We start from the raw sequence: 72,089 nt of genomic DNA, 5'->3' as shown, positions 1-72,089 counted from the left end.
AGTTTTGAGCTGGGGAGGGGTTTCAAAGTTTCTTCAAGAGGCATAGGACTGAGCTGAGAGTCAGGGGACCTGGATTCTATTCCCACTTCTACCACTGACCTGCTGAAAATCTGTACCTCTGTTTCCTCTTTAACCCTTTTTCTGTCTTGTCTATTCAGATTATAAATTGTGTATGGCTAGAACGGTCTCTTACTATGGGTATGTACAGCAGCCACAGTTATGGGGCCCCACTCTCAGTTGCAACCTCTTGGTGCTATTGTAATATAAGAAATAATAAGTTGCGCTAAGATCTTGGCATAAGGCTACTGCTTTTAGTTTATTTTCTGTATGACCCAAGTAGAGAATTGCTGCATCCTTCCCTTGACCAGAATCCGGCAACTTGCTCCATGCAAGCAGACCCATGTGAGCATGAAGCCCCACTGGAGGCAATGAGGCGCTGTGCCCATGCAGGTGTCCACCTAATTGGAGCTGCTTGATCAGTGCAGAAAGCAGTTAAAGTAAATGTGAAGTGCCTTGGCTGCAAAGCCCAGGATTCAATGTTTCACTTTCATCCCCTACCTGTGCTAAACACCCGTTCTATGCCAGCTCAGGGGAGCTAGTCCCATGTGAGACTGGGGCAGGGAATAACAATATGTACAGGACTAGCGTGTGTTTGTGCAGGGAGGTAGGGACACTGAATAACGGTTTCCTTTTATAGAGAAGATACAGATAAGATTCTGTACTGCGTATCTAAGAGGGGCAGCAAAGTACTCATAGCCCAGGAGCAGGGAGGGATATGGTGGCTTTAAGGCACCTTTGTGCCGTCCTGATCCTGAGTTGCTCTTGAGAGGCACCTGGCATAACTCAGAGAACTTTTTGAGTCCTCTTGAAGTTATAGCAGTCTCCCCATGCTGCCCTATGGACTGTAGCACTACCTGCTGCAGCTCCTTGAGTGTCCCCTACGCCATCAGGGCCTTACAGCGGTCTACCTCAGTGCCTACCCTCCCCCAGCCAGAACCAGGGCCACCACTGATCTGGTGCCCACAGAGGCTGCAGATCTGGCCATATTTTCTGAACTGGTCCTGAGTCTTCATCGCTACACTCACACTTCTCCACATGCAGCCCACACCAAGATGATGAAGCAAGAGGGAAGTTAAAAATGGCAGAGGGTTTCTCTCTGAATTCATGCACCCAACCTTCCCCTCTGTCCTCTCCCTTCTGCACCTGAGCTCCTCTTGGAGCCAGGGACTCTTATTAGGAAAAATAATCCTTCTTCATATAGCTTATGCACAGGAAACATGAGCCACCAAGGAAGAAATATGAGTTCTCCAGTCACTTTTTGTTACCTTTCGATATTGGATCTGGCCTGCTGCTACCAGGGGTCAACAATAAAAAGCTGAATATAAAAAAGAGCTTGAGCTTGCACTCCTAATGGGCAAAGAACTCCCACTGAAGGTCAATGGGAGTTTGTGTGGGTGAGGACTCCAGCAGGGGTTTTTAGTGTGCTGCTTTTTAAAGGTATTGAGCACCCGTAGTTACCACTGGGAGCTAAGGTAGTTCAGCACCTCTGACTGGAAACTGCTGACTTGTCAGTGAAAATAAAAAGTTTTCCATTGGATCGACATGTTTCCAGCTGCAGCTGTAGGTCTAATCTGTGAAGTGATCTATTTGAAATAATAATAATAATACCTAGGTCTTATACGGCATTTTTCAGCTGTAAGTCTCCAAGTGCTCTACAAAGGAGATCCTTAACACTACCCCCATTTTACAGAAGGGGAAACTGAGGCACAGAGAGGCTATGTCATTCAGGACATTCAGCCAGCCAGTGACAGAGCTGGATCTCCCAAGTCCTGGACTGGTGCTCGATCCGCACTGCCAGAAAGGTGTTATCTTCATATAATACAAGACAGACATGCTCAGAGAACTCCTGAGTTCCAATCCCAGGTCCAGGACTGGTTCTAAGGGTGGTTAAGCAGGGAGGTTGCCCTGGATTCCTTCTTCCAGGGGACACGTGCTGCTAATTTTTGCTTTTGGTCTACTCTGCTTGGCTGGCCATTTTGGTTTAACTGATTAACCAGACTTTTTTCTGTGCTCAGACACAGCAGGGAGGGCACTATTGCCCTGTCCAGCAAAATGACTAGGGCCAGTCCTGCCCAAATCTAACACTGAGTCTCTTCTGTAACATTGGGAAAGTCTATTAACCTTTCTGCCTTAGTGTCCTCGACTATAAAATGAGGATAATACCTATCCAGTTCATGAGGATGTTGTGAGGACTAGTGGCCTAATCCCGCAATTGGAGCCCTGCAGGTGGATCCGACTGCACCCTCTATTTGGAAGTGTAAACATAGATTAGAGTAAGATTTAGTCTCATGGAAAGACTTTGAAGCAAGGAGATTTTGATAAGACAGCACTTAACTAAAGTTTAGTTCATTCTTTTCTAACTCCAGGAGTTGTAAAGCTTCAGCCCTTCAGAGTGTTCTATTCCATCATTTAGTTTAATCCTCACTGGATTTTCATCCATTATTTATTAATGTAAAATGAGTTCTTTTATGCAAACAATTAAAATGATCATTTTCTGATTTTCTATGCAGAATCATGACGTTCCACTACAACGGCATTATTAATATGATAATATGTTGCACTTCGATAGTGCCTTCTGTATGAGGAATTCACGATCCTTTGATTAAATTGACACTTTTGCTTTTCAAGATTATGTTGCAGGATCAGTTACGAAAATACGTTTCTGCAATCATTTCCAAACGTTTTTAGTTAAATATACTGTATTTCATCAGTGTAAACCTAACGTCAATACTTTGTACTTTCAATTATTTCAAAAAATGTTGCTTTGGAATAAATGCAGACTTATATGCAAATCAACATTTAATTGTATAGCACTCCCCTGCAGCTCCCTGCACATTGTAACTTTACAGATGTTCCCAATAGCTCGGTGGATTACATGTTGTCTTGTTAAAGGTCTAAATGAACCATTAGTTCCTGCTAGCTTCTTATGTACCTTCAGTCAAGCAGAGATTTGATATACATCTGCTTTTCTGAGGCCATCAATTCAAAAACACAACAGGATACTGTTTGTTGTTTCTTTTCAGAATTAAGAAACACTTGTTTCTTTTGTTCTCCAGATAATCATTTCATGGCTGGAGAACGGCCAGTGAGCTGTGCAGCCTGTTTAAAGCCAGGAGATGTATTGCCTGAGCAGGTGTCTGTTGTGGGCTGGACAGGAACACTTCTGTTACTCTGCTACTAGCTAGCATTTGTCCTGCACAGTGGACTAATGGTATTATCTTGGCAACTGCTTCTTACCATAGAGTCACCGTGTTAACTTGGTGAATAGGTAGTTTCCATTTACTTTATGGGCAGATAACAAAGCATTGAAAGTGATGCCTTCAGGTGTACACGTGATTATATCTATGTAATCCTGAATCTCTCTTGATAATCCAGAAAAAATGGGGCACATCACACAAAGGGAGATTTTCAAGTGCACAAAGGGCAGTCAGGCGCCCAACTTGCATTGATTTCCAGTGGGAGCTGGGGGCCCAGATCCACAAAGGTTTTTAGGTGTTGAAGTCCCAGTTTTGGCTCCACTGCAATCCACAAAATTCCCACCAAACCCTGTTCGTGCCCAAACTTATTTGGCGCTTAAATTTTTAGGATAAAAGTTCCTTTGGTGCCTGGGCAGGCACTCTGCTGCCTCCCTTTAGGGAACTGATTGCCTATCTCCCGCCTAAGCCTCAGAGCAATTCACAAACACGGGAAAGATAAGCAGCTGAACACCTGTCATAAAGTGGAAATGTCCTTAATGTTTTGTCTGAATGCTGTGTGCCTCAGTTTCCCCTATGTGTTACTCAAGTATCTAGGTGGTGGAACAAGGGTGCGTGATCATTGCAGAGGCTCCTAGAGGGCAGGTGTGACTGATGTCTGGCTGCCTGGGCACAAACGGTATCTAGGCAACTGATGGCCGGGGCCCATCCTCTGCCAGAATCAGCCAGAGGTGTTGGAGAACAAAGCGAGAGGTGGAGGCCAGGTGACCTGTTTGCCTGGGAAAGAGACAAAGGAAGGAGGAGGACAGCAAGGTGTGACTGTGGTTGGGCTGTGAGAAGCTGGTCAGTCTCCTGGTTGGGACTTGGGGCCCAAGAGGGACTTTGCTGTAACTCCCTGGTTTCTGTGCTAACAAGAAACCCTGTGATCCTGTTGACTAATAAACGTTCTGTTTTACAATGATGGCTGAGAGTCACTGCTGACTGTGAAGTTGGGTGCATGGCCCCTTTGGGAGCTGTGTAAGGCTTCCCCAGATGTCCTGGTCAGGTGGACTCACTGTGTGGGGAGCTCACAGTGTGAACAGGAGTGCTGAATGGTCTGAGGTCAGACTCAGGAGGCACAGAAGCCTAGAAGGCTTGCCCTGGTGAGAATGTGCCCTGAAGAGAGACACTCTGCACTAAATTCCTGTCTGATTTCATTCAGAGCGGTTCCAGAGCACCGAGACTGTGACATTATGACAACACCCAAGTCACATGTGGGGCCCAAGCTGGTCAGCATGCTCAGAGCCTTCTGGTTCCATTAAAATCCATCTGGAGGTGATGGTGATACCAGCCACCTTATACCTTTTAGATTAGTGCTTAGCGCATTCGCCTGGGATATGGGAGACCCAGGGTCAATTCTCCCCTCTGCTGGAGGGGAGAAAGAATTTGCATAGGGGTCTCTTACCTCCTAGGTGGGTGCACTAACCACTGGATTACAGAGTCCCTCCTCTTTCACCCACTTCCCTGTGGAACAGTCATTGGGCCAGAGAAGAGAATGAGAGTGATGGCACAGCTCCTTTCAGGAAGGAGTGTGTAGTATGGTACAATGGGAGAGAGGCTTTTCCTTCACTCTGAGAGTTCCAGGCATCAGTAGCATTAGGAGCTTAGGCTCTGTGCCCCCATCCAGAGGAAAGTTAGTTATGAATTCCATTCCCAGTCAGTCATACAGTCTTGTGAATCCTCTACTCCAGCGGTTCTCAACCTATTTACTAGTGTGGGCTGCATATGCAGCTCTCTATGTGTTATGTGGGCTGCATCCACACAGTATATATGCTACCTGTATGCCTCTGAGGATGTCACATGGGCCGCAGCTGTGTGCTGATTGGGCCGCAAGCTGCCCGCAGGTTGAGAGCCACTGCTCTACTCCCTTCTTGCAGGTTTCTCCATAGGCCCTGCTATATCTGCCAGAAATTGGAACCTGACCACTGCTCCTACTGCTACATCTGTACACACAGATCCATGAAAACCAAAGAAAAATTGGTATACGTCCAGCTGCCCTGACTTTTGTGCAAGATTCTGCTTTCTGCTCAAACTTTGAGACTGCTTCTACAGTCCCTCAAAAGAACCTAGCATGTTTAATATAAAATAAGCATTGAAAGTTAAAATAATTAACCTGCAAACCAGTGTACATGTTTCTTTCATCTAATTAGGTAATCTACCCAGGTGTTTAGCACCAACGCATCTATGCCTTAATTGGAAAAAGTCAAGGATAGAAACTAATCAGTAGCATTAATCAAAAGCAGAAGTCTAATGCTAATTAACTGCATATCCCCACCATAATCAGGTTCCTTTATTAGAAGTTGCTACAAAATAAAATACAAATTATTGGAGCTTTATAACAAATGTTTCCAAACCCCATTTCCCAATTAACTGGCACATTATTTCTCAAAGCCAAAGAAAACCTATAGGACCAAATGCTGCTTATTTTACACAAAGGCTAAAGAACTAGGCCCATAATTTGGGATATATAAATATGATTTAGAACAGATTATGAATTAGATTTTGCAGTATCTCCACGTTTATTTTAGTGCTGGTCACTAGTGCCACTGGACAAAGGGTCTGTCAGCATTTTCATTACAAATGTGTGGCCAAACACTAATGTTCTTAATCAATCCTTACTCAGGCAAAGCTCCCACTAGCAAAAATTAATACAGGAAAAAATAAGCCATGTCAGTCTTGCTGAGATGACCCACGTGTCCCTCTAGAGAGGTATGGGAGAAATCAGATTTTACAAAAGTCTTGGGAGACACTTGAAACCTTAGCAAAGTCAAGGGTTTAGATAATCAGGGGCCAGCAGGGAGCATCCATCCTGCAGTACCCCTAGCATGAAATCCTGGCCCCATGGAAGACCCCAAAGAGGAGCAGAACTGAAGAGGAACTCAACTCCTTTTGAGATTTGGGACTTTGCGGGAGCTTTTAGCTTCAGTCCTACAGCGTATAGGAGCTCCACAGGACTGAAACTTAAGGTTCCTCAGGAGCAAAACTGAAGCCAGAACAGCCCCAAGAAACATAACCAACTTCAACTAATTGGGAATTTGGGTTCACTGGAGTTCAGCAAACTGAGCTTGCACTACATCTGTAAGCAGGAGAAACCGTTGAGTTGTGCTGTTAACTATCCTCTTCCCCTTCATATGACTTACGTGTCACTTTGCACACTTTCAGTATGAACTTTTACCCTGAGCTGCTATTTAAACTCCACTCTTCTTTTAGCTTCACATTGCAGAGCTAACAGAAATACTTTCTCATGGTGAGCTGAAAATTATCGTTCCATGTAGAAACATGGTCTATGATCAGCTATTGCCAGCTAAGCTGCAAATTACATTATTATAATATTAGCAATGATTTTCTAGACACTGACATACCATTAAGCGATTATTCACAAGAAGGAAAGCAAAGCTAGAGGGAAAGCATTAGAACGGTGAGGCTCAGTCTTTGAGACCATGGCAGTCACACTCTCAAGATTAAGACGCTCATATGGCCACATTTACCCTACCACTTTTCTCAGGATAATTTATGTCTCTCAGGGGTGTGAAAAAACCACCCCGCCGAGCGACATAAGTCATACCAACAGAAGGGCCGGTGTGGACAGCACTATGTCGGCAGGAGAGCATCTCCCAACGACACAGCTACCAGCGCTCGTGGAGGTGGTTTGATGATGTGGACGGGAGAACTCTCTCCCATTGGCACAGAGTGGCCACACGAGCAGTCTTACAGCGGCGCAGCTGCATCAGTACAGCTGTGCTGCTGTAAGCTCGCTAGTGTAGGGACACACACACACATACCCATAATCTACCTCCCAGGACCCACAACATTCTTATCACATGGGCCCTTTACCCATTCCCTCACAGCACGTATCCATTCCCATTCTCCCCTCCCTTCTCAACTGTTTCAGTTTAGTTTTGTTTTATCACCGGTATGAAACTGCGACTAGCTAACCCGCCATTTGTTCTGAGGAATTCCCCCCGGCCAATAATGCTCTTATGATACTTACGTAATAAGTAATTTGACACAAAGCTTAGACAGGCTGAATCACAAAAGTAGGCAAAACACCAGAGATGTATGAAGTGGGCTAGTCACTGGTAAATAAAAATATATGTAAATATGATGTCAGAACCCTAAAATATTGTTAAAAATTGATTACATGGAAAAATCCATTATTGGGCAATGACAGACTTAGCACTTTAAAAAAAACATTTTAAGGCACTGATCCTTATGCACCTGCTTAACTGTATTCAGCTGAGTAATTTCATTGAATGCAATGAGACTATTGGCACAAGTAAAACTGCAGCCTTGATAATCTGCAAGTTTCACAATTTCTTCTCTGCAAAAATATAATTGTTTGCTTGCATTTCCTCTTACACGTAGACCTATTGTATATTGAGAAAACCTCCCTACGTTCACTCTAAACAACTTCGTCCTCCAGAGGTTAAAGCTTAGAAACAGAAATATATAAATAAAACCTGTGGTAATGGCCTTAATGTAACGCTCAAAACAATTGCTTCATGATGAGCTTGTGGTTTTTTTAATTCTCCATTGTGCAGTGCACTCCTATATAAATAGCACACATCATTCCTGGCTAAGGGCTAAAGCAATGGACTCATTATTGGACTAAACTCTATCTATGGGCAAAGAAAACTTGATGCAAAATAGCTGTAGCTATTATGTAATCCTGCAGTACATTAGGGATATTATGTACTGTAGTACATAAGGGATTTATTTTTTACTTTATATTTCACTTTACCCAAGAAAAAGAAGAAAAACACCCATTTCACTTGGTCTGGGCACTAAGAATAATTGCCATCAATATTGATTAGCCCTTGGGGACACAACTGAATTTAAAAACTGCAGACGGTGAAATCCCAGCTGAGGCATCCACCACTGTGAGTAACACCTATTGTGAGATGCTCCTATGTTTAAACTTATCTGAGAAAACTGTGACATGAATGGTCTCACATTGGGTCTAATACGTTATCAGACTCGACAAGACTGCACTTTCTGCTGTTTTCCTTCCTAACCCTGCTGATCTGTCTGTCACTCAATAGAAAGCCCCCAAATGTTGATGTCACCTGCATATGTTTTGGAAGACAGAGTGGTTTCCAAGAGTTCAGAAGCTGTAGAAGGAGTTTGTTAGTATTCCTCATCTACGCTATATACTCTACAATATGCCGTCATTTTTAATAAACACAAAACACCTGGAACCAAATTCTTCCCTGATCTACACCCTGTATGACTTCATTGGGGTTCCATGAATCCATGCAGAATTTGGACCAAGGTGTCATAACTATATTATTATTTGTGCAGTGTACTGCAGTCAGAGAAAACAATGGGCCAGACTCCCAGCTGATAACCAGCTCAACAGAGCTGCTCCGATTTACTCCAACTGAGGATCTGACCTCATATATGCTACATCATCAGGATCATGGGCAACTATGCCTTATTACTAACACATAGGGTGTTTTCAAAGTTTTACTAGTCAGCATAATTAATTTTATTATCAGTATAGCTTCTGATTAATATGAAAAAAATACATGGTTGGAATGATTGTTTGACCAAATATAATTCATATTTAAAGCACTACCTCAACTCTCTCCCTGCCTTCTAGTACCTGGTAGAAATGGGTGCTCTATTGGGAGTCACCATGCAGCTTGGTTTGTTTCTGTTTACATTCAGTATTGCTGAGGACTAAAAATGTAGATGAATTTCATATAATGTTAAATTTATTGCAGCATTCATGATATTACCCTTTAAAAATGTAAGAAATTCTGTCACTGTCATGGCTAAGGTAAATATCACAGTACAGTCATGGCCATCTTTTTAAAATGGTGACCGCTGTGTTAGTATAGTAAACCTCTCACTCCCAGGAGAAAATATCTAATTAATAAGGCATGAAAGGGTATCTTGTACTAGATTAACTAACCAAATGGGAGGGTCATTTTAACTTAAAGTTGTGAACATTTTAAAAATGGATTCAAAGTGCTGATTTGGGTCCTAGTCTTGCAAGCTACTGCACATGAGTCCTGGGACCCACCTTCACAGAACAGTTCTCAGGATGGGGTCCTAAGGTTTCACAAATTATCTTATTTGAACAAAAATTGCCTTTGCCTATTAATATATTTTTATTAAAAGTGTAGTATTTTCAAATCTGGACTCACTCAATCAATATACATACAGAGAGTGAGTTATCAGAAACCCCAGTACCATGTGATAAAGTGGTGTGTCATTAGGCAGCAGGCAAAAGTAAAAGCTTCTATCTCCCTATAGCCCCAATCCTGCCAAAACTTATGGATAGGTTTAACTTCATCACCATAAATAGTGTTCACTACTCACCATGCATAAAGTTAAGTACGTGTATCCTCGCAGAAGCAGACCCTAAGTGTGCAGTGAACCTATAATAATTTCCGCTTGACAGTCACATTGTTGTGAAATGCTGAAGAGAACTATATTTACTATGTGTTTGTAATTTTATATTTGCTGCTGTTTACAGACGCATTATAAACCTTTAGCCAGATTTTCAAATGAGCTCAGGGTCAGATTTTCAGCATTCCACATCCACAACTGAGGCCAGATTTTCAAGAGTCCAGCACCCAGCAGCTCCCAATGTGACAATTATAGCCAGATTTTCTCAAGAGCTCAACATCCAATGTGCTGAACTCATTTGGAAACCTGACCACACAGGTATGTCTTAACTGAAGGATTAATTCAGACTCTGACTCAGGTGCTGCCCTGAACCCCCATCCCATCCCAAATAAAAACCTCACACCCAAGTTCGGTGGTGCTTCATTCTCTGACTCACTGGCCTGTCTGAGGGAGTGGGCTAGAGCTCCATCTGCCCCTCTCCACCCCACCCGTGTATCTCTCCAGCAGATAAAGTAGAATTTCACCCTTCCCAATTGTGATTTTCTACATCACACTTCCACCCTTTGGGGTCTGAATTAGATTTTGCAGATCGTGTCATTCAAAGATTCAGAGTATGGCCCCTGCTACATCTCCTGAGAGCATGCCAGAGTTTATTTAAGGTAGCAATGTTTAAAGAAGCGTTATCAGGATCTCTAGCATAGGCAGTGTTGAAATATTATTATCATTTGTATTGCAGTAGTACCTAGGAATCCCTATCAGGGATCAGGGCTCTGTTGTGCTAGGCACTGTACACACCTATAACCAAGAAGAATAGTCCTTGCCCCAAAGAACTCATAATCTAAATGACAGACAGGATGCAATAGGAGGACAAGAGAGACAAACATGGGTGGGACCCATAACTCTCTTGCCTCATGCTACATGCTCATAGATGTTAGAGATGGAAAAGACCTAATGGATCACTGAAAGTGTAGCTATAGTCCTTCATTGTGCTATTTGAAACTCACCAGTCCTAGTTAATGAGACTTTCACCATCTTACATGTGTTGGGTTTTTATTGTTTGTATTGTGGTAATGCCCACAAGCGCCTGTCCTGGCTCTGAGATGCTTCAGCCCTCTTTGGTTCACTTGTACTTTAGGGGTTGCTTGTTACCCTGACCCTCCAAAGTGAATCTGTGCGGGCACCAGCAAGGCTCATTCAACCTCATTCTTCTTGTCCCACAGCCATAGGGTGACCAGATGGCCTGATTTTATAGGGACAATGCCAATATTTGGGGCTTTGTCTTATAGGTGCCTATATTACCCTCCGCCCCCATCCCGATTTTTCACACTTGCTATCTGATCACACTATGCAGCAACAAGGGAGTAAAAGATCTTGATGACTCGACCTAACTTCTCCTTGGGCCTAGATTCCCCCATGCTCCACAGATGACCAACAGTTTCCCTAGTTACTACACAAAGAATCTAGGGCATCCCAGGCCCCATCCCCAATGCCAGTAGGGACCTTTCCTGGACTACCAGTGCAGGAGGGGGAGGGGGCAAGTTTTCTGTCACTAAGCATAACCTTCCTGGGATTTGGGGCACAGAATCTAGCTGGTGGGCCCCTGGAGACTACGAGACGTGGAGAGCAAGGCAGCTGGTGACCCCCAGAAGATATATGAGACAAGGAATGGAGATTAGGCTGCCAGACTACCTATCCAGCAACAGCAGGAGAAAGTAAAAGTTCTGCCTGAATAATTTAAAGAGTGATTGATTTTGTCCTAATCATATCTTTCCAGTCAATGTGTAATAAGTAGGAAGTTTTAATATAGTACATTTTGAACTTTGATAAGAAAAGTCTCAGTCCTCTAAAATGATCATGGATTAGAAATTGAACGATCTCCAACAGTATAAATGTGTGTCAAATTTATAGTCCAAGTACTTTTTGTGACTTTCAAAGCATGCTCAGTAAATGTTTCTTCTCTGATATCTTTTTTCCTAGAGCAACAGCATCACCTTCAGGCCACAAAAATATTTTTATTACATTCTAATTTCTCTTAATAGAAGGCATTTAGAAATTACTTCCCCAAACACTGCATGTTGTTATTCACCTCTGACCCAATCACAAAACATAGACAATGTTTTAAAATTGTTTATATTGTTTGATTTTACATAATTGAACGAGAAATGGGCCTAATCCATTGGCCCTTACTTATATGAATGATTCCACAAGTATGGTCTATAGAATTGGGCTCAAAAGAGAATACAAACAGAAAAACATAAATAGAGATGAAATGTAATATAGATAGACTTGTGTAAAGAGTAAACAAGCTGGTATATATATATATATATTTATATTGTCATAACTTTCTAAGGTAGTGCTGTATTGTTCACTCGTATACCAGGGCAAATCCAGAGTATTTTAGGAAAAATCACGGGAATTATCTGGATGCTTATACATAATAAATACAATAAAATGGTTTCAAGATGGCATATCTGCTGCCAACATAGTATTTATTTATTTCTCTGTATCATTTGGAGTCAATAGATGAGGCAAACAAGTATTGTTTGACAAGTAAAGAACCAGCAATGTACATAAATAAAACAGCAGTTCTGTAGCTAGTTTTCTCGCTAAGACACCACCGCCTAAGGAAGCAGGGCGAGATCCTCAGCTTTTATAAATCAAAACTGGCTTCATCAGAGCAATCCTAATTTCCAGTAGTAGAGGATCTGGCTCTAAGAATTGCTGGAGTTTAGGGACAATAGTGATGATGATGCTCAGGAAGGTTTGAATGATTGGCATGAAAACAACTTTCACAGTTAAAAGAGACACAAGAGGGTCAGTGTATTGTAAGGGAGAAATTTTATTTAATCTTTAGTTTTTCTTCAGGGGGTAGTGGAAAAGTTACAAGCCTGTATCTACACCAGAGAATTTTACAAAAAATTGCCCATTGATGAAACTACTAGTTCACCTGAATCAGTGTTGATGCTGACAGGAGCCCTAGAGTAAATTAAAAAAGCTTCCTACACTTTTCAGTAGTTTTACTCAGTAGTAAAAATGCTAGAGTTACCAAGCCTTGTGTGTACTAAGGCTCTGATGAACCAGTGGTATCACCGGTAAAGTTTGGCAACATTTTTGGACAAATATTTTATTTGCCAAAAAACTGAGTTTTGGTTAGCCCAAAACAACTTGCAAATTTCACCACATTAGTTTTGGCCCCCAAAAATGGTTGGGCTAGACCAGTGGTTCTTAACCTGGGGTGCACACACACCCTTGGGGTGCGAGATGCCCTTTCTGGGGTTCGAGACATGCCAGATTTTTTTAGAAGGTAAATCATCAAAAACACAGATTAAGCACAGGCATGTAAGTACAACTACTTTGTTTCATCAAATCTATGTATTTATCATTATTGTACATTTTTTAACAATAACTGTAATATACAAACAGGTTTAAAGAACTGACCTACTTCAACGATTTTTTATAAGGCGTGCGAGAACATATTTTGAGAACCAAAGGGGTGCAGGCTGCAGTAAAGGTTAAGAACCACTGGGCTAGAGTCACAAGGTGGCTTTTGTGCCATTCACAAAACAAAGGTGGGAAAAGGGGGCTCTAACTTTTAGCCCAGTGGTTTGTACACTCACCTGGGATGTGGTAGTCCTTGGGTCAATTCTCCCCTCTGCTTGATGTGGCATAGACATTTGACTTTGGGCTTTCTACCTCCTAATAGGGTGCACTAACCACTAGACCGTTAGTTATTCAGGGTAGGTGGCTCTCAGCCTCTCCTGTGGAAGCTGTTCTACTTTGTATGGAACACTTTGATAGTTATTAGATCAAAAAGAAAGACTAAGAATGACTCTGTAGCCTGGCTGTTTGGACATGCACTTAAGAGGTGGGAAGCCCAAGTTCACATCCCTGCCTCAATTAGTATACAAGGTGGAATAGCTTCAACAGGATAGACAGAGTCCCATCCCGCACAGTACCCCATAGCCTGGTGGTTGTGGCACTCCTCTGGAAGGTAGGAGAGACACATTCACATTCCTTCTCCATATCAGGCAGAGGTGGGAACTGAATTCAGGACCCCTACATCCCAGGTAAGTGCTCTAACCCCTGGACTAAAAGTTAGAGAAAGGGGTTCCACCTCCTCCTCTCACTGCTTCCCTCGCCATTGCTTCCTTCCCCAGCCCCCTTATTTTGTGAATGTAATTCTTTTAAAATGCCTGGAAACACAATGTGTTGGGTCTAGCAAAACATTTTGTTCAACCCCAAATGGACTTTGTTGATTTGCTGAAATTTTCAGTATTTTTCAGTTCGACCCACACTGATTATTATTAATTATGATTATATTATAACAATAATAATCAGGTTTTCTTCCAACTCTAATCATCAGTATGATTTTTGTATTAATTCCCTAGTGTAAGCATGTCCATAGAGTGGAAGGAGAAGGTCTGAGATACCAAAGGATAGGAGGAAGTGTGGAATATTTTAGATCTTTATATGAAAGAGTAAAATAATGCATTTTCAGTGCATGAAGACTCAGTCAGAGCACAACACTTCTATCATCTGTGCCCGCTGCCGGTTCCTTCTTCGCTTCCAATAGCATGGTCCAGATTTTCAAGGCCCCAGTGCACAAGGACTCAGCTTTCATAAGAACCACCTTGCAACACCTAACTCACCGAGAAGTTGCACTCCCCTGTGCTAATACACGTGAAAAACCCTGGCTAAACCATGAGAGACCCAGAGCTAAAAATCAGTAGTTTGTTTATGGAACAAGCAACTAGCAGAAATTAAAGTAAGCCAAATGCTGACCACTTTTAGACACCCTGCCAAACCCACTGACTTGCTGAGGATTTCCCAGAAAAAGAAACACCATAATGAATATCTTTTATTTTTTAAGCTAGCTGATTTTTCTAGAATGTAGGAAGGCCTAAGGGCGGGATCCTCTAGGAAGCCCAGTATGGACACTGCCGTACAGATATAATTTATCAGTTCAGAACTTAGGGCTAGAGCCACAAAAGGACTTAACTACCTAACAGCCCCTTTAGGTGCCTGAATCCAACATTTAGATGCTACTGAGATCTTCAAAACTCCCATTCAGCTGCTGCCTAATTCTGTAGGTGCCGATATTTCCACTGTGAAAGTCACCTAGGTGCCTTAAAATCTGCCAGTAAGCATGCTCATTGCCCTTTCAGTCTAGACACCCTGGCATCAATCTCATGCTTAAGCCCCAGTAGGCTCCTCACACTAAGTCTTCCCCTCCCCACCTAACTCACCCCAGAAGGCCCTATCCACTAAGCATTTTTAGAGCATGCCTAACCCCGCATAAAACAGCCAAAGGAGGAAGCAGGGATGGTGAATTGTTCCCCTAAAACAGGGGTGGGCAAACTTTTTGGCCCAAGGGCCACATCAGGGTTGTGAAACCGTATGGAGGGCCGGGTAGGGAAGGCTGTGCCTCCCCAAACAGCATAGTGCCTGCCCCCTATTCACCCCCTCCCACTTCCCGCCCCCGACTGCCTCCCTCAGAACCCTGACCCATCCAACCCCCCACCCCCACCCCTTCTCCCCTGGCTGCCTCCTCCTAGGACCCCCTGTCCCTAACTGACCCCCTAGGACACCACATCCTATCCAACCCCCCCTGCTCCCTGTCCCCTAACTGCCCCGACCCCAATCCACACCCCTACCCCCTGACAGGCCCCCCGTGACTCCCATGTCTATTCACCCCCTCCCACTTCCTGCCCCCGACTGCCTCCCTCAGAACCCTGACCCATCCAACCCCCCACCCCCGCCCCTTCTCCCCTGGCTGCCTCCTCCTAGGACCCCCTGTCCCTAACTGACCCCCTAGGACACCACACCCTATCCAACCCCCCCTGCTCCCTGTCCCCTAACTGCCCCGACCCCAATCCACACCCCTACCCCCTGACAGGCCCCCCGTGACTCCCATGTCTATCCAACCCCCCCGGGATTCCTGTCCCTAACTGCCCCCCCAGGACCCCACCCCCTATCCAACCATCCCTGCCTCCTGACCACCCCCCCCAGAACCTCCACCCCATCCAACTGCCCCCTGCCCCTGACTGCCCCCCATCCAACCCCCACCCCTGGCGCCCTTACCAGGCCGCTTACAGCGGCAGGACAGGCTTATTTGAAAGCCTGGGAGGTGGGTGGGCGCATGCTGTGCTGTTTGTGCGGCAGTAGTTTGCCCACCTCTGCCCTAAAACCGTTAACCCGGTGGTTAGTGTTTTCATTCAAGATATGGGCAACCTAGGTTCAATTCTCCCCTCTCTCTGAAGTGGAGAAAGCATGAATTTGAGTCCCCCTGCTCCCAGGTGAGTATCCTAATTGTAAGCAGTGTCAGGATGAGCTCCACCCTGACATCTGGTGGTGAGGTGTGGCAAGTTGTGGAAAAGAACTTCAGGGGCCGATCTCATTTGCATAGGCACACCCACCACGCCTAGAATGAGACCATAGCTGCCCAAATGGTCACTTTGGCTGCTGTGGGATCCCCAGTGTCTCTGTTATTGGGGCAGGAAGAATAAATTGTTATTACCCTGATTATGGGAACTGTGCTTGGAACTGTACGTGGCCTTTTGTTATGATGGAGGGATTCACCATCAACTAAGTAGCACTCGCTAGGCAAGGGTCATGGGTTCCAAAACTGTGTGAATGGAGAGAGGCTGGGGACAAGTAGTAGTACTTGGTGGCATGGGCCCCTTGGTGAGGGCCTTACATGCTGATTGCACTTCCTCCTCTCTCCACTGTGGAATATCAGAGCTAATTTTGATTTCATTAGAAGTCTAGTTATAGGCTGCTGAGCTCACTTTGGGCTGACAGTGCACCAGCACTGGGGCTCCCCTACTATAAGCTGAATTCACCTAAGAGCTGAAATCACTGAGTGTTGTGTTAAGTAGTGGGGGAGCCTGAAGATATATTGTGGAGCAGTTTGCGGGACGGCTGGTGAAGCAGTTTGACGCGGAGCAGTGTGTGGATGGCAGGAGCTGCTTGTGGGCCGTGGAGCTGAGTGAAGGAGTTCGTGGGGCGGCTGGCGGAGCGGAGCGCAGCTGAGCGAAGGAGTTCGTGGGGCGGCTGGCAGAGCGGAGCACCGCTATGGAGCTATGGGGCGGTCAGCTTCAGATCACATAAGGTGCCTCTTACCCCCGTCCCATTTCCACCCAGGTTGGGAGGTAAAGCTCCGCCGATAAACTTTCGAACTCTGGGGCTGCCCTGACCAGGGACAGAGACTTTTGGGGCATTGGACTTTTGGGACTTTGGGTGATTTGGGGTTGCTGGACTCAAGAACCAAAGGGAAAAGGGCATGCCCCAATTTGCCTGGGGTGGGGTTGTGTTTGCTCATGGGTTGTGTTATGAATCCTGTTGGTGGTGTTTCCCCAACATAATGCCACATTGTTTCTCTCTGTTATTAAAAGACTTTTGCTACACTCAGACTATGTGCTTGCGAGAGGGGAAGTATTGCCTCTTGGAGGCGCCCAGCGGGGGTGGTATATATTTGTCCCAGGTCACTGGGTGGGGGCTCGAGCCGGTTTGCATTGTGTTATTGGAATGGAACCCCTAGATATTGAACCCGGCCCTTGTTGCTGCCAACTCTGACGGGCAGAAGGGTTACATAATTAATAGACAATGGGGTATTCTCATGTGAGGCTCCCTCAATCGCCCCTGTTGAAACTGTTCCACTTTGTATAAAGATTTAAATATTAATCAGAGCAGAAAGAGTAAGCATGACTCGACAGCCCAGTGGAACCAAGGAGACTTGGTTCCAGTCCCCGCTCCAATGCATATTTAGTTGTGTATACACATCCTGGGTGAGTTCTCTGACCACTGGGCTAAAAGTTATAAGTGAGGGATCCTCCTCATCCAGTATTTTGTGTGAGATCCGGCCCACGGGATTTCCAGCCCTGCGCTGCTCCTGGAAGCGACCGGCACTGTGGCCCCTGGGAGTGTGTGTGGGGAGGGGGAGGGGGGGCGCAGAGGATTCCAGGGGCAGCCCCCACCTGCAAGCACCATCCCCCCACTGCATCCCCGCAGCTCCTATTGGCTGGGAACAGGAAACCATGGCCAATGGGAGCTTCAGGGGAGGTACCCACAAGCGAGGGCAGCGCACAGAGCCCTCTGACCTTCCCCCTCTCCCAGGGGCCGCAATCCCTCCCACACCCCAACCCCTGCCCCAGCCCTACATTCATGGCCCTGCATGCAATTTCCCCACCCAAATGTGGCCCTCAGACAAAAAAGTTTGCCATCCCTGGCTTAGGCCATACACCTCTTCTCAGCATTTCCTACTGGTTAGTTTATGTGACTCAGTTACTGGCTTTTCTGGATCCTACCCTTAGGCACCTAATTAAACGCCTAATTCCAGGAGAGGGTACGCAACCATGCAGGGTCAGATTTAGGGGCAGGCGACCCAAGCGACCACCTGGGATGCCAGGCTTGGGGTGCTGTTTTTGTTGATAATGACAAAAGGAAAAATGGAATGTTTGAAGTAAAATGTTTCAGGTATTCCGTATGTGGATTCATTTTTCACTAACCTCCTAGAATGTTCTGGCCCTTTGTAGAATCTCATGGAACCTTCCAGACTTTCTGAGAACTACATTTTCCTCGAACCTCCTAGAATGTTGCCAGCCATGCCCTTGTGGGTATATAAGGGGCAGGGCACTGCCAGTCAGTGAGATATAAGAATGAACTGAAGTGAAGTGAGAGCCCAGCTGTGATATTGTGAACCTTGTTTTATTGTGTAATTGTGAACTACCGGACTAGGGTTAACATTCTAAGGCTGTCACCTACTGTAACACTATTTAATACTGGTCCACCCAATGTTGGTGCACAGATCAGTTTATTGATGTTAGTACATTTCAGTCATTCTTAAAATTTAAAAGAGTCTCTATAAGCCTAGAGGAAACTTTTTCTTATTTGCTTACATATGGCATGAATAAGACAAATTTACAGATCCTAGTGTGCCAATTTATCAACTTATATGGCAGGGATAAATCATGAACACAAACCATGCATCAAAGTCATGAAATGGGCTACAAATGCAATAAAAATAAGGTATTCAAAAGTTTATCAAATGGAAGGGGAGCACTAAAGATGCTCCTCGCCTGGAGCTCCATCTGGTTTAGGGCTAGCCCTGCAGCTACAAATCTCATGTGGAGATAAGTGCTGAATTCTTTCGGAGGGATACAGATTAGGCTAGGGGTGGGTAAACTATGGCCCACGGGCTGGATCCGGCCCTTCAGGGCTTTGGATCTGGCCCATGGGATTGCCAGCCCTGCGCCGCTCCTGGAAGCAACTGGCACTGTGGCCCCTGGGAGTGTGTGTGGGGGGGGGGGTGGGGGGGGGCAGAGGATCCCAGGGGCAGCCCTCACCTGCAGGCACCATTTCCCCACCCCACCCCCACAGCTCCCATTGGCTGGGAACAGGGAACCGGGGCCAATGGGAGCTTCAGGGGAGGTACCCACAAGTGAGGGCAGCGCGCAGAGCCCTCTGACCTTCCCCCTCTCCCAGGGGCCACAATTCCTCCCACACCCCAACCCCTGCCCCAGCCCTACATTCATGGCCCTGCATGCAATTTCCCCACCCAAATGTGGCCCTCAGACCAAAAAGTTTGCCATCCCCTGGCTTAGGCCATACACCTCTTCTCAGCATTTCCTACTGGTTAGTTTATGCGACTCAGTTACTGGCTTTTCTGGATCCCACCCTTAGACACCTAATTCTCCCCGTGCATTATATAGGGACCCTAGGTGCCTAAGTTGTTGCAACATCTAAGTCCCTTTGGAGCTCTAGCCTTTAGATACTATAGCAATGGATGCCTCCACAAGGCTGCCCCCCACTTGCAATACTTTTGGTTTTTTTAGACTTTGCAGAGACTATGTCAGAGGACAAGGATGACCTCTGAAGAGCCTCCAGAATCTTCAGATAGTGCAGAATGGGGCTGCCTTGATTTCAACTGATTTAGGCTGACACTGTTTTGCTTCCACCCTTGTGAGTCAGATAAGACTGCATATAAAAACTGAACTTCAAAATTGTGGGTTTAGGAGGGAAAGACTTTTACTCTGACAGAGTTAAAATCTAACCTTTCACCTAGACTTTGTGTATCAAAAATGCTCTTCAAAGTTGAGTCACTGAGTACCAAAACACAAAAGGAGAAGTTATAAGCAGCTGACTACAGAACAGGAATTGTCCCTCTGTGCCTGACTGAGGGGATGCATGAGTCAGGCTGCTTGGAGTGACTCACAAACATGGATGCTGACCTACAATTAGATTCCACCAATCGTATGTGAACTCCTCAAGCACTGTAGCAGCCTGAACATAGAGTCACAGACAGTTCCTTTGGGTGCTCTGGTCTATCTTGCCTAACAGGCAAGCCTGCCATTCTGACCGATGGTCCCTTACATCAAAAATCACAACAATACTCTCCCTCCCAAAGGACCAGTCACTTACCCCAGGTCAGTTATAGGTTAGATCTCTCGCCAAAGACAAAGACAATCCTGTAATACATCTTTAGTTAGTTTATCAAGTAGGAAAAAGAAATGCAAGTTATTTACAAGGTTAAAGCAGGTAAACATAAACACACAAATGAGTTAAGGTTTCAAAAGGTAACAGAAGCTGCTGTAATATGCAAGCACTGTGTGTCCTTTAAGGGCTAATCCAAGCTAAGCAACTTGGGCATCCCCTACATAAGCTTAGAAATATTGCCCTCTCCAAATTCCAAGCAGCACAGTGATACAGATCCTTTTGGTCAGGGATTTTTATTTCCTTCCCCCAGGCTTCAAACTGTGATGGGACGAGGGTTTGTGCAAGTCCCCTCTTCCTGGGAGTGGAGGGAGCAATCAAAAAAGTCTTTTCTCCGCTGGTGTTCCACAATGGTTCATCTGGTGTCTATGGGCCTTCTTTTGTTGGGCAGGAGATGACACCTTTTGTGGTAAACTAGTATTTCACACTTGGTAAAGCTTCTATTCTGACTGTGGGGGAGTTCCAGTTTCATAGAAATCCTTTTATGGTTACAAAGCAAACACTTAAATGTTACCTTCCAGCATGGGTTACAGATAGTATAAGTGAAATTAATACATGCAGCAACTCACAAGCATTTCATAAAGTCCAAATGCTAAACACATAGCTAGAAATCTAATACCTATTTTGAACAATACTAACACATAGCTGGTTTCAGAGTAGCAGCTGTGTTAGTCTGTATTTGCAAAAAGAACAGGAGTACTAGTGGCACCTTAGAGACTAACCAATATTGGTTAGTCTCTAAGGTGCCACTAGTACTCCTTTTCTTTTTACTAACACATAGCTGAGCCAGACTGGTTTCCAGCTATGCATTTGTCAGTGTTCAGCGAGGCCTTTGGGCCTTGGCGTCAGCATGAGCACCTGGTCTGCCAGCACCACAGCATGATCAGTGGTTTCCTATTATTTTAGTTCCAATTTTTTGCTACTTTTCATTTTTTAAATGATTTTTGAGTCAGGTTAACCAACCTTGCTGTCTAAAAGATCACAAACACACACTTTTCATAGGTTAGGACTGTATGCTTAATCCCGAGAAATCATGTTGTTTTACCCTAATTTTGTCATTTGAATATTAAATATAACAAGCTGTGTCATCTTGAATTGTAATGGAATGTTTCATGTTGGTGGAGTGGGGAGAACTGGCTCTTACCTAACCACCAATAATTTGGGTAGGCTGCTTTAATTAGCCTCAGAGGTGTAATCTCAACATTAGTTTCAACCTGGGAGTGATTCAACACTCCCTGTATCAGCTATTTGGCTGGAATATAGGATCAAAAATGTAGGACTAGAAGGGACCTCAATAGGTCATCCAATCCCCTACACTGAGGCAGGACTAAGTTTTACCTAGATCATCCCTGACAGGTGTTTGTCTAACTCTAACCTCTTCTTAAAAACCTCCAATGACAGAGATTCCACAATCTCCCCAGGTAATTTGTTCCCATGCTTAACTACCTTTACGGTTAAGAAGTTTTTCCTAATGTCCAACCTACAATTTAAACCCATTACCTCTTGTCCTGTCCTCAGTGGACAAGGAGAACAATTTATCACCCTCCATAAATATATTGATTAGCATTGAGGTTGATAATGCCTTGTTACTTTTGGGGCTTTTAGCTAGTCAAGACTACTGCCTTCCAAATTGTTAGATACATATTATAAGGAATTGTTGGTCTATTTGATATGGTTTAATTTACCTGATAATTAGATTAATTTCATATTAACCATTTTATTGTAAGTTGGTTTGTTTATATGTTTATGTTTATATGTATTTCATGCTTTTGCTCATTGCCTTATTGTTGTAGCTGTGTTGGTCCCAGCGAGACACGGTAAGTGGGTAAATGTCTTTTATTGGACCAACTTCTGTTGGTGGAAGGTACAAACTTTCGAGTTACAGAGCTCTTCTTCAGGTCTGGGAAGGAAGCAGAGTATTTGAGCTCTGCTCAATACAAGTTGGGACAGCTTGTTAAGCAGAGGAGGTAACTCAGGTTGGAGGTGGTCCCTTGAAGTGAAGTGGGCAACTGGGGGTTAGATTGTTATGCATAAAGGGCTTGAAGTGGGCAATTAAGGGTAGCAGGCAGTGTGGAGTGTTAGAACTTGTTGTAATGAGCCATAAAACCAGAGTCCTTGTAAAAGCCTTCGAAATGACCAGCGAGTGGGACGCCAGCAACCACTTCCTTGCCGGGGGGCGGCTTCACCCATTTCGCCGACTGGCCTACCGCAAAGCCCGCGAGGCAAACCGCCGCTCCAGTGCTGCCCCCGCGACCTGCCATTTGTACAAAAAGTTGGACACAATACTTGGGGGCGACCCCACCTCCACTCCGAGGACCACCATAGACACTTCAGAGACCAGTTCAACAAGGCAGGAGGAGGAGGAAAGCGGGAGCGAGGGTGCTGCGGAGGAGAGAGACAGCCCAGCATCCCTATATGCATGCAGCTGGCAGCTGTTTTCAAGACAGAAGGAAGGTAGCCAGTCAGAGCAGCCGGTGCTTGGGGAAGGACAAACACCAGAGGAGGTGCACGGTAAGCGGCTTTCATTTTGGGAAGGAAGTTGTTTAGTGCGGGCTCTTGGGGCGAGGAGGGTTAGGGCTGCATGCATGCCTAGATGCAGAATAGGGTGTTGATGTGCTCTCTCACATCGTGGTAATCAGCCTCAGTGATCTCTTCAAAGGTCTCATCCAGAAGCTGTGCAGTGTGCTTGCACAGGTTCCTTGGGAGAGCCACTGTGCTCCTTGTCCCAGTCAGGCTAACATGTCCGCGCTACTGTGCTGGGAGGGGTCGGGGAACCATTGCTGCACTCAGGCAAGCTGCATATGGGCCAGGGCAGAAGCTGCACTGTAGTAGAAGACCCTCCCTTGCTTCCCAGGTCACCCTCAGCAGCGAGATATCTTCCAGGACGAACTCCTGTGGAAAATGTGGGGACAGTATTCAGTATAGGGGCCCCCTGCAGCTGTTAGCTCTCCCTAAGGCACAGAAACCCAGAGGACAGTACGGCCATGAAACAATCAGTCTCTCTTGCCCCTGCTTACTCACCATTTTGGGGCTCCTGTGCGTTATGTGCACTCGCTTTGGGACCTGCAATCTCTGCTATTGTGTAGACTCTGCTTGTCTACTTTAAGTATGGCCGAATCATTGCTCTGTCTGATGTGAACCATGCTGCCTCTGTTAAGTGTTGCATTTTGTCTTTACAGATGCAACCTTGAGATCTCAGCCGTCCCTTGTTATCACCGGCCAAAAGACTCCAAAGAATTCGGAAGAGGCCACGTAGAAGCAAAGAGGACATGCTGCATGAAGTAATGCAGCAGTCCCTTAATGAAAATCAAAAAGTGCAGGAGTGGCGGGAGAGTGAAAGGAGGGTCCGCCAGCAGAATGCAGATCACCGGCACCAAAGCACGGAGCGGCGCTAAGCATTATGGAGCGCCAAGCGGACTCAATCCAGGCGCTCATAGCAATGCAGGTGGAGCACTACAACGCCTGCCCCACCCTGCAGTCCTTGTCCCAATACACTTTCCCTTGTGCCCCCATATCACCTCCAACCCTCTTTCCCGCACATCTGGGTTCTTATCACCACCAGCTGCCTCCAACACCTGTAGCTTCACCACCCAGCCCTGCAAACTACGACCCTTACCCAGTGCACTCAACCTCCATCACCATGCATTTTAGCCAGCCTGAAATGCAGCATTCATTGCACAGCACTCCAGACAGGAAGCCTGAGTCTGATAACAGGACATACGCAAATCTGTGATTGTACCGTTCCCCACTCCACCCCCTTGCCCTTTCTGTTTCCCAAGCAGTTGTGTTTCTTTTCAATAAATGGATGTTTTGGCTTTGAAAACATTCTTTATTATTGCATTAAGTAAAAGATACCTTAGCCCAGGAAAGCAACAGGCACTGCAAGTCAGTGCATCATCCATAGCAAACACAGATTCCTACTAACATTGGAACCACTGCACTTCACTCCCATGCAGGGCACCAAACATTAGTGGTGGCTTTCAGCCTCAAATTGCTCCCTCAAGACATCCCTAATCCTTGCAGCCCCATGCTGGGCCCCTCTCATATCCCTGCTCTCTAGCTGTTCACATTCAGCCTCCAGGTATTGAATCTCCACGGTCCATGCCTGAGTGAATCTTTCAGCCTTCCCTTCACAAATGTTATGGAGGGTACAGAATACGGATATAACCATGGGGATGTTGTCATCGGCCAGGTGCAGCTTCCCATACAAACAGCACCAGCGGCCCTTTAAATGGCCAAAAGCACACTCCACAGTCATTTTGCACTGACTCAGCCTGTTGTTGAACCACTCCTTGCTGCTGTCAAGGCTCCCTGTGTAGGGTTTCATGAGCCACGGCATTAAAGGATAAGCGGGCTCTCCAACGATCACAATGGGCATTTCAACTTCCCCTACGGTGATCTTCTGGTCTGGGAAGACAGTTCCAGCTTCCAGCTTCCTGAACAGGCCTGTGTTCCAAAAGATGCGTGCATCATGCACCTTTCCGGACCAGCCTGCATTAATATCAATGAAACATCCATGGTGATCCACAAGCCTCTGGAGAACCATAGAGAAATACCCCTTCCGATTAACATACTTGGAGGCTAGGTGGGATGGTGCCAGAATTGGAATATGCATCCCATCTATCACTCCTCCGCAGTTAGGGAAACCTATTTGTGCAAAGCCAGCCACAGTGTCATGCATGTTACCCCAAGTCATGGTTCTTCTGAGCAGGATGCGATTAATGGCCCTACAAACTTGCATCAACATGATTCCAACGGTTGACTTTCCCGCTCCAAACTCGTTAGCGACCGATCAGTAGCTGTCCGGAGTTGCCAGCTTCCAGAGTGCAGTAGCCACCCGCTTCTCCACCAGCAGGGCAGCTCTAATGTGGCTTTTCTCATCTGAAAGTTCTGCAGCCACTGCTCATCATCCCAGACTTGCATGATGATGTGATCCCACCACTCAGTGCTTGTTTCCCAAGCCCAAAAGTGGTGGTCCACTGTGGTGAGCATGTCCGTGAATGCCACAAGCAATCTTATGTCGTGTGTGTTATGCGAGTCGACACCATCGTCGGACTCCTCACTGTCAGTTTGTAGCTTAAGGAGTAACTCAACTGCCAAATGTGATGTGCTGGTGAGACTCATCAGTATATTCCTCAGCACTTCGGGCTCCATTCTCACAGACTGAAAGGGAAGACAGAGCACGCAGTACAAAAACCGTTGAAAAATGGCACATATTTGGACGGAAGCACAGGGAATGCTTGGATGCGAAACGATGCATCACAGGACATTGGGACAAGACCCAGAATGCCCCACACCCTCCAATCCGCTTCCCACAAGCCACAGCGCCAGAATGGGAAGAGGTGCTCTGTGGGATAGCTGCCCATAATGCACTACTCCCAATGCTGCTGCAAGTGCCGTAAATGTGGCCACACCAGTGTGCTTTCCGCTGACAGTGTGAACACACTACAGCTCTTTCCCTACTGTGCTCTCCGAGGGCTGGTTTAACTCACAGCACTCTACATCTGCAAGTGTAGAATCATAGAATATCCTGATTGGAAGGGACGTCAGGAGGTCATCTAGTCCAACCCCCTGCTGAAAGCAGGACCAATCCCCAATTTTTATCCCATATCCCTAAATGGCCCCCTCAAAGATTGAACTCACAACCCTGGGTTTAGCAGGCCAAAGCTCAAATCACTGAGCTATCCCTTCCCCCCAGCCATGCTCTTATTCTGGGTTGTGAACCTGTATTCCTTGCACAATCAAAACTCCCTCTGACTTCAGTGGATGTACAAGGAATACATGATCAAGCCCTAAACAGTTAGGAAAAATAAAAAAAATAAAACAAGGAGAGTCATCCTGCTGTAATTCATAATTGGAACGCATGCTTTGAGATTCCGTTTCTTCTGTTTATACTCTTATAATTGTAAATACATTCACAGCCCATTCAAATTTAGGGGAAAGAGGGGCAAGATGTTACTTAACTCCTTTGTCTCCCTAACAGATGGTGTGGAATGTCTCCAAGGCCTGGTCTACACAGAAAACTTAGGCTGACGTAGCTACGTTGTTCAGAGATATGAAAAATCCACACCCCCGATCGACATAGTTATACCAACCTTAACCCCACTGGGTAGACTGTCAGTGGAATAGCTTCTCCTGCCACATGGGTGGCGGGTGAAACTTCCCCTAGGGGAGGCTAGCTCCCTGTCCTACCTCTTCCACCCTCGGCCCCACCCACACTCCACCCTCGCTCCACCCCAAATTCTGCCCCCTCCCCACTTAGCCTCCCCCCTGCTGCTCACCGCATCCTTTCTCACCCCCCCCACCTGCCACTAGCCACATACCTCCTCACCTCCCCGCCCGTCACAAGACTCCCCCCCGCTGCTCGCTGTGTCCCTCCTCACTCTCCCACCAGACCCCCTGCCTGCCATGAGACCCCCCTCCTCATTCCCCTGCCTGCCACTTGCTTCCTCACTCCCTGCCAGACTCCCTCCCACCCACCACTGGCTCACCACTTCCCACCTCACTCTCCCACCTCCACAGGGGAGAGGGGGTGAGGAGGGACACGGCAAGCGACGGGGGCCTCTGGAGAGGTGGGGGTGGAGTGGAGGAGAGGAGGAAGACTCACCTGGCAGCAGCAGCAGGCTGGGGAGCCTCAGGGAAGGGACAGAGCAGGGACCGGAAGAGGCAGGGCCACCACAGCCCAGGTGTCCGGTGGCGGGTCAGCAGCAGCTGCACCAGGGGAGGCTTAGCCTCTCCTGGACTATTATACTTGCCACCCATGTCCTGCCGACATAGCTACGGACTCTCACAGAGGTGGAGTTAAGCTGACAGGAGAGCTCCCTCCCGTCAGCTTAGAGCATCTTCACCAGAGGTGCTACAGCAGTGCAGCTGCATCGGTGCCCTGCGCTGACAGTACAGTTGGTACAAGCACTCCTGGTGAGAATGCACACCACCAGCACAAGGAGTGTAGTGTGGACACACAAAAGTGATTTAATTACTGCAGTGGCTGTATGCCGATGTAACTTAGGTTGACATAATTGTGTAGTGTAGACATGCCATTAGCTACCAGCTCTAAGAGAGGTGGATTTACTACAGCGACAGAAGAACCCCTTCTGTTGCTGTAGTAAGTGTCTACACTACAGCAGCACAGCACTGCAGCTGTGCTGCTGCATAGCATTTCTAGTGTAGACATAACCTAATACAAGTGCAGTGCCAATGTAATTTCAGAAAATCTGACTTGGCTCATGAAATAGGCCATATAACCCACTCTGTTCTACATTACTGGTCAGTAGTGACCAAAATTCATTGTCTTCCGAAAGTTGCTCAGTGGCCTATGTAAAGTGAGTTAGTGGTCTCAGTTCACTTCTTAACAAAACAGTTGTCCACATCACAACTGGTGACTTTTGGTTATGTCATCAAGATGACAAAGTATTGTGCGATTGTGGAGACTGAACTATCCTCTTGCACCTAGAGGAGGATCCCTTCAGCTCAAAGCTGACTCAGGCCTGGTGTACTCTTAAAACTTATGCTGGCATGGCTAGGTCGGTCAGGGTTGTGACAAAACCACACCCCTAGAGACATAGGTATGTCCACAAAACCCCCAGCGTAGACACAGCTATGCCGACAGGGGGGGCCTCTGTCAGAATAACTAACGTCATTTAGGGAGGAGGGGTTTCCATAAAAGCAGAACTCCTCCTTCCGTTGGTGTACGTTGCATCTGCTCCAGGAGGCAAGGTCGCCATAGGCTTAGTACTGTAGACCTAACATCATATTGGTGGTGTGTGCAAGCTTAAAGTGCTCATGCCCTTGCTGTGATATTGGAGTCTTTGCCTTCATGGGCGGAGTTTCCTAGATAAAGAGTCTGGGCAGGGTGCTGTGAAGCTCTTGTTATTGTTATGCACAACAATTTAGAACTCAAAGTACATCTACACTGCAATTAAAAACCCATGGCTGGCCCAGGCTAGTTGACTCAGGCTCACAAAGCTCAAGATAAGGGGTGTTTACTTGTGATGTAGACATTCAGACTTGGGCTGGAACCTGGGCTCTAAGACACTGTGAGCTCCTGAATGTCTACACCACAATTGAACAGACCCTTTGCCTGAACCCCGTGAGCCTGAGTCAGCTGGCACGGGCCAGCCATGGGTTTATAATTGCAGTGCAGACATACCCTCAAACACTGAATGAAGATGATCTGTGTCAGACTCCCTAGCTCTGAGTGATCACTGAACACCACACTTATCATCATTGTTTCTTGAAGTCACTGGAAAAACTGCCATTGACCATGATCAACCTTGGATTAGACCCCAAATAAACAGAAGATTTCAGTCTCAGATACTGTCATTGTACACCTTTCATAAGCCCTAATTAGGCTTTTACAAAAAATTAAACACAGAAAAACTCACCAGAGTCTCAAGTAAATGTACCTTTTATTAGGCCATGAGACAGGAAGATGTAGAAATTAGGAAAATATCCATATATATTATATGAACATATCTCCAGTATCTAATATACAGACAGTAAACCAGGGGTGGGCAAACTACGCCCCGGGAGCCGCAGCCGGCCTGCAAGCCATTTTAAGCTGACTGTGAGCTCCCACTAGGGTGCGGGGGTCAGGCTTTGCCCTACTCTAGCTCTCCAGCTGGGGCGCTGGGTCAGGGGCCGCACCACATGGCATGGCCCCGCTCCAGCACTCTAGCCGGGGCGCAGGGTCAGGGGCCTCTCCATTCGGCTCCCGGAAGCCACAGCATGACCCCGCTCTGGATCTTATGCACTCCAATGGTCCCCTCTGGCACTCCAATGGGAGCTGCAAGGGCAGTGTCTGTGGATGGGGCAGCATGCAGAGCTGCCTGGCCGTGCCTTCACGTAGGAGCCGGAGAAGGGACATGCCACTGCTTTCGGGAGCCACTTGAGGTAAGCACCGCTTAGAGCCTGAACCCCTGAGCCTCTCCCCACACCCCAACCCCGTGCCTCAGCCCTGATCCTCCTCCCGCCCTCCAGACCCCTCGGTCCCAGCCCAGAGCCCCCTCCTACACCCTAAACTCCTCATCCACAGCCCCACCCCAGAGCTCTCATCCCCTCCCACACTCCAACCCCAATTCTGTGAACATTCATGGCCCGCCATACAATTTCTATTCCCAGATGTGGCCCTCAGGCCAAAAACTTTTCCCACCCCTGCAGTAAAGTACACATCTGTTCAGAAAAAAATTAAACTGCTTTTTATCTAATTTTCAGATCTTACAGTTTGATATATTAACTTGATCTCACGTAACAATGAAGCCACAAACCATGTTGTGAAGCATGACTGATACTGTGAAAGTGTGGTTATGTTACTAACATATAACTGCAACAAAAGAAGCATGCACTAGCTACTTAGCCAGTCAAATGTAGGAAGTGACTGTTATACACAGGATTTATAAATAACAGTAGCAGAAACCTGGTTGTTCCTTGTGAAGCCTACAACCAAGGCCCACTATAAAGGAGAGAGCACATACAGAAGAGGAAGCAGAAAGGCCTAGGACAGCAAAGTGGTAATACCCTTAAATCAGAATGCCTCTACAAACACCGCCAACAAACTAAGGCAGACTGCTAGACCTAATTAGAGATAAGGGTCCAAGAACTGCCCTGATAGAGGACAAACTTAGGAGGGCCAGTAAGGAGCAGCAGAGACCCCTCAAAAGACCACACCAGGAGCCAGTGACACCAACACAGAACAGTATGGTGACTCTCAAAACTAAAACTGTCATTTGAAATTAGTGCTTTCAGTTTATGCTCACATTCTTTGTAAGCATTTGATCTGCCTATGTAACCACCAGAGAACTATTCTCTGCCACTTCAAGTAGCCTGAGAACAGATTAAACTGTAACTGGATGTTGGAAAAGCTGAAAAAGTTGCATCAGAGTGGTATTGATAAACCTTGTGCATGTCAGCAGTTAGAGCTTGAGGTCTTACTGGGGAAATACATCATGTTAGAAAACACACCAGCTAACTAACTATTTTATTGTAAACATACATTAACTTTCCATACAAACATTAAGAAATCTTATTTGTACGTTGTATTAACTTTAAAGACTAGTTTGTGTTTGGTCAAACTCTTATCTGTGCATTTATTTTGTTCAAATTCCAAAAATAACCATGTATTATAAAAATCTACTTGATTCTGATAAGTCTTTTGGGTTTTTTTTCCACTGAAAGTATTTTTCATACTTTATTTCTCCATGCCACTAATGTTCGAGGATCTATCACTTAACACACACACACACAAAATATGAGCTATCATACAGCTGGCTGCTGGTAGTAATTATGACTGTTATCTGAGGGTCCTTCCTGGGGTTAATCACCTCATTTGGACTGTAACCTATTAGAACCACTTCTGAGAGTAACCTAACTTTAACTTAAAGAAAAGGAGTACTTGTGGCACCTTAGAGACTAACCAATTTATTAGAGCATAAGCTTTCGTGAGCTACAGCTCACTTCCTCAGATGCATATCGTGGAAACTGCAGCAGGCTTTATATATACACAGAGAATATGAAACAATACCTCCTCCCACCCCACTGTCCTGCTGGTAATAGCTTATCTAAAGTGATCATCAGGTGGGCCATTTCCAGCACAAATCCAGGTTTTCTCACCCTCCACCCCCCCACACAAATTCACTCTCCTGCTGGTGATAGCCCATCCAAAGTGACAACTCTTTACACAATGTGCATGACAATCAAGTTGGGCTATTTCCTGCACAAATCCAGGTTTTCTCACATCCCCCCCACCCCCATACACACACAAACTCACTCTCCTGCTGGTAATAGCTCATCCAAACTGACCACTCTTCAAGTTTAAATCCAAGTTAAACCAGAACATCTGGGGGGGGGGGGATTTAAACTTGAAGAGTGGTCAGTTTGGATGAGCTATTACCAGCAGGAGAGTGAGTTTGTGTGTGTATGGGGGTGGGGGGGATGTGAGAAAACCTGGATTTGTGCAGGAAATAGCCCAACTTGATTGTCATGCACATTGTGTAAAGAGTTGTCACTTTGGATGGGCTATCACCAGCAGGAGAGTGAATTTGTGTGGGGGGGTGGAGGGTGAGAAAACCTGGATTTGTGCTGGAAATGGCCCACCTGATGATCACTTTAGATAAGCTATTACCAGCAGGACAGTGGGGTGGGAGGAGGTATTGTTTCATATTCTCTGTGTATATATAAAGCCTGCTGCAGTTTCCACGATATGCATCTGAGGAAGTGAGCTGTAGCTCACGAAAGCTTATGCTCTAATAAATTGGTTAGTCTCTAAGGTGCCACAAGTACTCCTTTTCTTTTTGCGAATACAGACTAACACGGCTGTTACTCTGAAACCTAACTTTAACTTGTTATTTTTCTGCATAATACTATTGGGGCATTCCCACCATATTCTATTCTATATAGGTTCTTACCCTATGCTCATCACCATAGAATCTGCACATCTTCCAGTAGTGAATTAAGCAACATGACTACACATCTGTCATGTGGTGTTAGTTCTCTCATCCTCTGCCGAAAAACAGAAGCATGTGCAGTTAAGTATCTTGTTTTGGTAGGAAGTGTGTGGGGGGGGTGTTTGTTTCAGTATAAATGTAGCTATTACAGTGTGTTTGTTAGAGAAGGCAAAGTCAAACAAATCTGACTTGGAGTGGAAAACACTGAGGTATGAAATGGTCCTTAGTTCTTGAGGGTGTTTTCTGCAGAAAGGTCCCAGTTCTTCCACATCCTCTCCAGTATTTATGACTCCCTTTTTTATATATTTTCCTGAGCTTAAATAGAGTGAGTTACCATTGACTAATATACTTCGTAATAATTTTCATTAATGGCTACACAAATACATGAGATGTTGGCCTTCCTCCAGATATTCTCCCCCTGTTCCGAAGTGGTATCTATTTTAACTAACCTGATGTTAAACATTAGTGTGGGGAAGGATAGTCATGTTTAAAAATGTTAACTAGTCACGGTTAAACTTAGGATCTCCTCCTACACTGATGCCTGATTTAAGGGGTACCTCAGGGTTACCACAACCAGTTAACATGTTTTTAACCATAGCCTTTTCGCCACTAAGGGAAAAGTAGTATTGACTGTCATGTTAGTTAAAACATGTCAGTCTTGTGATTAGGACACAGGACTAGGAATCAGAAAATTCTTGAGATTTCTCTTAAATGCTCTATTCCTCAGGTTCACCATATGAACCGTAAAAAAGGTAGAATATTTTCTTACCCCACAGGGGTACTGTGAGGCTTAATTTATTAATGCTCATGAGGCACTCAAACATTATAATCACAAGCACCAAATTTACTTATAAGTAAAACAATACTACTGGAATGGGTCCTATGTTAATGACAAAGTTCCAGATTGTGGCTCTTATACTGGTTTCGTACAGTAATATCTGGAAAGATAAACCAACAGCTTCCTTCCCTCCAAAAAAAAAAGAAAAAGAGAGAGAGAGACCTCAGACCCTTCCAGCACAATCAAAAGCCCTTCCAAAAGCCCCCAAAACATAGCTCCCTTTACCACAGTATTCCTTCCACCATTAAAAACAGAGAATTGTGAGCTCCTGATATTTTGGCAAAGAGCTCCCATAAAAATCCACCTCCCTCACCCCCTACTGGCCTGTCTAAACACAAAAGCTGTACTGTTTTAAGTGTACCAGTGTAGTTAAAGTGACACAACCTCCTACCTTCCAGTAATTGATTCAATTTTATCAGTATAAAGGTACTTATACAAGTACAGCTATACCCCTATGGAAAGGTCCCTTTATATCAATATAACTGCATCCAAAGTGGGAGTTATATAATTATTTCAGTCAAAATCATGCTCCTAACCAACAGTTATACTGGTAAAAAAACCTGGGTGTAGACCAGGCCTTAGTCTGAGACAGATCTCCTGTTTTAGGCATGTCTGAGTTGAAAAGAGAGGTGAGGGACTAGGGATCAAACAGAACAGTACTTCCTCATCATAAAGAAAGATGCAACATCTTTAGCTAAGCCAAGTTATGTTGCATGCCCTGAGAATTCCTGTTATACTAAATGGTTATACTGTGTTTCTGAGAAATACACTGAGTATTAACAGGTTTCAGAGTAGCAGCCGTGTTAGTCTGTATTCGCAAAAAGAAAAGGAGTACTAGTGGCACCTTAGAGACTAACCAATTCATTTATTTGAGCTCACTATAGCTTATGCTCAAATAAATTGGTTAGTCTCTAAGGTGCCACTAGTACTCCTTTTCTTTTTGAGTATTAATAGTGCAGCTGAGAGTCTGGCTATATAACAGGGAAGCAAAGTGAAGTGATGAGGTTCAACAAGGACAAGAGCAGAGTCCTGCACTTAGAAAGGAAGATTCCCATGCACCACTATGGACTGGCTAAGCAGTTCTGCAGAAAATGACCCAGGGATTACAGTGGACGAGAAGCTGGATATGAGTCAGCAGTGTGCCCTTGTTGCCAAGAAGGCCAACGGCATATTGGGCTGTATTAGTAGGAGCATTGCCAGCAGATCAAGGGAAGTGATTATTTCCCTCTATCCAGCACTGGTGAGGCCACACCTGGAGCATTGCATCCAGTTTTGGTCCCCGCACTACAGAAAGGATGTGGACAAATTAGAGAGAGTCCAGCGGAGGGCAATGAAAATGGTTAGGGGGCTCGGGCACATGACTTATGAGGAGAGGCTGAGGGAACTGGCGTTATTAGGTCTGCAGAAAAAAAGAGTGAGGGGGGATTTGATAGCAGCCTTCAACTACCTTCAAGTTCAAGTTGCAGTGGGGGAGGTTTAGATTGGCTATTAGGAAAAACTTTTTCACTAAGAGGGTGGTGAAACACTGGAATGCGTTACCTAGGGAGGTGGTAGAATCTCCTTCCTTAGAGGTTTTTAAGGTCAGGCTTGACAAAGCCCTGGCTGGGATGATTTAACTGGGAATTGGTCCTGCTTTGAGCAGGGGGTTGGACTAGATGACCTTCTGGGGTCCCTTCCAACCCTGATATTCTATGATTCTATGATTCTACCTGAAGGGGCATTCCAAAGAGGACGGAGCTTGGCTATTCTCAGTGGTGGCAGATGACAGAACGAGGAGTAATGGTCTCAAGTTGGAGTGGGGGAGGTATAGGTTGGATCTTAGGAAATAGTATTTCACTAGGACGGTGGTGAAGAAGCACTGGAATGGGTTACCTAGGGAGGCGGTGGTGGAAACTCCATCCTTAGAGGTTTTTAAGGCCCAGCTTGACAGAGCCCTGGCTGGGATGATTTAGTTGGGGATTGGTCCTGCTTTGAGCAGAGGGTTGGACTAGATGACCTCCTGAGGTCCCTTCCAACCCTAATCTTATAGGATTCTAAGTGCAGCAGTAGGGAAGATTTGAGGGGGTGCTGAGTGAGGTGGGGTGTGTGGTGAAGGGGGTTGGAGGGTGCACAGGGGGGCTAGTTGTGGTGGGTGTGCAGGGGGTTGGAGGGTGCTACTAGCTGAGTGGCAAGGGTTTTGGGGGAGCGAGAGGTGTATGGGGCTGTATGGGGTCATTGGGCAGGTTGTAGTGTCTGATTAGGGGATTTGTAGGGGCTGCTGGGGGGTGGTTTATGATCGGGGGCTGTAGGGGGGTTGTGGTGTGTGGTCAGAGGGTGTCTAGGGGAGTGTTGGGGGGTAGTGGTGGATTGGTGGGGAGCTGTAAGGGGTAGTGGGGGGCGGGGGAAGCTGTGGTATATGCGGGGCTGGCTCCCGCCGCAGGCTCACGCACTGGTCACGGTCCTCGCTCTTCTCGGGGAAGCAAGCGGCTCCGCAGTAGCATTTAAGGGAGCCCGGCCAGCGGGGCCTAGGATGTGCAGATGCCCGGAGCTCACGCACCACCCTCGTTCCCGCCCCGCGATGCAGATCCCGCCCAGGCACTTTCGCTTTAGCCCTAAGCCCGGCCCGGGTCGCCATGAGAAGCCGCCGGGCGCCCCGGCTCCTCGGGGGGCCGCGCCGCTGCCAGGTACAGGGGGCGCTGGGGAAGCAGGCGAGCGGATTGCCCGGCAGGGAGCAGGGCAGGGGCCGGCCCCCTCGCCTCCCAGCCCCGGGCCTGTGCTGCCGCGCTCGGCTGGCAGCGGGGCTGGGGCCTTGGGCCGGAGGCTGCAGCTGCGGCCCCCGAGCGCCCCGCTTGCTGCCCCGGGGTGCGGCCGCCTGGGGGTAGCGCCGGGCTCTGGAAGGGCGCGGGGCTGTCGCTGGGGCAGGGAGCCTGTTTCCAGTCAGAGACGTGGTGCGGGAGAGCGGCTGGCTGGGAGGGACTGGGGGGGCCCTTCCAGGGATTTCCCAACACCCCCTCATGTGGTCAGCTAGTTACAGCGCAGTGCTGCCAAGGTAGTCAGTGGTTAGAAATTTGAATTGAAATTTAAAGTGTGTATTTTAATGCTTCAAAGCCCATGCAGTGTTTGATAAAATACTTGTACCTGGAAAAGTATACTAGGTTTGAAAAGTATGAACAAAGACCAGCTTCCTCATACAGCTGTTGGTTTTTCTGACACTGTCAGCATGTTCATTTCCACAATGCTGATCAACCTTATAATTTCAAATCCTGATTTGTAAGCAGGGTCTGACTGAGTTCTGCCTGACTGCTAGTGATGGGAGGGGGGGAAGGCTTCAGGACCAGACTGTATTTACATGAACTCACCTACTCTGCCTAGGTATCCAGCAGACAGAGCTGTGTTACCCAAGTGGTCAATTTGGGTTGGTGGTGGGTTACAAATCACTTTAGTACTGAATATGGGGGTCATGAAATGTTATCCTTATTGTATGATTAAAGGGCAGCAGAACTATACGTAGTCTGTCCTGATTGAGGGGTTCACCCTCAATGCTTAATTTTTGCCAGGGCTGAGCCCCAGCCCCTTGAGGCTTGACAGTTTATAGCCCCAGGACGTCTGGGCTTGCCATATCAGTTATGCAAGTAAAGAGCTTGCTTGAGCTCCAGCACCTCTTTCATTACAGATGAAGTACCGGTTACCCTCAACTGAACTGCACTTGATGATAAGCAAGGGGTTTGGATGGCAGATCCCAGTGGAGCTGGGGGAAGTGAGGGGAGATATAGGCAGGGTTTTTCTTTGGTGGTGAGGGCTGTGCTTAAGAGTCACAGGTACTATTTGACTTGCATCTCTCCTTTATTTAAAAATAAAGCTTATTAGGTGCCAGAGAGTGTCTTTTGTTAAGTGACCACTAGAGCTGAAATCACTAATAATCAGATCTAAGTACTTAGACTTGCTGTAGGACAGTATTTCTGTGGAAGAGACAGCAAGTGCAGGCTAGGCTATGAGGTTCCCACGCTGGGTGTAACCTCAAGAGACTGATTCACAGAGGTGACGGCGCAGGGCCATAAGCAATGGAGTGAATGGTGGCATGATAAACAACAGCAGCCAGAGCAAGTGGCAAGCACCTGGAGGAATGAGCAAGGTGCCTTCTCCTCCGCACCTCCCAGGGTGGGAAGTGAACTCATGAGAAAGCACCTTTGAACTCTGGGTCTTCGCTGACCAAGGACAACAACTATGGGTGGGGTGTGGTAGAGGGAGAAGGAAGGAGCACGTTAAAGGAACATTTGTTGTACTATGTTTTAGTGATGGTTCTAGAATGCTAGACTTATATAAATATACATTTCCTAGTAGGCCAAAATTTTTAAAACAAACACATTTGCCAGGCTTGTTATCTTGAGAGGTCATTATCTTGGGGAGTTTCTGTACTAAACATAATTAATTTCTACATAAGAATGGCCACATTGGATCAGACCAATGGTCCATCTAGCCCAGTACCTCGTCTTCCAACAGTGGCCAATGCCAGGTGCTTCAAAGGGAATTAACAGAACAGGGCAATTAATCGAGTGATCCATCCCCTGTCATCCACTCCCAGTTTCTGGCAAGCAGAGGCTCTCAGAGCATGGTATTGCATCCCTGCCCACGCTGGATAATAGCCATTGATTAACATTTGTTAATTCTGAAGTTGGACACTGTTTCTGAACAAGACCAGCAAATGCTCACTATTGTTCTGCAAGAAACTCAGCTGACTGGTTAGAAGCATTCAGTGCAACAGTGAAAGACTCAGCCGCTGAAAACATGAACTCCCTCACCACATTCAGAAAATGTGCATACATGGCAGATGGATGAACCAGTGCAAATGGGTGTCAAGTATTAAGTCACTGCATACGTTATCTTGAGGTCAGTGGTAGGCTGTATCTCTGACAATCCATGTCTTAGAGTTAAATGCTTGTAAATTGAATTCCAAAGAGATGGCTGTTTATGCATTTGATGGAGCTGCAAACTTCTCCGGAAGACATAGTGGAGTACAAGCTTTGATCAGACAAAAGTGTAACCCTAATCTCTCCAAAACACAATGCAGAGGCCATCTACTCCAACTAGCACTAGTAGGAGTTTCAGAATCTTCAAAAGGCATTTGAAAAGCTATTATACTTTTTTCAGCAAGAGTCCAAAATATAGAAGATACACTGGGACTGAAGTCAAATTAGTCCAATCTGGGAAAACCTGTTGGCTTTCTCAGGAGCGATCCTTGGCTGTTGTCTTAAAATTCCTGCAGCCATTATTATTGACTTTGGAAAGTATCTACCAAGATGGGACAAATCTAAGTAGTGAGGCTGGTGGACGGCTTTTGCTACTAAATTCAGAGAAGACAATTGTCCTTCTCTCTTATAAGTCTACTGTTGAAACCGCTTGGGGCATTAAACAATGCCAACCAGGCATCTGCTACAACAGTAGTAGATCTCTGTCCAACAGTGGAAGCTATGCTTGGATCAATCAGATATCCATTGAAAACATACTGGAAGAAGCAAAGACTTAAGTTCAGAAGTTGACTATTTAGGGCACGTCTATTGACTCTTTAAATGAAGAGGACAAGAAGTGTATGTTAAACCACCTGAAAAAAATATAAAATACTCAGACTTGATTCTTACATCTTTACAACAGCAACTTCTTCATTCTATCAACCTCTACATAGCTTTTACAGATGCGTGTCTTATAGAACACTGACAGTTGAGTGGAATGAGGTACTACCTGCAATGGGACTGCCCTGTGATCATGACAGATTAGAGAGTTTGAACACAAAGTGGAATATCATATGATGAACCAATGAAGATTTGACTTCAACTTCTTCATCGCTAGTGGTTTGACCCAATTTTTAGGCTATGTTTCCTGGAATGAAAGTAGTAAGAATTAATCTCTTTCTAGTCCCAGTCACAACAGCTACAGTTGAGCATTTTTTCCTTATTGAATAGAATTTTGTGTTCTGAAAGAAGTCGCTTTCTGCGGGATCGTGAGCATATCTTGAAGGACTGGAAGTACCGGGCACATAAGAAGCCACCAAAAATGAATGCACTGCATTTGAGAAGTTAACTAACAGACTTGTGCAAAATTACAACAAGAAACCAAGAAGGATGTAGATATAGTGCTTCATAGTAGGCTTCTGTAGCCAATTTTAAATTTGTGTGATATTTAAAAACAGGAGTTAAATCTAATAAAGTGGTCATGAAACATTTTTCAGTTTTTACTACGGTGCAATACAGCCCACATTTGCCCTAACGATCTCACCCCTCATTGGTCCTCACCACCCCCCACCCATATTTTGAACACCCCCACCTAATTTGAATTCCTGGTGAAAACACTGGCACCAAGCCTACTCAAGTTCAAGGTGTGTGTGGGGGGGGGTCGCAGAGATGTCTGGGATTTTCTTCTGCTCTGCTGCAGACCGCAGCTCTTCCAGAGGACAGAGCTGTTACAAGCAGGAGGGATTGAAGAGTGGAAGCAAGTAGGTCATTTTTACCTCCACTCCTTGCTTGCCCTCCTGAGGTCTACCACACTGGAAGAGAAGCCCCTGCGAACATTTGGAGAAATACTGAGGATACTCTGTTCCCACCCACCCACACCCATGTCCCTGCACTGTTGTAGTTCAAGTGTAGACAGGACTTATGCAGATGGGAGGAGTTCTACCCTTTCTCTAGTTAATCCAGCTGCCTAAGCAGCAGTAGTTAGTGCTAGGTTGAGGAAAGAATTCTTCCATTGACCTAGCACTGTCTGCATGGACACTTAGGTCAGTTTAACTAGATCACTGAAGCGTGTGGATTTTTCATACCCCTGCCCTGAGCAACATAGTTGGATTAATCTAAATTTCTCATGTAGCCCAGCCTTTAGGCTCATGGAGGCCACCCCAAGTGGCCCATGGGCCTTAATAAGTTTGTTTAATCTTTGGCTGTTTGCTAAGGGGCTGATGAGCCAAGAGAGTTTGTGGGTCACTAAAAGTAATGAACTGTTTTGGGGAGGAGTAGCTAAGCAACCTAAGGCTCATGGGAGTTGAGGAAATGATGAGCCTCTTAAGGGCCCAAGGTGGACCAGGTCTCATGAGGTTCACAGAGATAAGGAGATTGTCAGGGGGCTGGAGAGCTTACTAAGGCCATGTCTAAACGTACTGCACTGTAGCAGTACAGCTGTACGAATGTAGCTGCACGCATCTAGCAAAGACATGTTATGCCGATGGGCGAGAGCTCCCCCTTTGCATAATATCACTTCAGTGAATGGCAGAAGCTATGTCAGCAGGAGAAGTTCTCCCACCAACATAGGGCTGGACACACAAGCGATTATGTTGGTGTAAGTTATGGCGCTCAGGAGGTGATTTATTCACACCTCTGAGTGACATAAATTATGCCAGCATAGGCTATAGTGTAGACTTAGCTTAAGTTTTAGGGGAGTCAGAGGCAACAGGTAAGGGAATAAGAAAAGGAGTACTTGTGGCACCTTAGAGACTAGCAAATTTATTTGAGCAGAAGCTTTCGTGAGCTACAGCTCACTGCATTGGATGCAAGGTAAGGGAATGTTCACTTGCTGGAACTCCTTTTATGGGGACTAAGGAGCAACACAAGGTAGCCTGATGGAATGTGACAAGGGTTCAAGAGTCTCTTCTTGGGGGATGGGCAGCAGAATGTGGACAGACTTTTCCCCTGATTCTGCTGATCCTCCAAGCTTCTTGCCAGGCATAGTCCCACCCAACTTCCCATTTCTGCAAGAGAGCCCCAGTCCTGTAGACATTAGGAGGCCAATTGGAGAGGAACCCCCCTCCTATTTATGTACTGATACTGAGGGCCTGCAAGGTTTAGAGGAATGGGACTTTTCAGTAGATCTGCAGCAGGCAAATCTTTGTTCCCCTGGATATCTTTATGCAAGATTAGTCAGTTAAAAGGGTGATGGTGGTATTGTTCACTTCATTTACAGTCCAGCTATCAGACTGCTGTTCATGAGAGTTTGGCCTGAAATATTGCAGACACATATCAGTGTTTTTATAGAATATCATGGTTGGAAGGGACCTCAGGAGGTCATCTAGTCCAACCCCCTGCTCAAAGCAGGACCAATCCCCAGTTTTTGCCCCGATCCCTAAATGGCCCCCTCAAGGATTGAACTCACAACCCTGGGTTTAGCAGGCTAATGCTCAAACCACTGAGCTATCCTTTCCCCTTGTCCCCCCCGCATTATATAGTATAACAACCTTGAATGGTAATAAAGTTAAACAGCCAATATTAGAAACCTGCGAATTCAGAGTTGAGTTTGAATTCTCAAGTAGGACACTGATTAAGGGGATGGCTCGTTTGAGTGCTAGTTCTTTCCTAGTGAACCCTGAGGCCTCATTTTCACTAAAAAGTTATGTCGACCCATCTACATCACTCAAAAGTGTCAAATCCACCCCCCTGAGAGATGTAGTTTTAAGCTGAGCTAACCCCGGTGTACATAGTGCTAGATCAATGGAGGAATTCTTCCACTGACCTAGCTACTGCCTCTCAAGGAGGTGGATTGACTATAGCAACAGAGAATCGCTCCTGTTGTTGTAGTGATGTTCTGCAGCAACATAGCTGCAGCTGTGTCATGTTCCGAGTGTAAACATAGCCTGAGGCAAAGTTTCACAGTTCTGTGTAATGGAATACTGACAGTTATGTCCAGAATAGTCATCAGCAAGTGTGACTGCAGTGCTATTGTAGAAGTGAGGCTGTGGAAAAAAACTTATTTCCACCATTCTTTCCATTGGAGTTTCAGTGTCCATATACAGATCCAAATCACCAAGTTTGCATTCTGTCATTGTGGATGTAGGGAAAACCCTTTTCAAGAGGGACACATGCTGTTTTTTCCAAGTATTAGAAGTTGAAAGGGAAATTAAGGATTGGTAATTGACAAATTCCTTATCCCAAAAACTACAAATTGTATTAAAGTTAACCAAAGCTTAATTTCAAAGTCAACTTGCATTTTGATAGCAATTTCTTAAAGAAGTTTTATGCCCATAACGTGTGGCTAAATCAGACTTGAAGAAACCAATAGAGTATGGTATTTTGCCACTTCCCATTATATTTTTAGATTTATGGATGTCCACAGCAAGGGCCTCGACTTCTTTTCAGCTTGTTTTAACACACACAAGTCACTGACAGATGTTTTAGATGGAGAACTGTAAAACTGATCCATAAATGAAGTCATCTGTGACAAATTGGAGTTTTCCCTCTTTCAATTTATTTCTCTCCCTGAAAGATCCAAATCAACAAATACTTCCTTAAGCTTAATTATAAAAAGCTAACACTGCAATACTTTGGCTCCATTCAGAGAATATAATGTGGTTGCAACTCTAGTGGGGCAGAATTGTTATTTGAATGTATCTCAACAGATGCAATTTTAAAAGTTTCTAGTATTTGGTGGTGGTTGTGGGCTTTTTTTTAAAAATATAAAATTTAAAAAAGTATATGCATTGTAAGAACATTTATGTGCCTGCAAGCCTTTGCCTCAGCTTCTCTTTTTTTTTTTTTGGTAAATTTATATTGTCAGAGGGATTGCTCTTGTACTTCTGAGGTTTTTTTTCCTGTAACAAAAATATTTAGAAAGCACTAGAGAAAATGTTGAAGAGATGACCATTTGAGTTCATTAACTGTGAAGTAGGTGAGCATTAAATGCTGTAACTAGTCTTTAGATTTGACTGTCTCCCATTTTACAAAAGGCCAGATAAAATCCCTTTTAAGTAAGAAGATTTCCAGGTTGATGTATAACTTCAGGATGACAGATTTAGCCATATGTAATCCCTTATGCTACATCACAGATTAGAATTAATTATGCACTATAATTCCATAAACAGTGTTTTCTGCTGCTGCTAAGTGCTGACTGTTTATAAGAGACACTACATCCAAACAACTGAAAGAATTTAGTTTACTTTTCTTAGGTGGTTACTGTTTCATTAATATTTGGAAATACACGTGTTATAGGGATGGTGAAACTACGTTCTGTCAATGCTTGGGGCATGCCTGTTTGTTTTTAAGATGACCTTTCAATGTCAGGGAGGGACTCTAGAAAGAAAGAATTTACTTTAACACTTGCATTTATCTCCTCTTTGTACAATACTAACCTGTTGGAGTGTAGTGTATCACTGTAGAATATGACAGGTTTCAGAGTAACAGCCGTGTTAGTCTGTATTCGCAAAAAGAAAAGGAGTACTTGTGGCACCTTAGAGACTAACCAATTTATTAGAGCATAAGCTTTCGTGAGCTACAGCTTACTTCATCAGATGCATATCGTGGAAACTGCAGCAGACTTTATATATACAGAGAGAATATGAACCAATACCTCCTCCCACCCCACTATCCTGCTGGTAATAGCTTATCTAAAGTGATCATCAGGTGGGCCATTTCCAGCACAAATCCAGGTTTTCTCACCCTCCACACAAATTCACTCTCCTGCTGATGATAGCCCATCCAAAGTGACAACTCTTTACACAATGTGCATGACAATCAAGTTGGGCTATTTCCTGCACAAATCCAGCATTTACAGTGATGTACATTTGGGTGATGTCAGGTATGTGGCATTGTACTGATTTACCTCTGTATTAGTGTAATTTATTTAATGTTTAATCCCTTTCATTTATAAAGGGTCATGTAATGTGTTTCTTGTAGTGTTTCTTCTGTCTGCTAAAGGCTTCTTTTTCCATTCTCTTTTCTTCCTTTCCTGCAGGGTTGTTTGCATGTGTATTTAGACCTTTCAGCTACAGAAGTGTGTGTAAGTAATTTAGTTCCCTGGATTAAAAAGTTTCGATACACCTCTAACAGCAGTATTAAGCAGCCATGCTGAGAACAGAAATTCAGTCCTTCAGTTAAGGAGGATTTTGAAATTTCAAAATCTGGTTTCATTCTGACATAGAACAAAACCAAAATTTCAAAGTTCTCCACAAAAATGTAGATCCAAAAAGAGTTTTAGAAACATTGAAAAGGCATTGTTTTGACCTTTTCAAAATGTTTCTGATTCTCCCCAACCTGCCCAGAGTCCTAGCAACCCAGTAGGTGGGCAGGCTGGTAGGAAATCTGCCTGGTTTCTGTCAGAATTTATTCAAGACATCTTCACAGAACACTTAGATTTGATGAATATGCTAGTTCTGATGGGAAAATTTAACTAAGTTTTCCAACAAGCTGTACTGCTTAACCACAAAGTACTGAATCTTGTTAGCATGTTACTTGATTTCAAACCAGTATCATTTTAAAGATAAATTATTCATTGTATCATATGCATGACTGTATGGACATGCCTGTTACCTTTAGGACTCTGTTCTAAATATTCTGCTGAATAACCAAAGTAACTAATACATCTACCTTGCATAGCACTAGATATTCAGTACTTTGCATTTATCTTGTGATTTATTGTAAGGATTAAGATTAAAAGAAATATCCTTGTTTTGGAAATTGACACAGTAATGTAGATGTGCAAACTTGAACAATGGTTTCATTCAATAGCTGATCATGTCTAAGCTTTCTGTTGAAGAGCATTCCATCACTTTTCAAAAACACATTCCATTGCGGGTTTAGGGGCTGGTTCTGAAAATGTTTACATTTATGCTTGACTTTGCACACGATTATTTTCACCGACTTCAGTGGACTACTCGTATGTCCAGATAAACATGTGCATAAAATGTTTGCAGGATCAGGGTCTGGGGCAAGACCCTGCAAAGAGGTGGTCTTGGGAAGCCCATTTTGAATAGATGGATATTTTAAGGATCCAATCCTTCAAAGGTGACACGCTACTAAAGTGTACTTCTGCTCTTTAAAGTGACTGTAAAAAGGGCATTGTGAGGTTCCAGTTATTGTCTTTCAGTGGCATCTGAATGAAGTTTGCTCATTGCTGTTAAATATTTTCATTAATGACTGGGATAATGGAGTAGATTATAAAATTTGCAGAGGACACCAACCTGGGAGGGTTGCAAGCACTTGGGAGGACAAGATTAGAATTTAAAATTATCTTGATTAATTGGTCTGAAATTAGTAAAGACAAGTGCATAGTACTATATTTAGGAAGAAATAAATAACTGGCTAGGCAGCAGTATGGCAGAAAAAGGATCTGAGAGTTATAGTGGAGCACAAATTGAGTCAGCAGTGTGATGCTGTGGCAAAAAAGGCAAATATTCTAGGATGTATTAACAGGAATACCATCTGTAAGACCCAGGAAGTAGTTGGCCTGAGCTGCTTAGCACAGGCAACACCTCAGAGTACTGTGCCCAGTTCTGGGTCATGAACAACTTTAAGTCATGAACAAATTAGAGTCGGAGGATAGCAACACAAATAAGGAGGCTTAGAAAAACCATGATCTATGAGGAAAGGTTGAACGTATTGGATATGCTTAATCCAAAGAAGGCCCAGGATGGGAGCAAAAATATTTCTTTAAATATTGGAAAGGTTGTTATAAGTTCAGTTTGATTGATCAGTTCTGTTTGTTTAACAAAGGTAGGACAAGTAGGAATTGGCTTTATCTGTAGTAAGGGAGATTTAGGTTAGATATTAGGAAAAGAAGAAAAAAAAACCACACTTAACCACCCTTACTATTAATTTCTTGGAACAGGATACATGAGGAAGTTGTGTAATCCCCATTCTTGGAGGTTTATAAGAACAGGGTAGATAAATATCTGAATACCTGTAAGGAATGGTCTAGGTATACTTAATCCTGCCTCAGCAGGGGGGTATGGATTTGATAGCCGCTCCAGGTCCCGTCCAGCCCTACATTTCTAAAAAGTAGAAAGTGTTTTTTTCTAACTGTCTAACCTGTAAAATTTCCCCAAGACATAGTCAAAACTGTTATTTCTGGTGAGAACGCTTGAGCCAGAAACAAGATTTCTTCAGGACAAATTATGCCCTCATTTATATCTGTTCATGGAAAGCAATCAGGTTGCAAAAATGGAACTTAGTGCACTGTTTGGAATTTATGGCTACATCCTGAAAATATTTTACCAATATTAAGATGATAGAATAATTATGGCCAAGAGTAATATAATTATGAAGTCTATTTTGTGCATCTTGAATTTCCCCTCATGTTCCACATCTTTCCAAAAAGATTAATTGTTAAAGCCACATATTTTAGTAGCCTTTCACATACAGTCAAACCATTTTTTATGTTGGATCTAGTGGCATAGTGCTCCCAACTGTCACAGTTCAGAGCACCTGCATTTCTCCTCAGTGTTCCAGCAAGGGCACCCACTCTAGGCTCCCAGTTCCACAGCAGTTTTCCCATTTGGATGGAAACATGTTCCTCTCCCATCTAACTGGGGTATTTCCAGGGTGCATCATTTCCTGCCTACATTGCGTTATCCTCAGAGGCAGGCTGCCCAAACAGAACCTGCTTGCTTTCTCTTCAGATACCGTAACAGGGTAATTGCTATGGCCTACTTTTTTTCCTCTAATGTTTATTACCTTGAGTATACATTTAAAACAAGAACCCACACACGCTAATTAGCTTAGAGTTAACACCTATTGTTGTCCTTCATGACCGAAGATGACTCCAGCAGCTATTTTATGTCTTCCAAGTACGATTGTGGCTAAAAAAGCCAAGGAAAGAATGGCAGTCCTTTCTGTATGAAGTGCATACATAGTGTAATACTGAGGAAGGGATTACAATCTCTGTCTCCCGAGTCTGCTGCTGTTTGCAGCTCAGCCTCTGTGCCTCAAGATCCCTACAGCAGTTAATCTCGAACTGGGTAACCCCATCATTGACCACTGCTTGCCAGAATGATCTGTTTCTGATGTGTCTCAGCATTAATGTTGCATTGTTTCAAGTTATGCTATAGTGTATCCTTGAAACATTTCTTCTGGTCACTTTGCAGACGGTTGCCCAACTTCAGTTTCCATACTGCAACTACTTTGGCATCCTGGTGATGTCCATCCAGCCCAGAGTAATTGTGATACAATAAGCATGGCTTCAATCTCTGTGGAGTGACTACTTCCACAACCTCATTAATGGCAATTTTTGGAATTAATAGACACTGGGTTTTTCTTCCCCATGGTATAGTTCGGAGAAAAAAAAAATTGGAAGTGGGTCATTTGCATTCCTCAGGTACTTCCTAGGATATCCAGTTCACAGATATTGTTCCAAAAAGTCCTTTGAATTTCATAAAAGCTTCCAGAGATTGGTCAGTCTCCAAGAGAAGGTACATACATACAGGCCCACAACACCACAGACAGAATTGTGTTTAATACAGTGGACCCCAAAGATGTTCAACTTAATTTGATAAAGGTCATTCAGGATATTGTCAGTCTGTCACACTGTTTTCATATAAACTCTTAATGAAAATACACATAGGCAAACATTTGTTTAAAGAATAAATTATCTGAAACACTACAAACCCTGCATCTCTCATGTTAAAGAGACTGTTTCATCCCAGTTCTCATATGACATTAAAGGTGTGATATCAGCTCTTCTAAAAGCACAACAGGGCTTCTGTAGTATCAATCATCCAGTAATTATGCTGAAGTTGAAGTTTTGCTTGGTATAATTGCAGATCCAGAAGTAAAATGAGTGCTTCAATCAATAAGATGTGCTTCTAAATCATTATGGCAGTAGTGATTGTACCACTGTGTTTTTGTCAACTTGGTAAGTTACTTATTTCTTTGTACTGGATAGAACATTAACAGTGCTGATCATTCATTGATTACACTCTTCCTTCTGAGTAATTACTGACCTAATGTACCATCATGCTATTAGAGAGAACTGTACTGTTAGAAGTGCTGCCTTTTGACTAAGGCACACAATCAAGGTCCAGACTGCTAGTGGTCCGTAAAGATTCCATGGCATTTTTTAATAATGGGGTGCTCTGGAACAACTTGTTGCATTCTACATCCCTAAATTCCCCTGTACTTTCAGATGGGGAGAGGATTTTTCATTTCCTGTCCTAAACTTTTGTATGCTATTCCTGTAGGATTTTAAATCATTGGAATTTAGCAGGGTTAATACCCTAACATTGTTATACTTATAAGAAGCACATGAGATCTTTCTCACACACACACACGTGCGCTGGTGTAGAGTTACCAGTCCAGAGCCTGGATCAATCTAGTGGCCAGCCAGATTGGTCGCAGAGGGGAGCAGGGCTCTGTCGGTCGCGATCAGATGCTCCTGAAGTGTGGCAAGATGAACCCAAAGTCCCATGGCCAAGCACCCTGTTCTTATAGTCCTTTTTCTCTGTTGAAGTCTATAGATTTTGCCGTGTCAGTTTCTGACTGGTTACTCCTTGATTGGTGTTAACATTCCAAAAACACCTATGAAAGGGTCATCCTGTCCTGGCTTCAATTTAATCAATTGTCCTGTCTTTAGGGGTGCTAGCCTCCACCTCAGGGTCATCAAATCTGCCCTTCCTCAATCATGGGTGCCCGTTGATGGTTCTTTAGCATCAACAAATTTCAATAAGTGTCTTCGCTCCTCCTTTCTTGACCATCTGGTCAACAATGGCCTTCACACCTTATCTTTTCCTGATGCATGCATTCATTCCTCATTCACACAAAGTCTTACAGAGACCAAACAGTCTTTTACAGAGACTTTGAGAATACAAACAGTATTTTATAATCAAGCAAGAAAGGCATTACAAATTAAACCTTAAAGAAAAGGAGTACTTGTGGCACCTTAGAGACTAACCAATTTATTTGAGCATGAGCTTTCGTGAGCTACAGCTCACTTCATTGGATGCATACCGTGGATGCATCCGATGAAGTGAGCTATAGCTCACGAAAGCTCATGCTCAAATAAATTGGTTAGTCTCTAAGGTGCCACAAGTACTCCTTTTCTTTTTGCGAATACAGACTAACACGGCTGTTATTCTGAAACCTGAAAATAAACCTCATTAAGTTTTATAACCAAGACAGTTTACATTGAGACCCAGGCCTCCAATGTTCCTCTAATCTACTTAACAGACAGTAGAGAATACTGTCTTACTAACTAAACCTTAAGAACTAAAGAGGGCCCAATTTGTAATGCATATGGGAAAACAGACTTTCTGAATAGCAGAAAGGAATGACCCTCTGGGACTATGAAAGGGTGGCTAGCAGGATGAAATCAAATCCTACATTAATACTTATGGTACAAGTATAAAATCCTGCTCCTACAACATTATACAACTAAAAAATCTGGCTCATCTGCCATTTTAACAGGAAACTGCTTTGGCAGATTCATTTAACTCTATAGAAAAAGAAACAGAATAAGCAGTGAATTTATTTGCCCTGAAGATTCCCCATTTAACTTGCAAATCATATCCCTTTGCATTCTCATTCCTCCTCTAATCTAAACCAAGATACAGCTTCTTCCAGTTTGTTTCCTCTTGCTATCTGAGGCCAGAACTGTACACAAATTGTGTACCAGTATCACTATTTTGGATAAGGGTGTGATTTTAAAAAAAAAAAAAAATCTTGAAATAGCTTTGCTGGTACAATCCCCTGTGTGAATGCAGTTATAAGAGTGCTGATTCACATACTGGAAGAGGAATAAGCTATTGTGGTAGAAGACACTTTTATACCAGTAAAACTGCATCCACATTAGCAGGTTGTACCACTTCAACTATACTTGTACAGTTGAAGTGGTACAACTTTTGTACCTATTCAGGACCTCAATCATATTGAAGAAAGAGCACTCTATAAGGAAAGTAGTAGCTGAAAGCTGGCACTGTTGCCCAGGTGTAATTTGTAGAGCTGTGTTTAAAAAAAAAAAAAAAAGTCAAAAATGGCTGTTGTTGGTCAGCAATAGTAATGACAAAACCTGGTGATGGCCTAATCGGAAAGAGCTCTTTTCCATGCTTGTAGCTGTTCTGATCACTTCACACTAACACAACTGATGTTCTAAGCTTCAGAGTGACATTAGTCATTGTGTGTTGTGCTGGGCTATTTGTTCATGTGATGAATGAGGGGCACATGCTGTTGTGAGGGGGTCTCTAAGTTTGGCATTATTGTGCATCCTTGTTATATGGGTGTGTAACAGGGTTCACTCACCTCTTGCGAGCACCCTCTTGGCTGCGTGTATGCCTGCACACTCACTCTGATTGTCCCTCCTCGGGAAACGTCTTCACCCTCTTGGGGCTTCCTGGCTACAACTCTCCAGCTGGGCCACTATAGTTCAGTTCCCCGCTCTGGGACAGTGCCTCACTGTCCAGGCCACTTGTGCCCTCCTTCCTTCTGCCCCCCCACCCTTTAGCCACTGGAAGGGCACAGGACACACCCAGGTCTGCTCACTACTCCAGGTCCCAGCCCAGGGACACTGTAGAGATCAGCTGTCGCTGTGTCCTTTTATCTAAGTCATGCTGCTCCTCTAATTCCCTGACCCACTTCCCTGCAGCTCTGTGCCATCATCACCCTTACCTCAGGGCCTTGTCCTGATGGAGGCCGCACAACCAGCTCAGGGCTTCTTCTTGCTCTCTCTGCCTTCTGGCAACACTACCTCATCCGAGGTCCTATAGCTCTGTCAGCCAGCCATACACCTTCAGCTCCTGCAAGGAACTGTACTCCTTATGGCCTTGAAGCTCTTTTTATACTAGGCTGCTGGGCCCTGATTGGCTGTGTCCCACACAGCCACTCTAGACAGCTTGGAGGACCCACTCCACTGCCCCTTTTTTGGGGTGAGGTATGGCAGTTCCATGAGGTCTCCAGCAGGGGGCCTCAGAGGATCTGGTATACTCCATCACACGGTAATTGTGTTGATTGGCATCTAGAAAACTGTGCTGGGAGATTTGTATTGACTTGTGTGGATGGCAGTTGGCGCACAGGTATGGTGGGTGGGCCAACTACTCCACCAATGGTGCAGTCTCCATCATAGAACTAATGAAATTGCTGCATGCAAATTAGCTGTAGAATACAGGTACACCACACAAGTTTAATTTACAGTATCTGTACACCACACTGTATAATTTGTAAAGTCAGAATAGCTGAGAACTTAATTGGCTGGTAAAAGACTGCAAAACCCTGTGATGGTTTAGCCTGGTGATATTCTGAACAAAGAGTCTTCAACCATTCTTGTGGCTGCTTCCATTGCTTCATATTGGTTCAGCAGACATTTTAGGTTTCATAGTGACAGAATGACATTCCTGGAATCTTATTATATTGCTGACAAATATGATTTAATGTTAAGGCTCACCAAGTTTGTTGATGTAAGGAAACTTGGTTGTTGAGGGTGATGTGAATGCTCCAGAGTAGGAATTTCACCCATTGTGCTTGCCAAAGAAGTTAATAATTTTTAAAAATTATTAACTGTTGAGGACAGAGACTAAACCTTCTACTAAGTTGTTTTATAGCTGTAGTTTCAGTTACAACTTTTTTTTAAATTTTAAAAAAAAGTAGTAGCAGTAGTGTGTTTCTTACAGAAGTGGTAGGGCCTGATCCAACTCCCACTGACATCACTTGAAAACTTTCTGTTTATTTCATTGGGAGCTGGATCAGTATCATAACAAAGCAGAAGTAATATCTTATTTGTGTAGTGGAAGCACTCAAAAGGTACTAGCTGCTACATGTATGGGAAGAGAGAGAGAGTTCCTGCCCCCAAAAGCTTAAAATCTTAACTTACGTTACTCTACATATTATAAAAGTTATAGAATATTTTTAAAGCAATGTTTTACTATTCATCCCACTTGACCAAACTTTTCTAAAATAGTTGATAATCTAATGCAGGAAATAAATTGTTCTAGTTCTCTTGATTTTTCTGCTCTTTTTGACGACAGTTCTAATAGATTTTTGTTGTGCAGTCATAGGGAGGAGGAAGGGCTATGACAGGAAAGATGTCTTGTGGTTAAGTCACAGACTGGAACTCAAGAGAAAAGGTTTCTGTTGGGTGCCACCACAGATTTACTGCGTGGTTTTGAGCAAATTGCTTAATCTGTGTGAGAGTTGGTTCCCAAGGATACTGGGAGGATAAAATTATGTGAGAGGCATTTAGTTACAATAGTGAGGAACATCGCAGAAATGTCTCTAAATTTGTCTGCAGTTTCGAGGATTCTACATTGGTATCTTATTGTTTAATTTCAGTAATTAGGACACTTCATTTACACTATAATAAGAGCAATTGGGGGTATTTCCAGGAAATAATTCTTGTATCAGTGTTCCAATATTAGACTGGAAAGTCTTTCCCCATGTACAATCAAATGTTATACTGTATTACATTTTGCATTATAAGCATGCATGATTGAGTTAAAAGCTTGTCTTTTCAATTGTAGCAAGAAATTTGCTATTTCAGCAAATTTAGACCTCTGGGGACATTTCACTTTATTTTGTATCTCATTTGTCTGCATTGTGATCATGTAGTTTATTTCACTGCTAAGTTGTATATCACTCTGCTCATTGACTGAAACTTTTAAATTAAAACAAGAATGACTTTCCCTAATAGAACATTCAGACAATAAATACAAAAATGTTACTAGCTTGTATCAATGCTGGATAACTCCTTCCAATGTGTCCAAGCTTATTAACCTCCTCCTTAACCTGGGATGATGTCCCACTACAATCTTGAACCCACTTTGAATTAAGGTGGGTTTGCCTTAATTTGCAGTCCTCCATTCAATGTTCATGTATTTTAAGACTCCTTTCAAAATCTTCTATGCTGTGACTTTTGTTAAAAAGCTTAAAATTGTTATATTTATTGTAGCACCTAGGAGCCTTAGCCCATTGTGCTAGGTGCTGTACAAACAAAATAAAAAGGTTGTCCAAGCCCCAAAGATCTTACAAATTAAGTATAAGATAGGAAGTATAATAGGTGGATACCAACAGGCAGGAGTATTTAAAAAAAAAACAAACCAATGTTGGTCAGCTTGGTAGGCAGTGGTACCAGTGCAACAGTGGCCTACTCATTGATTTTTTGGAGGCATCATGGTAAATGAGAGTTTTAAGGAAAGATTTGAAGGACAATGAGGTAACTTGGCAAGAGCTCCCCATAAACATCCCTGAAGTGCGAGGGTCAGGATGGAAGAAAGTACAAAGGTGCTTGTATGAAAATTTAACAAGTGGGCAATGGAGGTTGGCATTATTGGCCAGTTGGAGGTGGGGGTTGACATCTGAATAGTAAATGAGAGATGGTAGGGAGGGTGGGGATAGTCCGTGAAGGTCTTTGAAAGTGACAGGCAACTTACATTTGATGCAATAAAGAAGAGGGAGTCAGAAACAGGATGCAAAGAGAGGGGTAACATGGTCAAAGCAATGGGCTAGTGGAATGATATTTGCCGCAGCATTCTGAGTGGATATGAGTGGGGTAAGATTGTGTTTTGTCAAAGCCAGAGTAAAGGATGTTGCAGCAGTTGAGATGCTAGATGATGAGTCTAGATGAGGGTTTTAGCTGTGTGGATGAAAGGAAAGACTGTATTTTAGAGATGTTTTGCAGAAAGGATCTGCAAAATTTAGATATAGCTGGGACATGGGGACCTAGAGAGGTCTGAATTGAAGATGCCCAGGTAATAGGCCTGACTGACAGGCAAGATGCTGGTGCTGTCCACAGTGATCGAGAAAGGAGGGAGCCTGGATGGCTTTTGTGGAAAGATTCAGAGCTCCATTTCAGCCATGTTGAGCTTCAGCTAACAGCTAGAGCCCTGCATGCATACAAATTTAGATCCATGGATGCGGATACCCCTGGGGATAATTCTGTATCCACAGAACCAGACAGCTCTCCCTGGAACCCGCAGCAGCAAAAGGAGCAGAACGTGGGGTCACTGCTCCCAGAAGCCAGCGCCCCATACTGGCAGCTCCTCCAGTGTAGCTGTACTACCCTCCAGCCCTTCCTACTGGAGCGGGCACTAGGCTCACAGGCAGTTGTCCCTAGTCACGCTCTTGTGTTCAAGCAGCGCGCACACCCCCAGACAGGAGATGCAGATGGGGGCAGGGCTAGGAACGGGGCTGCGAGTGGTACAGCTATGCTGGAGGAGTTGCCGGCGTGGGTACTGGTTCCTGGGAGTGGAGGCCCCACATTCTGCTCCTTTCGCCACTGCAGTTCCCGGGAGAGCCCTGCAGTTCCACATCCATGCTATCCGCATCAACAGATGTAAATTTGTATCCGTGCAGGGCTCTGCTAACAACTAAACATTCACAAGGAGATGCCAGAGAGAGACAGCTGAGATTTTAGTTTGGAAAGAAGGCGATAGGGCTTGAGGTAAATGAAAGCCGTGAATTACATGTTGCAACTGCTAACAAACTACAATATTTCAGAAATCCACACTCCTGACATGTAGCCACCAAGGCACATGTGAACATATCACACCAATATTCCTCAAGTACTACTGGCTCTGTATCCCTTTCCAGATTGAATTTAAGGCCTGGGCACTAACTTGCCAGGTACTTAATAGGTTGGGGTCTGAGCTACCTCAAAAACCAATTATCCAGTCACAACCCCCCATGACCGTGGTCTAAAAGAACTTTTCAACTAGGCTGACCCAAGCTAAGACTATTGGGTCTGTGGAGCAGCATATTTTCAGCAGCAGGAACGTGGCTAAGTAATACCTTAGCAGGGGAGATCAAAGTGAGCCTGAGTGACAAGGTACATGGATCTGAATGAGCCAGGAAAATGCCATCCCACATTCTGGAAGATTGGAGGAGAGAAAGGAGATGGCAAGAAGGGGAAGAGTAAGAAAAAAAGCACCCACACATACATATTGGGGACAAGGGAGGCTATGTGAAAATTTCCATTTACTGGGGCTGTGTGATGGGTTCAGGACTCAACACTGCTGGCACCTCCTGCTGGTTGCTCTGGGAATTAGCTCTTGCCAGCTGCAGGGCACCCTCTGTGCATGGTGTCTCACCCATTGTCTACTCTGCTGGTTTGGGACCCACAGTGCTACTCTGCACAGTGGCATCCTCTTCAGGACACTGCCCACTACTCCAATCTCACCCCCTTCCGGGGAGGGGAGCCAGAAGATAACAGTCCTTCAGCTAGCACCTGCCTCAGCAGCCAACCACAACCCAAAAGTCTAGCGCCTCACTTCAGGGGCAAGTTGTAGTCTGTCTCGGCCACGCTCCTCTGTGGCCAGGTGCAGGAGAAGGGGAAGTAGGGGACCCAGGACCACCCACTACTCTGAGTCCCAACCCAGGGACCCTCTAGCAGCAACCTCTCTCTGCCCACCTATCTTCCCTGGGCCACTTCCCTTTTGGCCCCATGCACCTTCTTGACCCTTTGTAGCAGGGGCCACAGCCTGGCAGGTAACTGGGCTGGAGCTCTTCTCTGCTCCCCCAAGCCTGCCCAGCACTGCTCTGTCCAAGGTGCTACCTCCTTCTCCTCAGGAGCCAATCCTCCTCCCTTGCTAGCCAGGAAGAGACTACCCTCACTGCTGCTAGGCAGCCTTTATATAGGACCCAGCCCGGCCCTGATTGGCTGCTTCTCCTTTTGCCCTGATTGGCTCTCCACAGGCCCTTGCTGATTGGCTGCTGGTCTGCACAGCCTCCCTGGCCTGTTATAGCCCTTTTTCTCAGGGAGTGGGGCAGCCGCCCCACTGTAGGCTGTCTTTAATTATTATATAGTGCTTAAATATCACAATGATATGCTATTTAGAAACACCTGAGCTATCACTGATCACCTTCTTAAGGACAGTAACAGAAAAGCATTTGATACAGAAAGGAAATAATTCATGTGCAGTTTCATCAAGAAAAAATGGTATAATCTGAAAGGCAAACGATGAGAGAGATGGAGAACAAGATTAGTATCACGAATAGTAAATGAATAAGAACTCTAATTTATCATTGACAAATATTGTAGAACACACGTACAGTTTCTTTAATGAATAAATATATATACACATGTTTTCATTTCCAGTGTACCTCGGCATTTTGACTGCTACTTTATTCAGCTTGCCAGGTAAGAATTTTCATTATATTTTAAGCAAAATCCCTGAAATAGCTCAAAAGATGTGTGTGTACTTCCATCAGGCATCCTTTTGACTTCACTATGCATTTCCATGTAAGAAAGCTATGTGGATAATATCCAGCAGGACAGTCCCATGCATTTGTGCCTCCAATGCAATGGATGTGCAATTTAAAATGACTTCATCTTCAGTCTTGTAGTTTTCTTATCTTTTTGGGGGCTGATATTTAACTAATTGGTGAGTAGAATTACCATGTATAATGGTATTGCATTTGCTGTCCTTTTCAAATACTTCTTAATCTTAGCAACTTTTTCTTTTAATCTAGAAGCATCTGTGATAAATCCACCTCAGAAGTTAACAATGAACTCTCAGAATTTCCAGCACATTTTATCATGGGAACCAGGAAGTAATACAACTATGCCAGCATACTATCATGTGATGTACATAGGTGTCAGGTTTGTTTCCATTCATACTGTACATGAATTTATACTTTTTCTTACTTACTAGTCAAAATATTCGATTGACTATTTTGTTTTTCAAATAGATTTTCTGAAATCTGCCATTCATCAGATACAAGGGTAAGAATTAGGTTTTAGGATATGAGTAGCTATTTGAACAATTTTAAACAAGTACACATTAATTCCTAGAGCAAATTTGTACATGGAAGAAACCTGTATTTATCAAAGACATGATAACTTCAGCTTTTGTTGATGATTTCTGTTACTTTCTGTTCTTATTCTTCCATCAGTGCAAAGTACTGTACCCTAACTGAGAGATTGGGCCACAAGCCCTTTGGAAGTGTGATGGATTGGCAGGCTGACTGGTGCTGAGCCATACTATATTTGATAGTGCATGTGTGCAGAGCAAACTGAGCTTTAAAGCAAATATTTTTCAAACTGGTGATAACATATATGCTGAGTGCCCCACATAATCTGGGATACAGGGCATATAACAACACCGAACAAGGGTTAGATAACTATAAATAAAAATATACACATTTTAAACTAACTTTTTTTGTTTTCCTTTTTGGATTTCACTCCAAACTCTACCTTTCCCCAGTATAACACTGTCCAGTTCTTGTTCTCCCACCCCACTCCAGAATGCCTCATTCTGTGCCATCACAGATACCAGGAAATTTGGCACACCAACAAACACTGCCAATAAGAGGTTACCTAAATGGTTTTAAAAAAAAAAATCCACATTTTTTTTAGAAAACAATTTTATAACCTTAAGAATATAAAATAAATTAAACTTTTCAAGAACATACCATGTCATGTTTTAAATACTGTTTACTTTTGATGTTCCATAATGCAGTGTGCCTTCCTAATATTTTTGTCATAACAGCAATATGATCTGTGTCATCATCACAGAACTGGAGACATGGGAGGAGGAACCTGAAATGGGATCCCATTTGGGTGCTCAATGTTATACGTCAAATGCTGTTCTGTCTCAGGCTGTCTTGAGACATGCAAACAACTTTCAGGGTTAAACTATTTTTTTTAAATAATCCTTTGCAGGTCACATTTAGGTAAAGAGGATTCTCCCCCATTTTATTTATTATTTGTAATACAGTAGCATGTACGGACCCATCTCAGATTGGAGCCCTATTGTGCAATGCAGTGTGAAAACACATAATAAGAGAGTCCTTGCCCCAGTGAGTTAACATTTTACATAGAGAAGTTGAAGGGTTCAGGAGAAGCAGAGTATGACATACAAGCAGAGTGAAAAATGTGAGAGGCTGCAAACATTAAGTTAATTTTCAGATTTTGTTGTGGTGGTGTTTCGGTTTTGGGTAGGGTTTTGTTGAGAAGAAATTAGTGTGTATATATATGTACATAACCTATATGGACCAGGAAAGGAGCCAATATGACCCTAAAGGAGATTAACCCTACAAGAGTAAGTGGATTGGGGTAGCCTTTGGACAAGAGAAGCAAGTGCGGTCCCTCTTCAGGAAGTTTATTTTATGTTGCCAAGGTGAGTGGGAGATCCTGTGTAAAGCTTATGACTTACACTTCTTGTATATCATTTTTGTTTTTATCCCTTAATCATTCTGGTTTGTTGTGGTTTGAGATTTTGTTTTTCAATTTTCCTTGTCAAACATGTCCCTCTCTTCCACTCCCCATGTAGGTACACTTTAAATAAACCATTTGGATTTTACTAGTCTGTGGTTTTGATTATTTTTGACACTGTTTAAAGTGAGAGCAGAGATCACTTCATCCAGTGCATCTCTGAGTTTTCATGTTACTCTCCAGAGGTACAGTCACAAATCAGAAGATCCTTTTGAACAACACTGATTTTTTTTTTCTTCAACTTAAAGTAGATCGGAAAAGGGATGGAAAATTGCTAAAGACTGTTCAAATATCACACACCTGTCCTGTAACTTGACAAAGGAGTATGAAGACTATACTGATACCTACATAGCAATGGTTCAGAGCTTCACAGAACATGGAGTATTAAATTCATCTGTATCTGAATTCAGTCCATATAGGTCCAGTAAGTTCTCTCTTACTATTCTATTTTTATCTGCATTTGTTCATTTTCTTGTTTTTATTCTCAGCTATACATAACCAGTGTTTTAATAATGGTACTATAAGTCATTGGTTCTCGGAGCCGGTCCGCCGTTTGTTTAGGGAAAGCACCTGGCAGACTGGGCCAGTTTGTTTACCTGCCGCGTCCGCAGGTTCGGTCGATTGCGGCTCCCACTGGCCGCGGTTCGCCGCTCCAGGCCAATGGGGGCTGCGGGAAGCAGCGCAGGCCAAGGGATGTGCTGGCTGCCCTTCCCGCAGCCCCCATTCGCGATCGGCCAAACCTGTGGACGCGGCAGGTAAACAAACTGGCCTGGCCTGCTAGAGGCTTTCCCTGAACAAGCGGCGGACCAGCTTTGAGAACCACTGCTATAAGTAACTCCAAAGTAATTTAGTTGGTGATATACTAATTTATGTAAGATGTTGTGAACAAACATATCATCTAGTGTAGTGGAAAGCTATCTATACAAAATACATGGCTTGAATAGTTCTTATGAATAGAAACAAGCAATGGTTTTGAAGGAAAAAGCAAATGTTGGGATAGATTTCCTTCCATTGTGCATATATAAGAATCAATTTCTTTTATGTGTATTTATTTCAAATTTTTATAAAGGTGGTAGCATCATTTTGGGGATTTGAGAGTAGAAATTTCAAAAAAAAATTACATTTATAAATTGCATAATCTATTTTTTTATGTCAGTTAATTGGTTAACTGTTGAACAGGCAAAAACAAAAGGTGAGGGGTGGAGGAATATCTGCTTCCATTTTAGCTGTCACCTTGATTTCTCCCCATCCCCTTTGGTATGTCACATAAACACCAGATGCTCATTAGCAATGATGGTCTAATACTGCTAGAGGCTGCTTCTCCCTGGAGTCCTATTTACAATATCGCCACATTAATTTCTTTTTTTCCTCTCCTGAAATAAGGACCATTTATATTGGGGATCAAGTGGATAAACTGAATACGGAGACTATCTAATGTTAGGTACAAGGTTACAGAAATAGTATCCACTCAGCTCAAAGACTTTGAAATACTTTAATTGTAATGCTAACAAGCCAGGGTAACATTTTCATGAATGGACATTTCTCCATTAATTTTAAATATAGTGGTTGAGCTATTTTGCATCTCAAATTTGCAGGCCTTCCGGGAATAGTGTAGCCCTTATTGCAACTTGAGTTGACTTACATAGCTTCCCCCATGTACACCCTTGTTCCTGTCCTCTTCTGTCCAAACATCAATGCCCATTTATCTGGGGAAGCAGAGAACCCTAAACTTGAAAATAATGTAACACTTTTCCTCAACAGACTCATCAACATAGTGCCTTACAATAAGATTCTTCTAAAAAATTGGAAATGGTAAATTGTACCTTGTATTCAGACTTCATTGTTCCAAACACCTATTTTTCATAGATATGTATCAGAAAAATAAAAATATTACTCTGTAACAGTGTTCTCCAGCTGTTTCACATTTATGGATACATTTGCATGGATGAGGGTGCACTAGCATCTTTCCCATGCCACCTCTATGTTTGCTGTTTTGTAAAGTTGCAGAAAAGTATTATCAGTTGACTGAAGAGCCAGGCTCAAATGGTAAATGTTTTAACAAGGGCAACTTTTCTTTTTCTTTTCCTGGTGCATATTTAAACCAAGATGACCCTGAGTAAAAATGCAGGGGTATTCTGATTCATTACCCTAAAGCATCTGATTTACTTCTACCCATAAAATAGGAAGGGTTGGAGCCTCTCCCTCCTTGGCAGAAGGATCTGAGGCAGAGACAGATGACTCTTGTAGTCCAAAACCATGGGAACAACCACGTTCAGGTGAAAGCTTAGGCTGAGGTTTATTGTTGTTTTTGTATAAATTAAACAACAGGAAAACCACAGGAAAGGGTGTGGAGTAAGATTTGGCCGGTATTAAGTGTGTGCATTCTCCTGTTTGGAGCAAGGTCAGAACTCCACCTCTTTAAAATGTTTAATTATTTTACCTATATGATTATAATAATGAACTAGACAAGTAGTTAGCACTTACATAGCATGTTTTAGATTTTTCAAAGCACTGTGTAGAAAATAACTAATTAGATCAAAACACAGCACTTGCAGAAGGATCAGTGAAGTGCAAAACTTTTGACCTTCAGGCTTTGGAGATTCTGCTATGCTGTGCAGTGGAGAAAATGTCTGTATAGTTTTGAAAGCCAGGGAATTGTCAGGGCTTATGGCTCTCCAAACTCCTGGGCATTCTGAGAAACAGGATCTCCAGGCATTGTTTTGAGGGCAAAAGCATCCACACAGAAGCCAGGCTCAGGATGATATTCCTCAGGTCCTGCCTGACAGTCACCTGTGAGAGAGCATCTCCCTTTGGAGCTCTGCGGCCAGTGGTTCCCGGCCAACAGTTAGTCCCTTTGTCTACGTTCCAAGGGGTATTTGTGTGTGGAGGGGCCACCCACAGGGATTAATTCGTATGGGTATTTCAAGTGTTTTACTAGAAGATGCTGCCTCAGAAAACAATGTTCACCCCTTCCCTATCGCCTCCAAGCCAAACAAAAAGAACCTCAATTGCACAGAATTTACACAGAAGGGCTTCTGTGGGGCTGGAGAAACAAGGGATGCTGCTGTTTTGGCTCAACTCCCCTCTCTCCCCACCTCCCTCCCCAATCACCTTTTCTCCCATGGTAGTTTTTGGATTGTTTTTTTTCCTCTATTTTTATTCCCTCTGCTAAAAAAATTGGAGGAACAATTTTCCCCTGAATCTTTGATAATTTCAAACCCTGTTGGGCAACTAATTAGTCAATCATCTGACACGTGGGAATTGACTTGATTTTTACCGATTGTCTAACTGATGTTAAATGTATAAATGTAGTTATATTTTGGGGTTTGTTTTCTTTTTCTTTAAACAGCATACTTGGGTCCACCAGAAGTTAATCTTACTGCTTGTACAACCTGCATAAATGTGATAGTAAAACTTCCAGCCGCGTATTTAAAAGAAAAATCTTTAATTGATATATATCAAGAACTTGATTATATGACAATAGTGGAATCATTTGATAGAAAGGAAAAGGTAAGTAACTTGTAGTTTTAACATTTAAAGAAAAATGTACAAAGCGTAAAAAATAAATTGGCTTGAGCAGTAAGGAAGCTTGCTGAAGATGAGCTCTGTCGTATCTTATCCTAGATCTTTATATGAATAAGACTATTGTCAGTGGTTTACACAACACAGGATAAATGTGAGCCTTCTTGAGGCATGAGCTGATGATTTGGGTACCAGAGAAAATCCTTCTGCCCTTCATTCCACCCCCCGGTGATACAGTATTCCCCAGTAGGTGCAGTGTAGGAGATTCTCTTCATTCCTTCGAAGCGCCTGACATTGGCTACTTCTAGAGACAAAAAAGCTGATTAGGTTGACCACTGGTTTGTTCCAGTATGTCAGTTCTTATGGTATCACATAGTATTGATCAGAAAAATAAACTCCGTGCTAGAGTATATCAAAAGTGCCTTTTTCCCCTCTACGAGCTCCCCTATCCCAATTTTAAATTATAGTGGACCTTTCCTTCAACTCACTTGAAAAGTAAATAATACATTTACATTGTCACTTTCATGCTGAAGGATCCCAGAATGAACTGTATAAGGAGATCACTTCTCCCGCCTCTATTAAAATGAAGTTCTCTCTAATATGAATCTTGACAATTTATGACATTCTAGGGTGTAATCCAGACCAGTGTGGGGCAGTGTCACCCTTGCCCTGCAATGCTGGGTGCCTCACAATGCTTTGCTGCTGTATCTTCCACTTGGGCTGCTCAGAAACAGCTTTGCAGCATGTGGGTAACACTCTGAGTATCTGTGTCTAGCTGTAGCCTGCCAGTCACACATCAGTCTCACACTCGCTTCCACCAGCCTTGGTGACCACTTGCAGGGTGACTCCAACACACTCCCAGTCCTGGATTTTCCCACAAAACCTGTGTTCTGTACTATCTGGCCCTCTCCTGGACAGTCCAGATATATTAGGCCCATTGCCCCTCTAAGGGGATAAGTATACAGCAGTCTGCTACCCTAAATGGAGCTACACACACAGTTCACAACAATGGATTATTTTTGATTAAAGAATAAAACAAGTTTATTTAACTACAAGGAAATGAGGTTTAAGTGAGTACAAGTATAAGGCATTAAAGTCACAAATGGTTACAAGAGAAATAAAGATAAAATGCTTCCTAGTACTAAAACTTAAGAAACTTGATTTGGTGAAGTCCCTTATCACATGTTTCCAGTAAAACTGCTGACCAAATTCTCAGACCAGGATCTTCTCCCAGAGTCCAAAGGTTGTTTCTTTTGTCCACTTAGGTGAAAGAGAGAGATGGATAGGGAGAGAGAACTTAGTGTTTTTGTTCCTAACTTTTATAGTTCAATCGCCTTCTGAAATGCATTTTCCTGAAGGTTAGCCCTAGATAACGTTCATCCTCACTTTGAGGACAGAGGCAAGGAGTCTGGTGGTGAAGAGGGTCCATGCTGTTTGCTAAGATGCAGATTTGTTTGTTCATGCCTCCCTTCCTTGCCAAAGAATGGCCACTTGGTAGGTGATTGCCCATGAACTTTGCCTCCTGGCTAGAGGCGTTAGCTTGTCCTTTGTCTTTCAGAAACTGGTTTACCCAGACTTTTCTGGTAAACACATTTCAGATCTAATTTCTACTTATTTTTATAACTTTACATATAATGTTGTTATTCACATTTCACCTTGATATTATTGACAAGCCAGTTATTAGTTTTCAAATGATATCTCACAAGGCATATTTTGTACAAAGATTATTACAACAGCGTGTAGGGTGTGAATATAGGGGGCATTTGGTCACATGGTTGTTCAATATTACATGACAACAGATTGGGACAGACATTGAATAAGAATTGTCACCAGATGAAAATGTGGGCTGGGTTCATTACTGACTCCTAGAGAGGTGCAAGACTGCCCACAGGAAGTATTTACACAGTGCCTGTCACAATGGTGTCTGATCACCAAAATATGAGTGATTTCAATTACACTGTTTTCTGCAGCATCTAGGTCCCCTATCTAAGAACTGACGCAGCCCAATTCAGCTACGCTTGTGAGATCAGATGTAATGAACAATTATAATCAAAACCATCAAAGGGGGTTTTTCTAAAAGTCTTTAATAAACCACTCTGAAGACAGATACATTTGAAGAAAGAGAAAAGGAATGTAGATACAAGACTGCTAACTTTTCTACTGAACAGCAAAAGTGCCATTTTATGGTGCACCAACTTCTTGCTAATGTAGAACTTGTAAAATTGAGCTTTTTAATAAATTGAATCCAGTGGACAGAAGTGTAGGGTCAGTCCTTGAGCTCTAGTAACTACTTTCCTTCTCTCGAAAACTGGAAAAGTGCTATGCTTCCTCCCCATTCTACCCCCACCACCAACTATACAACTCAGTTGTACTTGCCACTGTACAGCTTCACAATGGGGATATTAAAATAGCTATTAAATGCAAGGTTTTTTTTAATCCGTGTTTAACAACTCCTTTTAGACAAACAGGTTTCAATAAGATATTGTTTTCATGGCAGATTCCTATTAAGAATGAAACCTCTGAAGAAAGCTTTAGCTATGTTGTTGGAAGCTTGCATTCATATACAAATTATTGTGTGTCTGTTGCTGTGGCTGCATCAATAAACCATCATTCCATCCCTTCGGCCTTGAAATGTATAATCACCCCGTCCAACACTCAACCAGGTATCAAATATTTTAAAGTTTGGTGGGGGAGGGGGTCAGGTTGTCAGTCTGGTTGTTTTTTAGTTTTTAATAGTATTTTCAGAAAAGGGTAACTGGTAAATATCCCAGTAAGAGAGAGAGCATCTTTTGACAGACATTTGGTTGGACCTATAAATGACATATGAGGTACCGGATAGCTTTGGCTAATCCTGCTGGCTGTACAAATAGCTCTTTAATTGTTTTCAGTGATCCAGAGTTGTTCTTTTCAATCTTAAATAAGTGTGTAATATAAGAAAAATTGGAAATCTCTCCTACATCTATTGGGTTTTACTCAGTATGTTTTTTTTTCCATTTGCAGGTTATGGTATAATTCCAATCCTAAGTGGTGGACTTGTTTCATTGGTAATAGGCATCTTCCTGCTAGGACTGTATAAAGGAGGTTTCATTTGCTTGAAAAGTAAACCATGGCCAAAAGTCTTGGTACATCTTTTTTGTATTTAATTTACCTGGTGGGGGAGAGGGAAGGCCTCATAATGTTTATATAGCAAGATATATTGTTCATTAGATAAAAGTTAAGAAACAAATATTTTGCATTGAAGAGTTCCCTTAAAAGTGAATTGCAAAGCAACTAGAAATTCCATCCACTTTAGATGTAGACTGCTAGATGCCTGCAAGGCAGTGGGGGGTGGTCTGTAAATGACCTGAACGTTCATTTTTGTACATTTTTATTTTTCCTTTTCTACTCCTACGATTTCTGAAATTGGCTCCCAATTAAATGTCAAAAAAAGAAAAGGAGGACTTGTGGCACCTTAGAGACTAACCAATTTATTTGAGCATGAGCTAACTAACTAAATTGGTTAGTCTCTAAGGTGCCACAAGTCCTCCTTTTCTTTTTGCGAATACAGACTAACACGGCTGTTCCTCTGAAACCTGTAATTAAATGTCAGTTCTCTGAGCATCATACTGGGGATCCTATGTAGAATAAAATGTGATAAATGTCATGGAACTTCACTGGACCAAAGGAGCAGCTACAGAAAGGGAGGATATATCTGGGGAAATAAAGTATTTTTTATTTTTGTGTTTTCTTAAATATTTTCCATCTTAAGGGATTTTTATTTAAAAAAAAACACAAATAGGCATCTTAGCCCTCTGGCCACCTTATGGGCAAGTTCTATTCTCTAGAACAGGAGTTCTCAAACTCGGGTTCAGGACCCCTCTGGGGGTCACAAGGTTATTACATGGGGCGTTACGAGCTGTCAGCCTCCACCCTAAACCCCACTTTGCCTCCAGCATTTATAATGGTGTTAAATATATAAAAAGTGTTTTTAATTTATGAGGGGGGTCACACTCAGAGGCTTGCTATGTGAAAGGGGTCACCAGTACAAAAGTTTGAGAACCACTGCTCTAGAAAGTTTTCAGAAGGTGTTGTGGTGTCATCAGCATGGTGAATGCCAGAGCACCACAAGAAGCCTGGACATTTGTGGAAACTGAATGGCAGAAAGTGAGAATTTAACTAATGATGTGTCACCTGCCATTCTTAGCCTGGGAAGTTTAGGACATATTGCTAATGTGGGAAGAATGTTCATTATTCAATTTGAAGCTTAGCTTGGAGGACGGGGGGGGGGGCGACAAAAATACTTATCTGTAGGTTACTAAATGTTGTAGCTTAAATTGCTTAAATGCTGTATTTTTATCAAAACAGTTTTTTGCTAGTTCTGCTACAACACAGGTGATTTGAAACGGACTAACATAGTTGATTGATAAAGGTATGGATTAAAAGTTAAAATCAAGGTCTTCTGCTCATTTCTGAGGTTTTTGTCCTGTTGTAGGGCAAAAGATCACTTGTAACTTTACGCTATGATTACTAGATATTCCTGGCACCCTAGCCAACATTGGTTTAATGTCCAAAGCTGCTGGTAAGCTAGTGCTGAATATATAATTACTGCCAAGTTTACCTGCAGAGTCAAGGCTTCTCCAATAAATTGTTGATTTACACAGAGTTTTGGAATATCTCAAATATGAAAATGACCATACAGGTTTGAGAACATAAGCATGACATATATGTTTTTGTGTATTATAAAATTATGGTTTCCATAGTATAACTATTGAAGTTATGAATAGCGATGGTTGAAAACTTTCCATCAAAACTGTTTTTTGGATAGAAAAATTGAGATTTCAACTAAACAAATTTTTTAGCAAAATTGTCTGTCTGCTTTTCACTAATAACTGTATTTTTTTTCAACAAAAAATCAATACCCCAAACTCAAAAACTGAAATACTTGTATATAGATATCTTTCCATGGTACCTCATGCAAGTTGTAGTTTGGTTTCCTCATGTCCCCATTCTCTCTGGGTTGAGCTGGGCTTTCAGCCCAGATGATATCTCCCTTGATGATCTCACTAGATCTCACCATGGCCACGGACTCCCATGATGTAACCCCCCCAGGGGGATGTAGTCTAACCAGGGAGCCAGCCTGTAGAGGAGAATGGGGATGTGAAATACCCAAACAACATTTCTCATCAGCCACTACAGTAGCAATTCCAAATTAAAATGTTTTGTTTTTTGACAAAAAGCTCACAAGGAAAAAGCCCATCCTGAAAGTGGCTCTATTTTCTGCTGGTTTGGCTAGAGCCTTTGTGGCATGATGTCACAATTTAAAGCTATGGACACCCTGAAGATCTTACACTCTAAATAGGCAATGTACACAAAGATGTGGAGGAAAAACAGACACGGAGAGGGGAAGTAAAAAAATAGAACACAGCTTTTCTAAGTCCCAGTCCGATGCCCTACCCATTAGAGAATGGTGCCTCTCTAGTACAGTATGGATATGCCCTAGAATTTCATATCAACCTATGATGTCCCAGTCCCCAAAGTTCAGAAGTCAGGAAAGACACATGCTAATTATGCAGGAAATCTCTTCCCTTGTCATTCTGGAGGGCCAACACCAGAAAAATTCCCAGAGCTGTTCTTCATATTTTTTTTTATTGTCCACAAGAGGACAGGAGACCAAGAGGCACTAAAAATTCATCTCCTTCTTAAGAAAAAACAAAACTCTGGATGAAATGTGGAAAAGAGCTCTTACAATTGATCTATCACACACTGAATAAGAGCCCAGTATCTTACTTATGTCATTACACCCAGGGTGTGAAGGAGATAAGTCATGAAGGGCTTCTTTGGCCAGGTGGATAAGATGTTGCTTTGAGGAAGCATACAAGTCTTCAGGGTATGTCATTCCTGAGGCAACCTGAACTTGCTCTACAATGTCAACAGCAGTCTCCCAAGCAAAGAACATCTTTGCTGAAATAGATATACATAGAAAAAGTCTGGCCTTCAGTTTCCTTGTATACCAGATGTTATAAACTGGATCTGCAATCATCCCAAGATGCCTCCTTTGTCATGAGTGTGCTCTAAATAGTGGTTCCAAAATAGATATGCCACAGGATTCAGGATTTCTCTCTTACCCCCTCAGTCTCTCTTTCGTAATTTATTAGTGTATTCTTATATCAGTGAGGATTAGGGGAGAGCTTATGCTAGAGAATGGAATGGTAATTTTACTAGAAGGAAATTAGCATGTGAGTACTCTCAAATGGCTGTATTTCTCGTAGCCAACTACAAGTGTATGACCAAATCTATCATTAACTACCAAGTGTCAAAGCTGGAAAACACTTACAGGTTTAGAAGAACTCTTCTAGTGGTTGGCCTGGTAGGCAGGGCCAACATCCCCTGCATAGACTTTAAAGTAACTGTCTCCAGTCACTGTACAGATGAAGACAAAATCCATGATTGAGGATTAATGGTGAAACTAGTAGAAAAAAGGAAATTTAATTGGTGAAATACATTGTACATTGCCTCACATATTTTGACTAAAACAATCTTTCTCAGGCTTGTTATGTGAGAGAATGTCTTTTAGGGAATTCATACAGCTGGGATATTATACACACATATAGGATTTTGTAAAGGTGGCAAATATTAAAAGGGCTTTAAAAATTGATCCTTAGCTTCCAGGAAGGAAATAGAAAACGTTAGTTAAGCAAAAAGAAAAGGAGTACTTGTGGCACCTTAGAGACTAACAAATTTATTTGAGCATAAGCTTTCGTGAGCTACAGCTCACTTCACCAGATGCATGACGTTAAGCAGTGTACTGAAGAGTTTTAGGACTACCCTCTGAACCTAAGTTCTCCGCAAAGAGAGCTGGAAACTTTTTTTTCCCCTCGCCTTTTCCTTGTTTTTCAAAACCTTGCCACAAAATATATTTGATAGTCTTCAACAGAGACAGTCCCACAAAAAATACATCTTGAAAACACGGTGTCCTCCATCTGGGGTTTTCTTGGGCAAAAAGCATAGGGTCATTTCTGATCTTATTTGGAACCAATATGCAATTGCATGAGCCTATCTAGTTCTCTGTGTTTGCATTTTGGAGCATGATGCCATTCTTTTTTGAGTGCAGGAGAGGGAAGACTTCTGGGTTCTCAGACCTTTGAAGATAATGCCAAAACATGTATATTGGGGTGATCCGTTGACTTCTGAACACTTTTGCCTGTGTACTAGTATAAGTGCAAAGTGGTGAGGCAGTTGTTAAAGTAAATAACAAGATTACTTTCTTATTCTCTTATTTGTGTGTAATTTTTGTGTGTGTGATTTTTTTTTTGTTTTGTCTTTTTAGGAAACCACAAATAACTTACATTGCTCAGTGCATGAACCTGATCCTGAAAAAATGTGCTCTGTGCAAGTCATGTATAAAGAGATGAAAAAAAAAGAGTGGGAATACAGTTATGATGATGATAGCGAAAGTGATAGTGAAAATTCTGGTGAATATACTAGACATGACGACATCTTGGGCAGAGTTCCAAGTTCCCATGCCAAATCAAACACCTTCGTGCACCAGACTATAGACTATCCATCTGCAGAGAGTAGCAGTGAAGCAATTGAACTTCTGGGTTCTGAGGCAGAAAATTCTGAAGAGCATCAATCTGTCATTAGCGAAAATGAAAGCACAAGTAGAGTGTTCTTTCATCCTTCATCTGAAGTAAACAGTTCGTCAACTTCTGGGTTAAGTAACAGTGCTTGCTTTAACATAAACTTAAATACTGTGATGCTGAGAGACCCTGACAAGACCCGGGATGATTCTGCAACATTAATCTCCCAGCAAAAGGATGCAGTTGACTTTCAAGATTCTAGTGCTTCTGATGCACTTGAATCAAAATTTTTTACTAACACAGTAGATGTTAAGAAGCCAGATTGTCATAATATCTCACATGAATTGCAAAAACCTAGTATCTCGGATGAAAGTGATGCATCAGATTCTGAATACATAAGGAGATGAATTGGCGAAAGCTAGAACCACTTTATAAAACATGAATAAATAACTGGTCATGTTTCAGAGTTTCTCTTTCTGGTTTGAACGTACAATTCAGCTTCTGATGAACTCTGCATATTTTAAATTCTAAATATATGCCTGTACATTATAAAAGCATGCAGGACTCATACATTAATTAACAGTGTTTTGGTAGCTTAGGGCTTCTCTACACTAGGGGTTTAGTCCAGTCTAACTCGAGTTAGTGCAGATTGAAAATACCTGTGTACACATGAAGCAAACCCTAACCCTTGGTGCAAATTCTGGAGTCCTCCTTCAAAGTGTACTAAGTTCAGTGAAAATTGAGTTAGTGCAGACTATCACTCATATCTGCACAATGTTGCCACATGGTACTTTAGCACTCCTCCAACATCTGTCCGACACTGCTTTGTGGGGTCAAATGATAGGTATGTGGGCACCATCAGTTGCCCAATACAATCAGGAAACCCTTGCATGCCGAGCCATCAGTAATCTCCTGAGCATTACCAAGATTTATAACCTGGTGCAACAGTACCTTCTGCGTGGCAGCACACACCTGCGTGACAATGCCTCCAACAGTCGATTGCCCCACATCAAATTGGTTGGCTATGGACCAGTAACAGTTGGGGTGGCCAGCTTCTCAGTGGGTTATGGGACTTTACATGTTGATATGGTGCCACTGCAGCTAGTTCAGCACAGATCTCGGAAAAGATTGCCTTCACTGTCCTGAAATTCTGTTGCCACGGCTGGTCATCCCGGATCTGCAGAACAATCCTCTCCCACCAATCAATGCTGCTTTCCTGAGCCCAGAAATGGCACAGCACCAAGTGAAACTGCTCCAGGAAGAGTAGAATAGTAGGTGCTCAATGTCCTGCTCATTCCTCTGCTACTGTCGCTGGTAGGTGATTGGAGGCCAAAGCCACCCAGCACTGAGAGCTCAAATAAAGTCCAGACAGCCTCTGCGCATAATCATAGTTGCCAGAATCGTGGTGTGGAGCATTGTTGCCTCCATGCTGGCCAACAGCAGTTCGAAAACGATGCTAGCCTTCCCAGATAGAGAGGAATCGAATCAGGGTAGATGGAGCAAAACATGGAATTCTGAATTTTACCTTAAGTCCCAGAATTCCTCTGGTTTCTGCAATGCATTTCACAGTGTGCAACAAGACAAATCCCAGAATGCACACAGTTCAACAGCAAAGCAAAGGACCATCGGATACTCACCCAAAATGCCACATGCTTAGTTCGCTCAAAGCCTCCACCATGTGTATGAAATGATGCGAATTGAAAGAAGGCACAGCTGTCCCGTATACATGCTGTTAGAGCAACTTCTATATTGTGCACCAACTGATATGCATCAGCTGGAACAAACTAAACCCGTTGTTCAGACAAGCTTTTTAGTGTACAATACTAGCTTTATTTCACACACAAAAGCGATGTACAGATCTGAAGGTAAATATATGTAGCAACAGTATATTGCAGTTATTAAACTTTGTGAATTCTCACACATTGTGGTCCACAGACAAGTCCACTTTAAGTGTTTAATAAGTAGTAAACCTTTACCAAAAATTCACCGTGAGAAACAGAAATAATGATGTTACCATATGGGTGGTTTCACCACAAAGTAATCTCCACAAGCAGTCTCTGGAAGGTCTGCTCTATATTGGTGGTTACTTTTAAATATGTTTTAACCATTGCAAACAATAGAGTAATGCTGCATTCCTGTAAATGAATTAATCCTACACAGAAGCTGTTTATGCAGAGAAAGCTGATTAAGTGAAAACCATGGGAAAAGAATGAAAACTGCCATTGTTTCTGAACTGTATCTCCTATATTGATAACATTTAAACAGATTCAGCATTTACCTCAATCTATAGTGAAACCGAGACCAGACAGCTAGTAGATGGTCATAGCACATTTGGTGGGTTCAGACCCAGAAAGAGCACTCTCTTTTAAAAGTCTTCAGTATAAAATAAGACATTATTATTTTTCCACAAAGCATATTTCATTGCAAAACACTGAAGGTGAAATCTTGGTCCCATTTAAGGTCTGGTCTACACAACAGAGTTATGTTGACACAAGGCAGCTGACATTGACCTAGCTATGGAAGTGTCTAGACTTACATTTCTCTCCCACCGACATTAACTGCACTGCTATGCCGACTTCATAACTCCACCTCCACGAGTGGCATAGAGTCAAGATTGATGTAGTTAGGTTAACACAGAGTCCGTGTAGACACTGCATTGCGTATGTTGACTATTACTGGATTTCAGGAGCCATTCTAAAATGCCCCACACTGACAGTACAACCCATAAAAATGTTCCTGGTGAGGATGCGCACTACCGACACAAGGAACAAAGTGTGGACATGCACAAGCAGTGTAATTATTGCAACAGCTGTATGCCGAAGTAAGTTAGGTTGATTTAAATTTGTAATGTACATATGGCCTTTGTCAATGGGACTTTTGTCATATGTTTCTTTGGGGCCAGGATTTCACTTGATAATTAAAGCAGCTTAAAATAGTATAAGGTATTAAGAAATACTACAGAACATATTTAGACTTGTACCATAGATACAAAATCTTTATCAGAAGTTAAAGTGTGAACTTCTAATGCAATGTATGATGCTGCATGGAAATATTCCTTTTTGTAATGACATAACCAGGAACTGTGTATGTGCCAGAAAGTATGTAAACCAGGAAACACACAATATTTTAGGAGCAGAGTTCAAGCTGCTAAAATAATTCAACAGGTCATTCCTAACTGGTAATGGAAGTGGATGTCTTTGTGTTTGTTTGTTTTTATTTTAATTACCTTATTACGTTTTATATATTTTTTTACATTTTTTTAAAATGATCAGCTACCACATTGTATTTTTGAGGTGTAGTAAATGCCTTTTTAAAATCAATAAAAGTTTTTGAAAATGTCTAACTATTGCTCTGGAATATTTAGTAATGCTACGTATGTGCTCCATCTAATCTTGTGGATAGATTTAAGAATGAAGATAAACTGAGTCAGATTCTGTGTTTCATTCTGGCCCCTTTGTGCCACTGGAAAGCCACCAGCTCTTAGCAGATGAGAATTTCCTCAGCATAGGGAAGCTTTTAGCTGATGTAGAGCTGACATACCCAGCTCCTGTTCCAATCTGACTCTGGCATAGGGGACAAGGAGGTCCCATGGCCATGTGCACTGTGCTCCAGCTATGACTATTGTCCCTTGGCAACCATTGCCAGCCAGTCTTGGAATGAGAGGGAAGGTCCTCTCATGGATCAGTAACTGGTTAAAAGACAGTAAACTATAGCTCATAGAGCTAGCTTAGCC

The 72,089-nt window shown here is 43.3% G+C and overlaps 1 protein-coding gene across 8 annotated transcripts; it reads left to right on the top strand.

Moving 5' to 3' along the window:
* Positions 1-34,847: 34,847 nt before the first annotated feature.
* On the top strand, positions 34,848-71,699 carry IFNAR2 (interferon alpha and beta receptor subunit 2). 8 transcript variants are annotated; one of them, XM_073362025.1, is made up of 11 exons: positions 34,849-35,083; positions 43,104-43,148; positions 46,906-46,997; positions 55,158-55,199; positions 55,532-55,661; positions 57,524-57,699; positions 59,459-59,551; positions 60,625-60,785; positions 63,295-63,460; positions 63,798-63,919; positions 68,104-71,699. In XM_073362025.1, exons 3-11 carry the CDS (start codon positions 46,958-46,960, stop codon positions 68,761-68,763), a joined length of 1,590 nt encoding a protein of 529 aa, XP_073218126.1. In that variant the 5' UTR covers positions 34,849-35,083; positions 43,104-43,148; positions 46,906-46,957; the 3' UTR covers positions 68,764-71,699. The 8 variants fall into 8 exon arrangements, with proteins under 8 accessions (XP_073218097.1, XP_073218087.1, XP_073218126.1 ...); XM_073362035.2 differs by lacking the exon at positions 34,849-35,083 and adding an exon at positions 39,149-42,947; XM_073362015.1 differs by lacking the exon at positions 43,104-43,148.
* Positions 71,700-72,089: the final 390 nt, after the last annotated feature.

Source organism: Lepidochelys kempii, chromosome 1 (genome assembly GCF_965140285.1).
Source record: "Lepidochelys kempii isolate rLepKem1 chromosome 1, rLepKem1.hap1, whole genome shotgun sequence".
Classification (NCBI taxonomy): domain Eukaryota; kingdom Metazoa; phylum Chordata; order Testudines; family Cheloniidae; genus Lepidochelys; species Lepidochelys kempii.
Note: the sequence above shows the minus strand (reverse complement) of the source record. Positions and strands in the feature narration are given on the sequence as shown.

What these genes read in the sequence shown, in the direction of transcription:
- IFNAR2 (XM_073361986.1), top strand. Translation starts at nt 34,930, where the DNA reads ATGTGCAGATGCCCGGAGCTCACGCACCACCCTCGTTCCCGCCCCGCG. An exon ending in GTGATGTACATAGGTGTCAG is followed by an intron (nt 55,662 to 57,523) that starts GTTTGTTTCCAT and finishes TTCAACTTAAAG; the next exon opens with TAGATCGGAAAAGGGATGGA. An exon ending in CATTTGATAGAAAGGAAAAG is followed by an intron (nt 60,786 to 63,294) that starts GTAAGTAACTTG and finishes TTTTCATGGCAG; the next exon opens with ATTCCTATTAAGAATGAAAC.